This window comes from Passer domesticus, chromosome 1 (genome assembly GCF_036417665.1).
Source record: "Passer domesticus isolate bPasDom1 chromosome 1, bPasDom1.hap1, whole genome shotgun sequence".
NCBI classification, from domain to species: domain Eukaryota; kingdom Metazoa; phylum Chordata; class Aves; order Passeriformes; family Passeridae; genus Passer; species Passer domesticus.
Genome location: NC_087474.1, coordinates 155832702 through 155904790, shown reverse-complemented (window position 1 = coordinate 155904790; position 72089 = coordinate 155832702). Strand labels below are relative to the sequence as shown.

The following is a 72089-nucleotide window of genomic DNA, read 5'->3' as shown; positions in this document are numbered from 1 at the left end:
TTTATTTCTAATCAGTCCCAAATGTGCCTGCATGGCTAAAAACAGTCAGGTCATTTTACACAGCTTTGATTTATCCTTGAGCATTGCATTTTATTTTGTTATTTAAAGATTATAACCCTGTGGACACACAAAAACAGTTCCTTTTGGATATTGAGACAAATTCGTATCTAATTGAAGGATCTGAAAGGGGTATAGGATGGGCTACTGATCACAGTGAAGACTTCTCCATGTAAAATGACCTTTTGGGGCCAAATGACTTGAAATGGATCAGCTTTATGATGTCTTTTAAGACAGAAAACTATAATTTACAAACATATAATTCTTGGTCGCTAAGTTCATTTCTGCATCTTCATCTAATCTATTTTGATAAATTGGCTCTAACAGAAAGAAAGCTTCTGTTTTGTTTTCCAAACACTCCCTGTCCTCTGGAATTTCTTCCACTGATGGAGAACAACTACACAATTTCAGTACATCAAAACACATGTTCAGTGAGTAACTCAATTGTGCTCTATTCATAGTCCTTTAAAAGCTTAAAATGTAGCAGTCCAGGAGGAGTTATTCATCAAATACATTTTATTTTTAAATTGCATGTTATCTGTGTTGTACATATTAGAATAAGGAAATAAATTTGCAGCTTGATGTACTAAGAGCATTTTTCTAGAATTATATTTACTCAGGTTAGTCTAAATTCAGTACAAATAATTTCTGCATGCTATTGAAAAAAACCCACAGTATCATTATTAGTTAAAGGTAGGCTGAGAAAAGAACCCTAAATACAGGTGCTAAAAAATTCTTTATTTTTTTCTATAATTGCAAATATTGCTGTGTGCCTACAACATTAATTCTAATGAGCTACTGACAATTGCTCCCAAACAATTAGAATTATACAATTATTTGGTTTAAAGAGCACCTAGTTCTACCCCCACTGCCATGGGTAGGAATGCTATCCAGTAAATCATGTTTCCCCAGGTTTTTTTTTTTTTTTGTGTGTGTGGTTTTTTTTTTGTTGTTTTTTTGGGGTTTTTTTTGGGGGTTTTTTTGGGTTTTTTTGTGCAACCCATGGCATATTTGGCTTTCTGGGCTGCAGGTGCAAACTGCCAGATCATGTCCAGCTTTTCATCCACCAACACCCCAAGTCATTCTCCTCAGGACTGCTCTCAATCCATGCTTTGCCCCTCTGTTTGTGCTTGGAATTGCTCTGGCCCAGGTGCAGGACTTTGCTCTTGGCCTTGTTGAGCTCCACAAAGCTCACACAGCCCCAGCTCTCCAGCCTGCCCAGGCCCCTCTGGATAAAATCCCTGCCCTCCAGAGTGTCAACTGCACCACACAGCTCAGTGCCATCCATGAAACTGCTGAGGATGCGCTCAATCCCACTGTCCATGTCATCAAAAAAATGTTAAACAGCAGTGGTTGTCCTTGAATGTGTCACTGTATTAGATGGCATTTGATTTAAATAATTGCCTCCATAGCCAACACAACAGTCCTTTGTGTTGGATATACCATGGTTTTGGTGGAAAGAATGGTAGTGTAAGGCCATTTATGTTCACAAATCCCTGGATCAAGAGTTGGGAACTCAACTAAGCTCTTTTGACTAAGTATCTCATACAACTTAGCTCAAAAATTTCAGAAGTCACAGTGGAATTTATCACACATAGCTCTGAGGTTTTCAGTATCTGCACATTTGTTGGAGTGTGTCTTAAAATCCTTATGGTCAAATTACTGAAGCAAATTTCATGAGGTGGATATCTCTATATTAAATATTTACTGGTGAATAAGGTTAAAAAAATTGATGGAAATTTTTTGCCCTGGGTAAAGGTCTGAGGCCCAGAGGCAGGTTGTTTATCTGCAGATTCTGTCTCACTAATCAGTGTTGGGTAGTTCTTTCTAACAAACATGGAAAGCTGTTACAGTTGAAGTGCATAATGAAATTATGTCACATAGGAATAGGAAAAGATGAATTTTTTACTTCTGAATGTAAGTACTTGAGTTTTTCTAATTTGTTTGGTAGGTTTCCTTCCAAATGAATTCCCTAAGGTAACAACAGGAATCTCCACCTGAATCTTTTACTTACATGTGAATTTGAAACCTAGATTCAGTGTTTTAATAATTTCAGAATTTTTCAGTATTTTTTGAATTCTCATAAAACACTGTAAAGATTATAAAGATTCAAACAGGGATGGAGAATCCATTTAAACCTTATTTTATTTGCAATCTCCATGGAGTTACCATAAATTCCGGATGATCTCTTTTGAGCCACTGTGGGAATTCTATGATTATCAAGAGTGTTGAATCACCTTTTTTCATTTTCTTGTTTTAGACATTCATTTTCCCTCTATCTTATATTTTCAGCATACACTATTTATAAAACAAAAGTCTTTCAACTTAAAAATGTACAGTACTGAGCTCAAAGAAATGAAGACATGTCCAGCAACTCTGTATTTCTCCCTGCAAACTAATTCAGCAGATGTTATTCTTTTTCCTAGGTTGAACAATACTTGGGAGTAAACAAGAAAGGAACTGTCCTATTTAAATCTTTTCATGTTGAAAATAAAAAATCTTTTCATGTTGAAAATAAATCAGTTACTGTTGGCTTTTCTTTTTTTGCCTTTTTTTTTTTCTTCCTTCCCCTTAGCAACACACCAGAACCAGGGATTGTTTCTAAACCAGGCAGACAAACATGACAATCAGAGAACAATCAGTTTTGGACATACAGGTATGAAACTCCACATTATTTAGTGCAGGCCTGACCATGTGGCACAGGCTATGCAGTCCTGTGTTCAAGAGGGGATAATACACAGTGGACTCCATAAGTATAATTAATGATGAGACCCTTAGAAAATGTCTATACTGAAATGCCACGAGTTTCAGAGTTAATGAAATACCATCTACAAATTCCAACATTGTTTTAAGCCAAGGTCAGAATTGCCTTTAAAATTTGTATTTTTTCCAAAAACACATGGCATAGATCTGCATCCCATCATCTTATAAGGATGAACCAACTACAGGAAAACAGCTGAGTGTCTTTTGCATAACAGAGAATGTCCTTTGGTTATGGCATTGCAGGAGGTGGTTTTGTTACTGTACATCTTGCAAGGGAATAAGCACCAACAGGGAATTTAAAATTATCATAAATTTTATTAACGCTTGTCTCATTTTCTTTGAGATGTGTTTTTAGGATGGGGACAAGCCTGAGGTGAAAACAACAAAAAAATAGTAATGTTAAAACAGAAATACTGATGCTGAATTTACTAAAAATTTTTTTTTCAAATTTTATACTGTAGAACATGACTCGTCCTCTGAAGTGGTAACAACAGAAAGTCATTCTTTGTATGCATTTTTTGTAAGTGGTCTCTATTTATAAATAGTCTCGGATGTAGAAGTAGCTCCTGGAAATCACCTAGCAGGAGAGTGGGAGATACCAAGAAGTTTGTGTTTGGAAGTTTCCCAAGGACTGTCAGTCCTTGTGACCACGGCTCCTGTTGAATCTGCAAGAACTGACAAAATCTTGAGCCTGCTCAATCAGTACAGGGACACAGCTGGGTTATGGAGCTCTGACTGCACCCAAAGGGGAGGCAGCTGTGGGTGAAGGCTATGGAGATTCATGGACAAATGTGGGAATGAGGAGCACTGCAGGACACTTTCTAAAAGATTAACAAGCAGCTGCTGGCAAATCAGCAAAATCCACCCTTTCTGAGAGGGCAGATTCTATTGTGAAATCATGTTCTGAGATTGCTGAAATTGCACTTGAGCTGCCCTCCAAATGGATAACTGCAAATAAAAGAATGTGTGTGTGTTACTGAGCACCACGAACAAGTGGATGTGCTGTGTGACAATTTAGCTTTTATTAATAACAGCTCTGTAGATACTGCCTCAGTGAAGGAAAAGCTTAGGTTCCATGTGAGGAAAAGGAAATTTACAGCAATCTCCTTCACCAAAGAAGGACAAGAGATAGTAGAAGTGGATGAGGCACCGTGCAGGATGACAGGAATTGGGTTCTAAATGCAAAACTCCCCAATAGCCATGTATGCAATAGTTGATGGAACACTTCAGATCAGAAAAGTCTATAGCTTAATATGTGTCATTTTGTGGGATGATCTGGGTAGAAAATCCTGAAAAGGAAAGCACAAGCAAGCTTGTTCCAGTCTGCCTTTCTCTTGGACAGGACAAGCTAGGAATGGCAGGCACAAAAATTTTATTTATTTGCCCAGATCCAGAATAATATGCAGATTTATGAATCCCAACATAATCTACAACACCGAAAGTGTTCCCTGAATATGAAGGTATATGTATATATGTGTACTTTGATCACAATCTTGATTCAGGAACTTTCTTCTCTCCATGACTGTACTTAATTTCATCTTTTTAATCAAAAGAGTTGTGGGCTGTAAATGGAATAACAAATTTTTGTGAATGGTAAAATATCCAGGACCCCTCCATTCACAAAAGTTCAGTGCTCCCAATGAGATAAGAATTAAATCACAGAATTGTTAAGACTGGAGAAACTCTAAAATCATTGATTCCAAGCACCAAGTGAATCTTGACTGTAATTTATTACTGATGAATGCTGTTCTAAGGCGCTGGGTATTACAAACCACAGAAAATGGGCAATAAAGTAAACATTACCATTTTAGAAGTTATTTCCTTGACTCTTTCTGCTATTTTGTAGGTATTCAAAATATTAGTTTTTAAAAGCCTAGCCTGTTTTGGTTTTGGATTTTTTTTTAATGAAAATCTGAGCTGGGAGGTAATATGTAATAGAAAGCTTGTCCAAGGGTATCAATAAATGATCAACCAGAGCTTTTGACATGCTTGGTAGAAAACCAAGATACAATTCATAACTGGAGAAGCTGCTGTGCACAGTTTAATGCTTACATGACACAGCAATGACTCAGACTCAGTCAGTAATGGAGGCTGGCAGAGTTTGGAAGATGGCAACAGGAATTCAGCGTAATAGGATGTGCTGATGGCAGCTTGCTGCAAAATTAAATACCCTAATTAAGTGCAGTGCCTGCACTGATGTGATCCAAAAGTCACAGTTCAAAGGCACAAGCTGATCTCAACACCCAGATCTGGACTGATACAGTCACTTGGTAGTGTCATTGGTGTTTGGCTCAAGGCTGTTTGCTGCTCACTGGAAAGAATTCAACATCTGTTAGAATGATCTTGCATTTAACTAGTAGAAAAAAGCCTCAGCTGCTAGAAGAATGAAACTTTTCAAAGCATGCTGTTATGAATCAGGATTGTTTCTGCACTAGCTGGGCATTTAGAGTTCTCTGGTGTGTGCATTACTGGCATCATTATCGTGATTATCAGTGTCTACTTGGCTCATTTATTTGAGGACATAAATCTGTGTGCTTATGCTGACTACTCACTGAGCATTCAGGAATATATCAGTGCATAAAATTTGGCCATCATTCTTATAAGGTTGAAAGACCATTTCAAAATGACTGACTCATGTCACTAAGCTATAATTAAAAAAGGAAAAAAAGGAGATTTCCTGTACTTTGAAACATCCACTGGTCAGAAGCTTCCCAAACTATGAACTACATGCTTTAGCCAATTTTTATACTGTGCCTATGTGTCTGAGGACCGACTGTAACTCAGAGGCAGGATGACTTACACAGGGCTCACTGCATGGTTTCCAAGCCCAGGTGCTGTTCCACAGCAGGAGCAGCTCTGTTGTCCATGTTGCAGACTCTGATTCACTGCATGTTACAGCTGCTGCAGTAGGAAAATCAATGCCATGTGGACTTTTGCCAGTTTGTACAGTACAAAACTAGAGGTAGTCCTTCACAAGCAGCTTATAAGCCCCCACAAAGAAGGCGAACCACATGAGAAAAGGTTTGGATGCATAGTTGGATGACCCATGTTGCTTGTGATGAGTCAAGTGTATGTTGAATAGAATTTCTTACAGGAGCATGAAGTCCAAATCTATTTTCATTCTTTTGATGCCTTGAGAGGCTGCCTAGAAGAGAGGCTAGGCAGTGTTAAAGGAATAAAATAGGTATTTATTAAAAAGAACTTCAAAGGATACAACTTGGGCAGTACAAGAGCCTGGCTGTGGCTTCACCCAAGATGGGCTCAAGTTTCATGAGTTTTCACACTTTTATAAGTTTTGGTCCATTTACATACTGGGGTAATTGTCCAATTACAGCTTCAGGGTATGAAGTCCCATCCTCCCAGTTTGCTCTCTTCAATTCTCTGTTGTTTGCACATTTTGGGCGTGAAGCTGCAATGGTGTCCTTGTTTCTGGGGCTGGAAAAGGATTGTTTTGTCTCACTAAGCTGTGAGGAGAACTTGCTAACACTTTATATGAAGTTGAGAGTTATATACTAATACCATACAGAATCTGGAAAATATGAAAGCTAAAACTTAAGGCATCAGTTTATTCTGAAAAAAAACCCCTAAGATAAAAACCCACTACCACCACCACCCCCATCAAAAACAAATTAACCCCCTCAAACACTCTTTTTCAATAATTATTATTTGTTAATATTGTCTTTAAGATGGAAATTAATAATTCAAATTTGATATCTTAGACAATAAAGAGTTCTCAACCCACCAGTTTTTGAGTTCTACTGCAGTTGTTTGTTTGTAGGGCTCTTTGGAAAGAAGAAGAAGAAGATCAGGGAAAGAAGATGAGGGAAAGACAAAAAGTTATGAAATATTTATTGTAACTAGTATTCTAGATCTTGGTCTTGGTATATTTGTGTCAAAATGCCAGAAAACTGAATTCCTGCTGTATTCTTCAGTCTCTCTGGGTTCTAAGTCACCATGTTTTGGGAAGCAGAATATTAATTCTTGCACAGTCTCACTTCTTACCAACCTAGAATGAATAGGTAACTTGGCTCTTTCAGGTCCAGCACTGAAGAGATTTAGGATGAAAGTAAAAGGATTAGGTTCTTAATGATAAAAAATACAGAATAGACTTCTGTCATGAGCTGAAGGATTACCCGCTCTGTGGGTGTGTAGAGTTTGTGATGATGGGTTTTGTAGTATTGCACAGTGCAATGGGAACAAGGAAGCTTTTCTCCATTAAATTGCTATAGTTTATCACAAATTACCACAAACACAAAAAATCACCCCTTACAAGTATGACTATAATTAGTAAAGTAGATAAATATATCTTTCTCAAGCTGTCAGCAATCAATCATATACTAGTATGTCAATAATCAATTGCAGAAACAATTTTTTTTTTAAATTAGGTCACCTTAATGGCTGCTTGCATCAACTACTGCATAAAAAGTAAATGAAACCAAGTAAGGGAACTCCCAGAACTTTTAATAAAATTTTATTTTCAAAATGAAGGAGAATAAGAAAGGTTGAAAAGGAAATTTTATCTGAATATAAGCATCCTGCAGGTGATGCAGTCTTTTAAGAAACACGTAAATTGTTGATGAAGCAATTTTTTTTTTCCTGAAAATGCTGGCAGCTGAGCTGTTCATCAAAAGGACATATACTGTGACATTAATATTTCTGACCAGCATCTCTGAAGTGGACTTCAAGGAATATTGACAGTTCAGGGGTGGTTTACCATGGTCATCCCTCCAAAAACTAATTATGTGGAGTATTTCCTCACTGTCCTTTTTATTAATCTTAGATTTCTTTTAACAAATTTATGTTCATAACCCTGAGAACAGTAGTGCTGAAATCACCAGCACTATTCAAATATAAAATTTAAAAAGAAAATCAAGGTCAGTAATGAAAAATAAAAATACTTAATAAAGTTTATAGCATTATCCATCATACTATCAAATATTAAGAATATTAAATCTTCTGATTTTTACATGTTCCTGTGTACAAAAGACAAGGTACGGATTCTGCAAACTACCCAGTCTCCTAGATTAGAAAAAATGATAATACTGGACAATCTGCTCTTGTTGCCTTCTTGAAACTAAATAAGGAATTGGAGGACCTGAGAGCAAAGCTACACCCAAAACTGTGCCCTCAGACATGTAATGGTAAAAGAAAAGAAACAAGGAGAGTGAGAGAAAGCTTCAAAATTATTGCTCTTTTGAAGTCAAAGGAAGTTTTATCATTCAACTGACTTCATGTAAATACAGAAATTCAGTTTCTAAAATTTTATATTTCAATGAAAACACAAACCCAGAACCATTTATCTGTTTCCCTTACTACAGACAGGGGGATTGGCAGTGTGTTCAGAAAGAACACATCGTTTTCCATTTGCTATATTTCCTCTACTGCCATTTTATTTTGGTATTTTTTTATATGTGAGGTTTCTGAACATGAAAACTGTAGACAAAAAAAAGAGTACCAACTGTAAACAAATAAATAAAAAGAAAGCTAAGACATGGAAACACAGCAACAACTGATGTGTCCATTGCTGATTAGGATGGTAGAATTTGAAAAACAGAAAACACAGTGGCCCACAGTGTTGTAAGAGATGTACCATGATATCCAGAGGATGCACTTTGCAGGAACATTAAAATGGAGAGCTCTTAATACCCCACAGTATCTTCAAGGCCTTTTGCACTATCCTTTAAGCTTCCTTTCAGTAATTAGTTAAACATACTCATTGTACACATACTTTGTTTTCCAAGGCAAATATGTACCTGCCTGAAGTTATATATTTATGTACAGAAAAACAACCTGAAAATATCTTTCTTGCTTTCTATGAAACAATTTAGTTGGTACCAAGAAGGGAGATAAACAGTAATAAATGGAAAGTTCAGGTGAGGTTAAATGGTAGTGTGATTTTGGTCAAGTAAAAGACTATTTGGATTTTCTTGTAACAGGCTCTTGATTCAAAGAAAGAAATTTTATACATGAGAGGTGACATTTAGCTCTAGGTCAGGCACCAAACTGACAAATTTAAGGTGCTGTCTCTATTCTGAGGTTTAGATGACATTTTTGTCTTTTCTGAGTGTTCAAATTTCTATTACTGGATTAGATGTGGTTTTGCGTCCCAGAAGTTGCCTTTTGTATTCTTAAATTTCCTCTCTGAACAAAACTAAAGCTTGGTTCTCTTTGGATTCATACTCTTGCTGCACTTACATTATTTCCAAATTTACTGGTAATTCTTTGTAACAGCTCAAGTATCACAGCACAACCTGTCAACAGAAACCTCGTAGTATTCCCAACGCGGATATTTGCCATCTGGATTAGTCCCTGAGTGACTTCATTCAATCCCAAAGCTCAGCCTTGTTTGAACACGAGATTGAACTAAAAACTGCCTGAGATCTTTTTAACCAAAGTTACTTCATAGTCACAAGGGTTCATGTATCTGTGTTCAGGCACCCTTTCTGAAGGATTGAAAATAAAATATCTGCAGGAAGAAGAAAAAAGTGTCCACAGACAAGAAGTTAAATACTCAGAATAAATATTTGTCTGTGTTATGGAAACTCACATTTAGATCATGTAGCTACTGCAGGAGGGTGTGTCTAGCCATAGCCTACTTGAAATAAAATCTGTCCTGGTGTACCTGGGACACAGAACACAGAGACCTGTTCTGGGAACAGGAACTTACCCATTTTTCTCAAGAAACTGTAATTTAAAATTTACAGTACCCATATTCTATATAAAAACTTATTTATTCTTGCAACAGAACTGGCATTTGCAACACACTCAACGCTGATCAAAACTTTCTTTTTTTAAGTATAAACCTTTTCACAAACTCCATCCAAAAAAGGTGAAGTTGTTTTGGATATGATGTGGTTATATCCTTTATAATCAGTTACTATCCCATTTTAGGCCTCCACAGGAAGTCTATTTACTTATTCTACAATATTCCCATGGGGCAATAAGAGTATTACTTAGCTAACTTATTTTTAAAGCATATCTACCCTTTCTGTCTCCTTTTCAGTTGCATAAACAAGTCCAACAATGTCAGAAAAAGAACTAACATTTAATAGTTAAAATATTTATTACAGCAGCTAGTCCATAATTTTAATCCAACACAAATTTTGCAGTTTCAAGCAAACAAAAAGAAATTTTAGACAATCATAAGCTCTGGTAGAAGTAACAGAATATGAAAAGGATCAATATGGGCAGCTTCCTGATCAAACTGCTGAGTCACAGGGTAAAGGTCAGATGGCAAATATTTGTGGATGTATTACAGATCATTAAGCTGATCAAACAAAAGTATGAACCACAATATTATTTTATATAAAAATCAACTTGAGTGTCATTGCCATATTCTAAAGCAGCAATTCAGGGACTGACACTGATTTGTGAGAACATCTGAGTGGTCCATAGCTGCCTTCACTACTGACTTCTATCTTTACCAGCCAAAGAGGAGGGAAAGGACTTGGCTGTCCATGGTTATGTTTTATCTGGGTCCTGTCTGTGGGTGCTGTTGAAAGCAGCATCTTGCCTGAGACTGCTCATGTCAGCGTGCTCTCTGTGTGTGTTTGAGTGTTTGCCTCTGGACCTTGTGCTCAGCTCCAGTACTGGAGGGACCTGCAGAAGGGAAAGCAGCAGCTCTGCCTGGGAGAGGCCCCAGCTCCCTGGGCTCCAGCATCTGGGCAGGAGAAACCTGGGAAAGAGGAGCTGGCCGCTCTTATTCCCACTGTTCCCAAGAGCTAAGCAAAACACCCAAAAAATGGTGTAAATTCAAAGCTGAGTAATTAAGCTTGCTGTGGATGTTTGTCAGTCATGTGGAGTTCTGTGATGCTGGTTAAGTGTTATGAATGGAGGAATGTGGAGTTATGAGTTCACACATTCACTGTCTGGCACAGTCTTCTCCACATTGCTCAGGAGTATTGACTGCACAGAACTATTTTTCAGCTCTTTTCCTCAAAATCTGAGAGACATTACTCTTTTCAGATAAAAGGTACTCTAAAATAATCTGTCATACTTGCACTCAACTGACAGGAAGGGTGGTAAGAAGCAGTAAATGTGACTGTGAAGGAAAGAAAATGGCCACTGATTTTTTTTTTTTTTTTTTAACTTGGGACTATTGTTTTCACTTATCTTTTTCTTCTTTTATGGAAGAAAAATAAGTAAGATACCTGTGAGAATTTCCAGCAATATCTGGCAATGGTGTTTCCAAATCAGTTGTAGTACAACAGTCTAAGAAGAGGAAGTTGGCAAATTTTCTGCTGCATTTATGTGTGAATTAGAGCCCAAACCCATTAATAGATACAGGAGAGAGATTGGCTGATCTGATTAATTCACCATAGAAATATCAGATTTGCAATGGATGATGGTGAATTTTTGTCATCTTTATTCCTGCTTAATAACTTCTATATTGTCCCTAAGGTCAGCAGTATGGAAGACAGGAATGCTCTGATTTATCTCAAAAATTAAGTTTTGAGAGAGTCAAAATAGGAAATGGAGAAATTGAAGACAATCCTCTGTTTGAGAGACAAGTATGAAATTTCTTCCATTATTTTTTATTAGAACTAGTGACAATAATAATGGTATTTTATTTGGGGAATTGTTCTGGTTTTTCTGCCTGTCCACTGCACCTACAAGGCTAGTGGGCATAGAAAACAGCCAGTGATCTAAGGGTTGTGCAGGCTATAGTATGTCTTATAAAATAGTTTAATTTTTTTTTTTTTTTTACTACAGACCAATATTTTTTTCATTTTAAAGTAGTAATTTTTACACTTAGTATAACACAAAGGGAATTTGTCTTTGTTATATCCTTTTCTTAGCTGATGTGACTGAAGAGCGAGAAAGTAAACCTGAACTTCCTGACAGACTTTCTCCTGTACACAGCTTTATCTTCCAGTGTGTTCTGTAATGCAATGCCTCTTCTGAGACTAAATGCATTAAATATTTTTCTTTCAAAAAACAACCAAAGATCAAACCTCTAAGATCATTAAGCATCCTATGTTGCCTGGGTTCCATCCCAGAACGTCTGTAACTAATGGACATCAGAGTCCTTGAAAATGGTTATTTGCCATAAGTGATTGGCAGTTTGACCTTTCACTTCAAAATTGCTTGTCACTTCTTAACATAAATCCATGAATGTCACTCTCCACATCATTTCAGTCTCTCATTATGACTAGCGGGTGGCATACCTGTAAACAGCTTTCCATTCCCTCTGAGGTGTATAATATGGCTAATACATTTCTGAAACAGTTGTGGAGTTAGTGCTTTAAAAAAAATGCTTTCATTCTTTTTCCCCCTTAGAATCTTATTTTAGTCTAAGTTTTGATGGCTCAGACATTCAGTTCAAAATATTTTAGTGAATTATGACCTCTGGACCCTAATTTAAACACAAACTTTCTTGGCAGTGATTGAAACTTGAATTGCCTTTAGTGAGAAAATTCTTTTCAAGTACAAAATTGTGAAGACATGTGAACCTTATTTCACATCATCTCACTGCATTCTGAGGCATTTGGTGTGAAGGCCTCTGTGTTTTCCCAGTGTAAATGCTGCATGTTGAATTGTATCTTTCAATCTGCACTGAAGCAGGAACAGAAACTTTCAAATCTGGCCAGTAGGATTGTTCTCCTTTTTGATATTTTGTACAACATAAAAATTAAAGTGACACCCTGACTTCATCCCACCACACCACTCCCGAGGTAGTCAGTGGCTGGTGAATCTGATTATGAAATGTGGTTAAAAGCTCATATATGGGAAGATAACTGGTAGATTGAAACTTCTATACTGAGAATGATCCCTTCCCTGATACCTCAGCTTTGGGCTGTTGAATAAAAGATGTGTGCTGTTAGTGTCACCAAATTTCTGCCTTCTACTTCTTTGTTTGGTGATTTAAATTACACCTCAAATGGAAAGCATCCATTACGTCATTGTTCTTCTTGTTGTGATTGTTGTAGCTGTTTTCACATTTAAAAGAAAAATATCTGCTTCTGTCCACAAGATTTTTGTTCTCTTTAACTGCTGGAATAAAATACTTCTGGGAAAAAGCCACCAACACGAACAAAACCCCAAGAAAAGGAGATGCAGCATAACATAATGTAATTTGTTCCAAGCCCTAAGTAAGACTCAACCCAATAGCTCAGGACAGCCAGTGCATTGATCTTTCTGGTCTCCACTAAAATAGGGGGAAATGCTCCAGAGTCATTGGCTTTAAACTACTTGCAGCTGCAGAGGCTCTGTGTGCCATGCAGTAAATGCTGAGGTTAACACATAAACAGAGTTTGATACTCAAGGTGATGGTTTTTCAGAGACATTTGGATTGTGCAGTACAACCTCATTTACACTGATATCCTTCATAAAGTGCTCACAGAATATTTGCTCATCCAAGTGACCTAACTCAGATGCATGTGCATCCCAGCTGTGGTATCTGACTACCAAAGAAACAGGGAAGATACAGATCAATGTGTTTAATAAACAAATCTCTGTAAGATAAAGTATTCTATATATCCACGGGTTTGGTTTTTTTTGAAATCTTGAATAGTAAAGGGTGAATTTGTTATAAAAAAACAGATCTCTTTAAAAAAAAATCATTAAGCTACCTGTGGGAAAAAAAAAGATACAGTTTTCATTTAAAATTTTATATATTGTTAAAATAGGTTGAATGAAACAGTTTCGGACACATTCCACAGCAGATGTGCAACCAGTGTTGATTTTCTTGAGATCTGAGTCTTTTCATGGAGCCAATGTTTCATATCTAATGTGAGGAGCTGACTTAAAAGTAATGAGTACATTTAGTACTTATTTTCTTGATGGAAACATCAAAGATGTCCAAATATTTTACTCAAGCACAAGGGAATGATTAAAAAATGAGCTGAAAATCATTTCAATATCTACTCACATATATTTCACAATATAATAACTTCATAAGAATTAGAAAAATAAGGTTTTAAATAATTTCTTCGCATACTGTGGTGCTATAAGATTTTATAACACAGTGTATGTCACATGGTCATTTCTATTACTTACATCATGAAATACGTAACAGTCTGGATTGAAACACCATTTTTAGCAAATCTTTTAGCTCGTGGTTTTAAAATTAGTTCACTTAAGGTCTTTAGTCAGGAAAATTTCTTTTTTTTTTTTTTTTAACTAGTGAGGAATAAAAATGCAGTTTTGAATTAAAAAGGCCCCCTGGAAATGGAGAGAAGGCAAGGGGAGAACATTCACAGAGTAAAGGCAGCCATGTCCTGGGGAGTGGTGCAATGAGGTGTAATGAGGATGATTCCACATTTAAGGAAATGTTTCTGAGGCACATCAGACACAGGCATGAGCATCTATGTCAGGACAGCTCCTGACAGGAAACACCCACCTGTTAATCTGCATTCTGCCTTTATAGTGGCCCAAAATCAAGCTGACACCAATGAAATGGCAAATTCATGGAAAGAAGTAAAGGTCACAGCAAAAGGACTCCAAGAGGCCACACAGCTATGGCAAGAACGAGTTTGGATTGAAGTGGAAGCAGCTGTGTTTGAATTTGCAGAACAGGATCGAGATCTGGTCTCTGGCCCTGAGAGCCAAATGCAAAGCACAGGTCATAGAGGGGACAAACCTCATTTTCCACAACTCCATCCCCTTCTGGGAGCAGTTGCTTCCCAAGCTGCCCCCTAACTGTGCCCAGGCATGGACTGGCAATGAAAGAATCCTCTCTGGATTCTTCAGGGATCAAAAAAGCAAGGCTCATCCCCATCCCAGAGAGCTCCATCTGCCTTCTCAGCTCTATGCTGTTATTGGGGTACAAAGTAACCAGACTGGCTGTTTTACTCCATGTGGGTGAATTCCCACTCCTCATTTCTGTAGGTAATGTAAAGGTGAGAGGATATTGCTACAGTCTCCCATCAAGCAGAAGAGAAGAAGTGAGTCCCTTATGAAGACTGGTTATTCCCAGCACAGGTCGCACAGACTTGCATTGCTGTGCAAGTTCTTTGATGCCTTGTGATTCAGACAACACAGAAAATAGAAGGGAAGGACAGAAATATCTGTACTTCCAGATATCAAAAATAGCTATTTGTGGTGATTCAACAGAGCTGTGCAAAGTCCTCTTGAACAACCGATCATCTAACATGTTGCCAAGAAGATTATTCACTCCTATATGTTGAAGGCATATTTTTTAGATTATATGAACTCAAAATACCTTATTTTTAGGACCTTCACATTACTATAAATTTCCTGTATAATTTTACCTCTGTTCTACTTTCTATTTTCTCCTTATTTGCATGTGTTCCTGAACAAATTTGTCTGTCTGTGTTCTCTCATAGTTTTCATTTTCAGAGCCTGTCCTAGATGGGTCACAAAACTCAGACACATAATCCTCTGCTATCTGAGCAAGGTCAAAATTAAGCAACATAAATTTTCTGTGATTAGAATTAGTTTCCATTGCTTCAGCCAGACCTCTTAAGGGCAATCAAAACCATTACAATGAATTGATGCAAAATTAGTGCTATTAAAAGGATTTTTTAAGTCACCAAAGTCTCTATTTTGAAAGAAACTCCCTGCTGCCTTCTATCAAGCTTTTGAATCTTTCTCCTGAATTTAGAGCATCTGTAAAGAATCAGCTATGATATTCTTTAATTCACTGATACACAGAGAGTTGACTTAGTTCTATTCTTGTTAAATAGTTTTTTCTCTGTCGAAGGAAATAAGTGAGACTCATTTCACTCTTGGAGTGAAAATAGTGCACAAGCGTATCAGAATAAGATCCCCCTAGAAGTGCTAAATCCCAAATTGCTCCCCTTATTGAGAACAACAGTTTGAAAGCATTCCTCAATGCCTACCATTTTCTTAACACAGATCTTCCAATCCCTTTGGACCAAGTAACACGCAGAGTTCTAAACAAGCAGAAGACTTGGCAGTGAGAGGGACACTGCTGTGAAGTGCTGTATCACCACTGGGTGTGCTGCCTCCTTTCAGCCTCTGCATTTTCTCTTGTTGCTATCTCCTACTGTGTCATATTTTGTCTTTAAACATTATTACACTAATCCTGCTATTTATATGCTGGTACAGTCATGCTGAGTCCTGTTGAATCCCATGGGACCTCATACCTCATGTTTACTAATGGGGATTTTGATTAAAAACCATATGGGACAATCACAAGGAAGGAATCCTGGCTCCAGTGACAGTGAGAAAGAATTATGATGGGAATTTAACCATTGCATTTCATGGAGTCTAAGTCTCTTCTCATCAGGTAAAAAGGATGATCTCAGGACTGTATACAGACATGCACATGCACCAGGATTTGCTGGAAAGCAGCTTGACAGAAAAGGACCTGGGGCTCGGGTTAACACCAAGCTGGACATGAGCCAGCAAAGTGCCCTTGCTGCAAAGGAGGTGAATGGAATCCTCTGCTGCATCAGACCAAGTGCTGCCAGGAGCCTGAGGGAGTGGTCTCTCCCCTTTATTCAGAGTGGTGGGGCCACACAAGGAGTGCTCTGTGTGAGGCTGAAAGGACCATGTGCACGGTGCTACACCCGGGTCAGGGCAAGCCCTGGTATCAACGCAGGCCAGGGGATGAAGACATCAGAGCAGCCCTGCCAGGAGGACTTGGGAGTGCTGGTGGACAAGAGGCTGGACATGAGCTGTCAATATTCATCGCAGTCTGAAAAACCAGACGTGTCCAGGGCTGCATCCAAAGCACTGTGGGCAACAGGTCAAGGGAGGGGATTCTGCCCCTCTACTCTGCTCTGGTGAGACCTCACCTGCAGTGCTGCATCCAGCTCTGGGGTCCCCAGCAGAGAAAGACCAGAGGAGGCCACCAAAATGATTAGAAGGTTGGAGAACCTCTCCTATGAGGAAAGGCTAAAGAAATCTGGAAAAGAGAAGGCTTTAGGGTGACCTAATTGCAGCCCTTCAGTACCTGAAGAGAGCCTACAGGAAAGATGGGGAGGGACTTTTTTACCAGGGCTTGAAATGACAGGACAAGGGAGAATGCTTCAGGCTGGAATAAAGCAGGTTTACATTAGATAATAGGAAGAAATATTTTACTGTGAGGATGGTGAGGATCAGGTTACCCAGAGAATGTGGATGCCTCATTCTTGGAAGTGCTTAAGGCCAGACTGGCTGGGAATTGGAGCAATCTGGACTAGTGGAAGGTGTCCCTGCCCATGGCAGTGTGGTTGGAACAACATGAACAAGATGATCTTGAAGATCCCTTTCCTGTGATGGATGGATGGATGGATGGATGGATGGATGGATGGATGGATGGATGGATGGATGGATGGATGGATGGAAGTAAGTGGCGGAAGGAAGGAAGGGGAGGAAGGGAGGAAGGGAGGAAGGGAGGAAGGGAGGAAGGGAGGAAGGGAGGAAGGAAGGGAGGAAGGAAGGAAGGAAGGAAGGAAGGAAGGAAGGAAGGAAGGAAGGAAGGAAGGAAGGAAGGAAGGAAGGAAGGAAGGAAGGAAGGAAGGAAGGAAGGAAGGAAGGAAGGAAGGAAGGAAGGAAGGAAGGAAGGAAGGAAGGAAGGAAGGAAGGAAGGAAGGAAGGAAGGAAGGAAGGAAGGAAGGAAGGAAGGAAGGAAGGAAGGAAGGAAGGAAGGAAGGAAGGAAGGAAGGAAGGAAGGATAAAATGAAAAGACAAAAAATGTTGTTAAAGGTCTCAATGAAATAGAAATTCCTTTATTGAAAATCCCCTATGTCTTTAGCATCTTTAAACTCAACAGTAAATTTTGTTTTACTATTTCCTGTCAAAAGATTCCTTTGTAAATTTTTCAGGGCTGGAAGCTGGAGAAACACATTTGTGGTCCAAAGCAAGGTCTGGATGAACCACAGGTTCCTTGGGCAGTAGCTTCCCTTCCTCATTGAAAATGTTATGACATAAAGGATTTGACTTTTGCTTCCAATTAGTCTGAAGGGAAATGCTTCATATATTTCACAATATGAGGGAATATTTTTAGATCAGAGACCTCCATCATGGCAGCTGCCAGCACCTTTTGACAAAAATAAAGATAATATTTTGACATCTGACATCTAGGCAGACAGACAGGCAGCTGCACTATCCAAACACAATTTTGAGCTGATGTGACACTTGCAGATAAGGGCATCAACAATGATTTGTGAGTTGATTCATATTCACTGAAACTATGACTGTGCCAGAGATGTGTTGACACAAAGAGATCTTTTCTCCCATGTTACAAAGCACTCTGTTTTCTTTACAGATTAATGCATTATCCTGGACTTCTTTAGGGAGGAGGACCAAAATATTCAGTAGATATATTTAATGTACTAGGAGAATATATTCTGCCAGAGTGAGAGCCCGAGAGAAGCAAGGCTGACACAACTCCACGTGCCTAGGTCCAAGCAGGAGTGGGTCTGATCATGCTTTCCCATGGGCACAGGTGAAAAGAGCACACCTGGACACTTTCCATGCACAGATGTACCTGCCTGATACACAGGTCACACACACAGAGCACCCACACGAACACACAGCACCCAGCCCTCATCCTGCTCTTCTCTCTGGATAAGCAGGATGGAGGCCTACTAAATGATAATTTAGAGATTTAAATCCATACAATGTGGGTCCCTCCAGCAGCAGAGCTCAGATATTCATCTTTCCCATTAGCTGCCCCTAGGTCCCAGCCTCTCCTGTTGCTGGCACCTGGATGTACAAAAAACATCAGGGAGAGTGTCTGGACAGTGTGCCACTTATGTCTGAGTCCCTAAATTGTGCTCCCATCTGTGATTGTGCAGATGGGACTTTGGTGGGCTGATGGCTCCTGGAATGGCTCTGGGAAAAGGTAGGACATGGTCTGCCTGTAGTGAGGTGGGGTTTGGCCCTCTTCTCCCAGATAACAAGTGACAGGACAAGAGGAAACAGCCTCAAGTACATCAGCAGAGGCTTAGATAAGATATTAGGAAAATTTTTATCATTGGAAGGGTTGTAAAGTATTGGAAGAGATTGCCCAGGGAAGTGGCGGAGTCACTATCCCTGGAAGTGTTCAAAAACCTTGTGGATGTGGCACTTGAGGACATGGTTTAATGGTGAATGTGGTGGTGCTGGGTTGAGGGTTGGACTCGATGATCTAAAATATCTTTTCCAACCTTAATGATTTTATGATCCTGTGATATTCAATCTCTTTCCTTCCTATCCTGGATCTCATTAAGGATGAGGGGATCTCATTTTTCATACCATGCCTAGTATGACTTATATGTATGCCATAATTCATACAAATACGGTTTCTATAGTGGGCATGAGGAGCATGTGGGAAAAAAGGTTTTTAAAGAGCGGTGGTATCTTGATACAAAGTCACAGAATGTTTTCTTCTATAGCTGTAATTCAACATTTTTATGGGTCTTTTTCCCCCTGCTCTTGGTAGCGTATATTTTTCTTTGTAAAAATATATGACAGACTTTATTTGAGGAAATTTGACAGCCTAAGATATGCCAGGGGCAGGCATCACTACTAGAAAGAGCATCATTTTGGAAATTTGAATACATTAGACAAGCCAGAGTAATCAAAAAAGAAAATATACAGAGATGGAATGGGGAGAGAGTTTTGGGATGCAGTGTGGGAGATGGCCTAAGAAGTATTAGGGGGAGGGAAGAGCAGGACACTCTCACAGCCCTGTGCCAGCTCATCTTCTCTCCCATTGATCACGAACACCTTGGCGTGAGTCTCACAATCAGGCTGCTCTTGTCTCCAGATCTGCTACAGTCTGCCCAGTCTCTGAGCTGGGCAGAAGAACTATAAAAATTATGGGTTTATCTCTAGTTTAACTCAAGAAATTAAGGGCACATGACATGATCATAAACAACTTGTAAGACTTGGCAGATGTCATAGCTGCCCTCATCCAGCTTGCTGGTTGTTGGACCAGAGAGGACAGCTCAGAAACAATAAGAAGATGGGATGGTTCAGTTCTCCTTAAGGAAGGGCACCCCCTGCAGTTGCTGTATTTGCATCCCCACTTCATATTTCTCTATCTTTCAGCAGATCTTATTCTCCCAGCATTTTTCAGAAGCTGTCCTCAACTGACACTTAAGAAAAATTCAGCACTATAAACTATAAGTAAATGCATAATCTTATTGAAGCTCTGATTTTTTTTTTAATTTTACTCCCTAAAAAGCAGTTGGCTATGTATATATAGAAATAAATTAAAGGAAAAAATAATATTCTTTAATAAATACTCTCCAAACCAGCTGGATGATTTGTATTGACTAAGTATGCTTAACATTTTTGATAGAATATATATTTTAAAAAAGGCAATAGAAATAAAGTAAATGGCATGAAGGATTTAATCCTGTATTACTTTCCAATTTTCTAAGGCTGGAGTGAGATTAACTATGAGAAACACTATAGTTTGAGGTTTTTTTTAAATAGATGTGGAAGGCTTCTTGCCCATTGCAGTGGGATTGGAACTAGGAGATCTTTATGATCCCTTCCAAGCCCACATCATTCTATAATTCTATTCATCTCACCAAACATTGCTCTTCATTAAACAAATAGCGTGGGTATTTGCTGTAGTTTTGTGTTTGTTTATGTTCCAGATAAATTAAAGACCTTTTTGACAGGATCTTCAAGTCTTCTGGCAGTTCTACACTCTTGATTAATCACATGTAGTGGCCAAAGAGCATGTGGGATGAAGTAATTTCATACCAATCACTACCCATTATTTAAGAATACTTTGACATGCTGCCTTATCCGTCCCATCAGAGACCTCAGGGTGAGAGAGAGAAGGTCCATTCTGATATGTGTTGCAAGATCTGGTAAAAATCACTGGCACATAGAACAAGACCATAGAGATAAATCATTAGCAGAGAAGCTTGCATTTCCTTTTTTATTACAAGCAATGGGGACTGATAAAGCTATAGTAGTAAAACATCTGGTTTAAAATTAATAACCATTCCTTCTTTTGTGGCAGTGTGAAGGATTCCCCTCTTGTGAAAATCAGGTGCAGGATTCAAACTTACCAGTTGGTCTCACTGCTGGAAGAATTCTTGACCTAAACCTGAGGTCTTTTGTAGTCTACAGAAGACTCTGATGTCCAGGCATAACCCCACATCCTTCAGTCCTCACAAGTTCCTGTCCCATGCAGTTGGCCTCAGTATCAGGCAAATATAAAAACCTCAGGTTCCCATCCAACAGGGAGGACTTTACAAGCTTCTAATCTTCTGGTCAAATACCTTTCCTGCCCTCCCTCTCCACCATCTCACACCCCTTCTATTTGGAAATATTAAATCTTATTGGGTCAAGTGATACAGGATCTCTTTATTTCACCCCTTTACTGATTATTTTCTCCTTGAGTAGGTCCCACTTCATGATCACAGCAACAGAATCACAGAATCATAGAATCACAGAATGGGTAAGGTTGGAAGAAACCACAGTGGGGTCATCTAAATTCAAGATGTCTGGACATCATTTCACCTATTTCACATGTTTCACCAGGGTAGTGGTCTGATATACAATAAAAAGGGGATAGGACAAGATGAAATTAGCTCACATGCAAAGCAGTGGTGACAGGCAATGAAAGAGAAAAGAATGAAAGAAAAAAGGGATGTGGTTGGGTCGCCACTCAGGACAGCTCCCAGAGTGATATGATTTTACCCATTTCCAGGCATTTCAGAGCTGGATGCTATTGAGCAATCAATAAATGCACATTTTCATTGAGGTGGCCCTTCAGAAAAAAGCCTGAAAGCAATCAGTGAAGTGGGTGAGGTTTGATTTGGCAGCACACCACACAAAATCCCACAGAGCAGGCACCCCCAGTGCTGGCAGGCCTAAAGGAGATGGCCAGGTAGGACTTAACTGAGCTCCCACCTCAGCTTAAGAAGGCACAGGAGAAAGGGAATGAATTAGGTCTGATGTAACCAACTAATACTTTTCATTTGGTACTAGTAACATGAAATCATCTGCGACACTTCTCATAGTGTACTTCCTTTCTTCAGTGAGAAGACTGTGGTGCCTTTCAGTTCCCAGCAACAAGCCAATCCATCTGAACTGTCTGAATGGACAGTGTTTTTATGTGTGTATATATATATATATATATATACACACACATAGATATGTTTCATGTTGTAGTTGGAGAAGGCAGGAATAATACTCTGAGGAAATTTTTTTTGACTTTGTGTATATATTCCATTATATTCATTTGCTGACTTCATGGGTATGCCCCCGAGAGTTAAGCAAGGGACCATGCATTACTTATTTTCACCACTAAAAGCTTCAAAGTAAAGATTTGCTTGATTACTGGCTACTTTTTTTTGTCAAATCTTAAATGAATTATTAACCTCTCAGCTTTTCTGTTTCCAACAGGTGTTGTTGGAATTGATAGGATCTGCTTCACACCCACAGATCATGTGCAATTTGTATGAAAAAATAAGATATTTAAGGAGAGCTGGAGTGGAACTTGTGGATACTAGTGATGTGTCTGGCATTTTGTAATCCTGCCATTGGTTATACCTTCTGACAATGTATCAAAAGTTTAATCATATTAAAGCAGATAGCAGAAAATGTCAGGAAATACTAAAATGACTTAGCTGACAAATGGCAGACAGCTGGGAAAAGGGAGAGAGGTTTTCACTTTTCAGTGGTTGGCTATCATTTTATAGACAAGAAATTCTCACAAAATTTTCCCTCATCCTTTCTAATAAATAAAATATATATGGAGTATGAGTTCTGCAGATAAAACAGATATCAGGATGCAGAATCTGATCACTCAGTTTTCTACTTAGAATTATAGAATAACAGAATGGTTTGGGTTCAAGGGGACATTAAACATCATCCAGTTCCAACTCCCTACCCTGGGACGAGACACCTTCCACGAGACAGGTTGCTCCAAGCCCCATCCAGCCTCGTCTTGAACACTTCCAAGGATGGGAAGCAGCCACAGCTTTTCAGGGCCTCACCACCCTTACAGTGAAGAATTTTTTCCTAATATCATCCCCCAGCCTGTGCTGATAGCTCTGACCCAGGTGTAGCACTTTGCACTTGGTCCTGTTAAACTTCATGAGATTCCCATGGGAATGCTTCTCACATACACTGACTTCTGAGAAGCCAAGCTAATTGCCAAGAAAGCAGACATTGTTAAGAAACACGAGTTGCAAAATTTCCTGGGGAAGGGTTTTCTTTCCTTCTCTTCTCTTGTCTCATGGAGAATAAAAAAAGCCAAATTAAGAGTGAAAGAAATGAAAAAGACTCAGCACATATTCTTGTGGATGGATTTTGGAAATGCCTGTTTTTTGATTCCACTCAATACAGTTGAAAGTAAGTACAATAAATGCTTTTCAGGGTATACTTAGAGCTGTCCTGCAAGATAACCTGCTAGGATTGATAACAGAAAAATTGTTGTACTTAATCACATCCAGCTGGTACCTTCTCTCCAGTTGTTTCTGGTGTTGTATGTTCCTTCAACATGATATTTTGAAGAAACAGTTAATGCTATGTAAAACAGGTGTTATACTTAGGAAAATCTGTGAAATATGATATGGTATTGCCCAGAGAAGCTGTGGATGCTCCATCCCTGGAATTGTTCAAGGTCAGGCTGGATGGGGCTTTGAGCAGCCTGGTCTAGAGGAAAGTGTCCCTGTTTATGGCAGGGAGTTGGAGCTGGAGGGTCTTTAAGGTCCCTTCCAACAAAAACCACTCTATGACTCCGATTTTTTGATAATAGGTGAGATGGCCTGTTTAAAAGATATAGCAGTTTCAGGGAGGAATTATTGACATTGAGGCTGTATGAGGACCTAGCAGTGACATCCTACTATTTCTGGTAAGAAAATGTCAATGATGAAATGTTTGACAAATGTGTAAAACCAAGATGGATCACTTGGAAAAAGAGCAAAACCATACACCATGTTGCAGACCATTTGCAAATTTGCAACCTGATGAACAAGGTCTTGGAATGAAGTATTAGAAACAACTTGTAAATTATGGAAGTAGCTAGCTGAATCAAGGTTTCAAATTGCTGCTATAGCAAAGGGGACTGACTTGAATCCAGAATACATTAACTGAAAAACATCAAGTAAGAGTAGAGAAATAGTAGTGAGATCATTCTGGAATTGATTTAATGTCTACATATTTAAAAAATGGCTAGTCACAACAAGTTAAAAATAACTTTGAAATTTCATTGATATTTAGGAAACTTGAGTTACAGGCAAATACTTTGAAAGCCTGAAATCTACATTTCACCCACGAACACTTCACAATTAAGTGAACATTTCCACGGTGAAATAAATGGGTGGGTGGATAAACTGGATCTGAAATAATTGATCTAAAAGCAAGACACTTTATTTTTACCAGGGATCATGTTAGGGCAAGGAGGATTCCCCTGGCTTGAAACCTTTAAATAAAGATTGGGGTTTTTTTTTTTTCCCATTTTAAATATACATTTTATTTTAACTAGACATTATAGACTCAGAGGAGAAATTTCTATTTTGTGTCATCTGTGCTATACAAAGATGAAAATGGAAGGTCACCACAGTTCATTCTTGACTTTATATATAGACCTGTATGAAATCAGGGGCTGGTGAGTGGTTGGATTTTGGCCAGCTGATACAATTCTGTTCAGTGTCAGTGCCCCAGACTCTTGCTGCTCACTGGCAAGCTGGTTACACATCTCACTCGTTGGAAGCTGCAGTTCCCAGCAATCCCTCATTTCTATCACCTGGGTAAAACCTGTGCCTGAAATAGAGCAGGTGCAAGGAAAGCTTTTTAATGTTTTTTTGATGGCTGTGGGATGTCTGCAGGGTTTCCCCCACCATCATTATGGCAAAAACCTCCAGTCATTTTATACCAGTGATAAATATACTTGTGGTAATTATTAATTGCCTTCCTTAGACTCTATCTAGTCCCTGTAGCCAGGTGAACACCCCAATCCCAGAACTGACTGCAGGTTCCAGACACTTTTTTTCTTCCAAACACCACATCCACACAAATCCTCTATGCCTTGGTTTTCACTAGGAGGGAAACCCAAATACCTGTCCATAAAAAGGACCAGTGACAGGAAAGGAGGAAAAAAATCTCATCAAGGAAAGAGAATCTCAAAGTCCAACTTCATAAAAGATTCTATGATTACAGTAAAGGCTACACTGCCTCCACTTACCCTGCACTATATTATTCTTTTGTGGCTCAAAATTTTTGGGAAAACTATTCTTCCTATCAAAGCTGGGAATTTTTTTTCCCCTGCAGTACAAGGAAGAGTACCTGAGAAAGAAATTTCCAGCTTACAGAAACTCCTTATAATATTCTTATAGTAAGTGCTGGAGGGATTCCTGGAATAGCAAAAAGCTGTCTGTACAAATGTTTTGGCACACATAGGAAGAGAAATGCAGATATTACCCTCACACCCCCATTTATTTGAATAATATAGAGTGTACACTATCCAGCTAGGTGACCCTCAGTCTCCCACTCAAGTGGTTGCTGTCATTCTCTCAGAAAATCATTTGGCACTAATGACACAAATATAGACCCACTTTTAAAAGACAGCATTGGCATCTCCTTGATGAATAATTTTGGGATAAATTTGGGAGTCATAGTTCCTTTGAGGTTACTGAAATGCAGATTGTTCCTGAGGCTGTCACAGAATTTTTTAAAAATTTGTTAATATTTTGAGGCAAAATATGTAGATTTCAAATATTTTACTGAGTTCTTAAAAAGATGCATTTGAAAATAAAAAAAAAAACCAAAACAACAAAAAACCCAGTCAAAACCAACCAGCAAACCACACTAAACCCCGAAAAGAGGAATGATTGGTTATGCCCAAGTATTTACATTAAAAAGTTGTATTTAAACATCCTCAAGCAGGACATCATGTATTATATCCTGAAGGGAAGAAAAAAGTTGACAACAAAGAACCCCTCTTGATATTTTCATATTGTTTGAATTAAGAAATGATAAATTCTGCTATGAACCTCTCTGAAATAACAAAAGTGATGCAAGGGACCAGAAGTTGAACACAAGAAGAGGAATGAAAAATTTGGCACACACACTGAGTATGCTAGGAATAGTCAAAGTCACAAAATTTTAAAATCACTATGAGGAGGTGTGGTTCATTACCAGATCATTTCACAAATTCAGCCACCTGCACAAGGTTTCATGTGGCAGCTGTTGCTCTGAACAGAAGCAGCAATTAATATGGAAAGCACCTGTTACAACACTGGTGCCTTATGGAGCATCAATGGAGAATCTAAACCAAAAGACTTAAATCTCTCCTGTCTAATTTAGGACCTAAATGTTTTGCTTTTCCATTAAGGTAATTGCTGTTGTCTTTTATTCTAGGAAACACAGCGGGAAAAAAACCATTTATTATATATGGCCAAATTTGCCCCTTACAAGTAACAATGATGGCAATTTATAAGTGACAAAAGGAAAATGTCCTTTATATCATTTAAAGCCATGAAAGCTCTTATATGGTGAGGAATAAATCTGTCTCCAAAGCCTTGGCCCCGTGCTTTGACCACATGAGAAAACAATTCTGAGGTGAAAGTCTAAAGCCACGATGAATAATATAAGGTTCATAAAAGTGTTCAAAGAATTAAATAATATGAACCACACTACAAATATCCCTGTGGAAAACAGTAATGTGAATTCTTTCTGAAAGAAACACTTCATTGTTAGGTGGACAACAAGATGCAGCCAGGGATTTGTAGAACTGTCACTCTTATTTCCCATATGATGCCCAAAGATCAGGATGATGAACATTTTATGCAGCAAGATATAAATGAAGGCAGAAAAACAACAAGCTTTGGCTTTATCTGATATAAAGCAATACAATCCTTTTGGAACCAGAGGTTTAAAACTGGCTACCACTTCCTTTTGAATTTAATTTCCTTCTTACATGCACTGTTACTTCCATAGTTGAAAGCATCTCATGAGCACTATGATGTGAAATTTATTAGAAAAGACAACACATGATACAAATAATTGCAATAAATTACCAGATAACTTACTCATTATTCACTGGGAACACGATACAGATATTTTAATTTCTTCCTGTAAAGAATATGTTCTGACTTGTTATAAAGAGTGGAAAGCAATATCATAGGTTAAACATCTCATCTTATAAAAGTTTAACTGTTCAAAATAAGACTTTGAGAAAAATTATTAAGAATGTTTTGAAAATGAACAATATTATTTTTAATATATTAATGGTAAGTTTAATTTCTACCAACTTTGAGCTTTGTTTTTTGGTAATCTTAAGGGATTCACAATCTGTTCTGTTGATTTTTGTCCTGTGACAGAGAAATGACTATTATCTCACTGATAAAATGTGTAATTATTCTTTATTATTGTCCATGAATATATTTTGAATGAAAATTAGATATTTTCTGACTATCATAGCTGTGAGATTCTAAAAAGCTTTTCAGCAAGATAGTTGAAAAGTAAAAAGCTCTCTTGAATCTTAAAACAGGTATTTATGAATGAAGTGATGGGATTAAATATTGTTGTTGTCTACGATAGCAGTGAAACTGATTTTGGTAATCCAGGAGTTTCTTTTTGGTCTTTGTTCTGGTTAAGTAATCTAAAACATTTGTGAAATGTTTCTAGGATTCACAGAAACTATTTTCCATACAAATATTTTCATTTATAACTGACAAAATGCAAAAAAAAAAAGTTCTCTATATTAAATGTACCCTGTATATTTTAATATTGTTAGACAATGTTATTTTTAATCGTCTCCAAAATTATTTAATTACTAATTTGTTAGTTATGGACACATTTTCTTTATTTGTGGAGGTGACTGAGTTGCTCTTCCCTCAAAGATAAGTTCTAGAAATTCAGGATGTCACTATTCTTTCAGTACAAACTACTGGGAAAGAAAAAGTGTGTTCCACTAAAGCGATAGCAATCTATAAAATCAAATGAAAATGTAGAAATTTTCTAAAGAAAAGGTGTTCTATATTTTCCTGGCTTTTTTTCCCTATTTGTCAAAATTACAAGGATGACTAGAATTCCTGACTCTTGAATAAACATTAAATGAAACCTCTTTAAGCTGCTTAGATATATTACAAGTGATGAAGAGGTCATTGAACAGATACATTTAGAGGCTTTTCATTCCAGCCTCTTGTGCTGCTAAAAATTGCTGAACTTAGTGAAATTTATTTTAGGAGGATTCAACAAATCATACTGGACTAGTATTAAGCATTTTATCACCTCTGTGTCATTCATAGCAACCAGCTGACTTTTTAAAGTGGTACTTAAACTCATTAGGAAATCACTGAAAACAAGTAGATTTTTGTCCATCTGCTAAAATATGGAGAGATGTCTGTGTAGTATTCTATACACAACTATGTTCAAATTTAATTAAATTTAAATTTAAATTCAATTAAAAATTTTCACCCACTGAAAAAGCCTGCAACCATTATGGGTAACATTTCCCATTGAGTATCTTGATAATGGCCAATATTATTGTCTCTTCTTGTACTTTAATCCATTGTTTCTTCTTCTGTCTGTGGTAAATACAAGAACTGATTTATTCCCTCTCTACTTCTCAGGGATGTTTTTAATAACTGAAGATTTTTTTCCCATTTACTATTACTTAATTCTTTTCTTACAATGGGTTATGAATTTCTGATCACTCTTGTTCTTCTTCCTATTATGTCCAGCCAGTTCACATTTCTCTTCAACAGTGACATCTCAATCTAGACAGAATTCTGGACAGAAGGCAGAGGAATTCTGTCCGTTTGGGACAGAGGATTTTCTTTAAGATACTTTTGCTTTTCTCTTGTGATATGCTTCACATCTTTTGGACCCCAGGATGCAGCAGTCGCAACTAAATGTATCATTAAACTTTTTTAAAATAAAAGAAGAAAATCAGAAAAAAATACAATATGTCCAACAAATCACTATTTCAATATTGGACTGTTTTGATATTTTGGAACATAATTTTTCTGAAGCAAATTTTCTTGGGGAAAATTGAATTCCAACTTATTTCTTCTTCCCAAATTTCATAGGGGAAATCTTTATGTTCACATATGTTTGGATATGATGTTCAGAAAAGAATCCAATACTCTAATGAGTTTAAGCAGATCTTTCAATGTCTGGGACACTAGGAAATATACACATTCCACCTTGTCACTCTCTGCAGTCACAAAGAGCTGCAAAAGCAGTAAAATAGCCTAGAGACATAAAAACACATGCAAAAAGTTTGTTATGGAATAATCATTAATACATTCATATATTCATCTGAATATTTTAGGGATATTTTTGTATATGATCAGTGACATGGTATTCAGAGTCTGACTCCTGTTTTGAGACATGGTTCTGCCATTGCCACTGCCACCCTCATATCCCTGACTGGTTTTGTATCAAATTGTCATTGTCCCCCAGGGCAACTGCTGCATGAACACAGGACATGGCAGCATAACTTAGCTCAGCTGGGAAACTTATTGGCAGGAAAGACACTGTTGAAGAAAAAACAGCTCTAAATTTATGTGTATGACAGATATAATATCTTCTAATTAATCTCATATGTGTACCAGAATGTTTACATTAATTATAGTAAAATATTTTCATTTGAAAGTGTTTAAATAGTCTTTTTTCTGGACTCTGAGTAGTTGCTTAGTGTTGTATTTAAACAGGAATTTTACCTCTCCCACTGTGCAACATCATTAAGAAAAAATGTTAATATCTTGTTCACTGGCCAGTGATCTTCCCCAGATATAGGTCAAATGTTTTAGCATACGATGAAGGAGAATCAAAACCTTTACAGGAAGGCATTAACTGATATTTGGACCATCTCACTATGTAAATATACCCAAATTGTGTCATATAAATACACGATATGTTTGATTATTAAATATATTCTCTCTGTATTATATATGTAAATGATCTAATGAAAAAAATTACTGAAAAGATTTGTGCCAGGGAATTTTGGGATGGATGTTGCATTCATACAACCTATGTAAATAATAGAAGGTATTTTTTTTCTTTTTTTTTCTTCCATAACAAAATAAAATGTCAAAGCTTTATCCCTTCTATTTCTTAAATGGTTTATGTCTCAAAATTTAAACCTTTACCCAGAAAGATTCAGTATTCAACAATTTAGCTAGCAGTGCTGGTAATGATTTCAGAGATGGAGAAAGTTCTGGCACTCATCACTGGCTGGTTTGAAGAAGTAAATAGATAAAAGCTTCTACAGGATGAGTAGGACAGTAAAAATAACTTGTTGATTACTGTTTCTAGATTTTTTAGATAAAGAATATCACAAGCTACACTGTGAAAAACAATTCACAATATAACTGGATGCATGTGGTTGAAGCAGCTCATGAATCCAGGGCTGTGGTGGCATTCCCTCCACAGATGTGGGAACACTTGACCTGATGGTGGACATTTGGTGGGTGAACCCACCTGGGCATTGCTCTGTCTGACAGGGGGGCAGCTCCTGGTCTCTTCTCACAGGATCCACTCCTGCATCTTCTCCATGACCAAAACATCACCCTGCAAACCCAATACACTGTGATAAATTAAAAAGAAGTGACCTTTGACAAACAGATTTATGAGTCAGGTCCGAGAGAGGCATTATGAGTGACCCTGTATCTAAAACAAGGAGCCCCGAGTTGTAATTAAAAATCCTGGAATCTCAAGGCAAAAAATAGCTCTGCCATGTGCTCCAATCCTGTGGAAACATCCTCAGCAGAGCCTCTGGGTAGGTCTCAGAGTGAAAAGGATAAGTATGGAGAACCTTTTTACACAGTATAAAATTTTGTTTAGTAAAAATGGGTAGCTGGAAAGAAAATAGTTATGCATTACAACCAGGGGTAAAGCTCCCTTGTAGTGTGACTATACTATAAGAATAATTTGAGTATCACTTCACACCACTGAACTGGGCAGAATATCCTTCTGGGATATTTCTAGATCAGGGAATGTAAATGGGACAGAAAACCTTTTTTTTTTTTCCATCCTCCATAATCACATTCCATGTGCAAGAATTTTTTGAGTCCCAGAGCAATGCCAGAGGTTTAGTCAGAGTTTGATGTCATAGGAAGGGTGAGCTGATACCTTCCCCATTCCTAATCCCTCTCAGTAAGATTGTACATCAAGGCAACCTTTTTACCCCAGGGTTCTGCCTTCAAAAACAGCCACAAGAGTGAATAGGAAAAATGCTAGGAAATACAAATCACAAACATGAAAAACCCCATATTGGCTTGGCTTTCTTCACAAAACAGTTTTATTTTCTGTCTTTGGGTATAAAGAAATGCCATTTGCTATTTTTCTTCACATTCTGCATGACAAAGGTAAGCAGGATGTGTAATACAAATGAAACCTTAATTTGTGGAGCAACCTCACAAGTCAGCCTCTGGATTATATCAGGACAGCACTTTCCCAGGATTTATTCTCCATTCAATCAGTTACTGAATATGGTCCTTCATTTGAATTTTTTTCAGTCTATCAAATGCTTTGTCTTTCAACATTTATGATTCATTTATGACTCTTTTTCTATTCCACTGCTGACAAAAAAAAAAAAAAACCCAGTGTCTGCTATCAGATATGTGCATTCAGTATTCCTTCAATTTCATCTGCATTTGAAATATGTATATGTGTGGGTAGCAGCAGGTTTACCTGCCTGAAACACTGGGTCAGGAGTTGAGAAACAGAGCAAGAACAATGTAATCTTTTAAATTTTTGTCATAAGTCAAACCTTAGATATGCAATTTCTTCCCATGATTTCAAGAATACGATTATGTTTTCAATCCTCACACATGGGCTCAAAGTGAAAAAAAAAAGATGTTTCATTCTACAAGATGTTTCATTTGCAGCATGCAGACTGCCATTCCTATGTTTTTACATGACTAGAATTTCCTTATCTCCCAGCTCAGTAGCACCAAGTGCTGCAGCTCTCATATGAGGGCTCAGAAACTATGACACTACATGAAACAAATGAAATGGAAAACGACAAATGTGCTTTGGGGTCCTCAGGAACAGCATTTCCCAGCAATGGGACAAGAGGCAATGGGCAGGGCTTGATGCACAGGAATTTCCACCTGACCATGAGGGAGAATTTCTTTCCTGTGCAGTGACTCAGCACTGAACAGATTGTCCAGAGCTCCAGAACTCTCTGGACACAATCTTGTGCCTGTGCTCTGGGATGAGCTTGCTTGATCAGAGAAGTTGGACCAGATGACCCACTGAGGTCTCTTCCAGCCTGAGCCATTCTGGGATCCTGTGAAAAAGAAATGGTTAAATTAGCTCATGGCGTAATTATATGGCAGTCAATGAAACCACAAAAGCAGGAAGAAATCTTACTCTCACTGGGCAGAAGGGTCACAGCCTGGAATGAAATTAAATAATGTGTAAACCTGGCTCATGAAGCAGTTCCATTGCCCGTCAAGCACTTGAAGAGATTGTGTTCATCAGTGTGTGAATTTCACATAGAGAATAAAAGCTGCTTTTAATTTACCATGAAACCCATGCAAGCCACTGCCTAATTTTGCATTGCTAATTATATAAAATGCCAAATTTTCTTAAATACAGGTTATTGATTAAAAAAACTCTGACTTTTGGGTGGTTCCACACACAGAGGACAGATGTTAACATCTCATTCCTCTCAGTATGGGAGTGGTGTATGTTTGGGGTTTATGTGACAAACATGACTTCTACTGACTTTCTGCTTAGGGGGTAATCTGGTCTAATGATGCCATATGAAAGGTAACTAATGCAGAGAATAGTAGCAACTCACAGATGTGGAGAGAGGGGAGAAGTTTTCATTATAGGAATGTAAAGTGGAAACCATCCAATAACATCATCAAAACTAGAGAACTTGTCTCTGCTAACTTTGCCAATCTAAAATTTCAGTGCCTGTTTGGAGGCAGCTCTAGCCAGTTGAAGAGAGCTCTAGACAATGGTAAATCCCATGCTGAGATATAATTGTGATATGGGTGGAATATATATGATCACTTAGAAGTTCCTTTTTCCTCATTCATTACAGAATTACTATGATGGCCAGGTAAATAACATTCTTAATCTATATATGCTGCTGAATAGGGATAGTTCTCTGCCTCTGAGGCATATTTACTTTGACAAGCCATCTCAATGCTTACTAATTTGTACTAGGTCTTCTCTGGAAACACTGACTGCCTCTTTAGAGTCATAAAGAAATATTTTTTTCTGTCCCTTTTTTCTCAGTTTGTTTTTTTTTCTCCCAGTTCAAAGTATCATAAATAATGTGACAGCTGTATAGCAACTCCTCACAGTGGTGTTTTCACACCACAAAGCTGACAGTGTGTGTTACAGCCCCGTGGGCATAGCAGATGGTGTTTGAGAGTGCACATCCTGATGGGTCAGTGTTAGATGCTGTGTTAAGTGTAAAGAGCCAAACCTGGTGCATTACTGACCTTTTGGGTCTTGTTTCTGGTTCCTGATAGATTCTGAAGAAACTGAGCAGTGTTTGGGAACATACTAGCTGGCACGTGGTGTTAACTCAAATTAAACACAGTCTAGAACCTGAGCCTATATCCTGGTGCTCTTTTATTTATCAATATATACTCAGTCCCAGGTGGCTGAAGATAAGTGGGATAAGACATTCAGATTCTTAAAAACAGTCTAGGCTGTAATTGCTCACCAGCCATACCCAAAAATAAAAGGCAAATATTCACACCCTTGTGCTTATTCCCAGAGAAACACTGAAGAAAATAAACAAAAAGTAACTTTTGATTTTCAACTTTAATTTGCAATTTTAAAATCTTCTAAGACTGTTTTTTTTTTCCCTAAATGTGGGTGGTGTTTATTTTTATTGGTATTAAATGGAACAAACTATGGACTTTTTACTATTGTTTCTTTTATTTCTTCAGACAAAACCATTCCCTAACGTTTAACCTAACTTGAACGCAAATTTTCATGCATGAGTTTCAGTCAGACATAAAATTTTTTTATTCCATTTTCTAAGCATACATTGCTTGTACAAGCTTTGCATATCTAACCTCAGAATTTAATTTACTGAGTGGAATCAAAAAAATGCAGTAAACTCAGTATTTTGATCAGGGTTCTTTCTCCTTGTATAGATAGACATGTGTTTTTTCAGTTCATACTGGATTACGCCACACTGTGTTCCCCCATGACAATGAAACCATCTCACTGTGACAGGCCCTGGTGAATGATTGTGCTGTGGGAGAGGAAGGTCCAGCCTTTACTGATCTATGTGCATTTATGGCAAATTTGCCAAAGGGAAATGCACAGAGATGACCTGTCTCAGATGGAAATTGCCCGTGACTCCTCTCGGCTTTGCCAGACATTCTTGACTGATAACTTCAAACTTAATGTCTCAAATTCAGTGCATTTATTTCATTGCAAAATATTGTGATAATATTTGCAAAGAGTGTTTGATACCTGAGATCTCAGCTGCCACAAGGCCTTAAAATTGATTCTGTCTTTATCCAGAGTCTACACCTAATCCCAACACTTGGGTAAGATAAATGGAAAGTAATAACAAATCTCAGGAAAGCGATTCTGAGGTTGCTGGATGGGGTTTTTTGCCTTTAAAGAGTTTCTGGTTGGTTTGTTTTTCAGTAGGCCACTCAGGACCTCAAGTAATTAAGAAATAAGCAGCCACTAATGTTTCAATTCTGTTGAGCTTCCTTAGAGCTGTGGTTTCCTGGCTCAGTAAGTAGCTACACTCTTAAATACAGGAAAATGTCAGTCTCAAAATATGTCCTTGCTGTTTTCTCATGGTTTTAACAGAAAAACATTTACAGTTTCAGAAAACACTGATGCAGATGATCAAGTGGTTGCTCCTGCTGCTGTTTTCACAGCTCCATCTTTTTTCATATCAGTAGTGGGGGTTTTTCCCAAATTGCTCCAGCTCTGAACAGCAATAAAAGTGAGGTCTGTTTACCAACACAAAGCATTTCATTTCTTCATGGTGTCATGAATATAAACCAAATGCAGAACATTATACAACTGGTGACACTTAAATGTAAGTCAATTATCCAGGTTTAATGTATTATACACATAGCATCTGTACATGCAACAGCATGAGATTGAGAAGTACTTAAATAATTAAGTTAATGTGAAAGTACTGGACAATTAAAGGGCACTGAGGAGAACAAGTGGAATCTGTTTAGTGAGAGAGTTTATGGATTTGTGAAACAAGGGATATGACATCCTGTAACAAGGCTATGGTCTCTCTCTCAGCTCACAAGTAGATGGTTGAGGAGAATTTTCTTGTCCTGGTCTTTCATTACGGAATTTCTTTCAAGTATTTTTTATGGATTTTATTATGTTTTTATACCACAGAGGCATTGTTCCTGGTTTATAATAGAACCAAGATCAAAAAGATAATACCAAGATCAGAAAGAGAACACCAAGACAAAACCAATTGGGGATGGAAGGAAAATGCCCTAAAGTTCATTAAAGAGTGGCAGAATGTAGATGGAAAATAAATTTTCTGGAAACTAGTAGTTCCTGCTGAACTTACAACCATAAAACTGTGAGCATTTATGTTTCTTCTAATATAGCCATCAGTAAAATAGCTGATAATGATGCTATAAAAATGTTCAAATCTGCTTTGCAAAGTATAATAACATGTGGTCTTCTTGTAACAGAAGACTTCTGCCTCCTGTGAACCCAAAGTCTTACCTGTTAATTGAAGTGTTAAACATAACTGACATTGGCACACTTCCCTCCATCCTGATTTACACTGCTTTAAAACATCAAGGCAAAATTTACCTGTGATCAGAAGCTGCTGCAAGTCCTATACACCACTTATATCCTACTTATGTCCTGATGGCACTTCCTGAGTAATAGGGAATTTTTGTTAGTGCAGTTTAACAAGGAGGAAGAGATGAAGAGATTACGTGACTTGCTTATATTTTTGTCAGGAGGAAAAAAAAAATTAGGGTTTATGGGTTATATAAATAAATAGATCAAATAAATAGATCAAAAAACTATAGTCATCATTCCAAGGTCTTCTAGGAAAGTGGTGAAAAGTGGACAAGAAGAAAGGAAAGTTCACTTTAGATCTCCTTCCTCCTCTCACCCTTCCTTTTTCTCTGTAGTATATAATAAGACAGATCACTACACTAATGGAGTTTTGTAATTTCTCCTTCTATCTTTCTAATAATCCTAGGATGAATTTCACTTGGTCTTGATTGAGTCCATTTAAGCACTTTACTACTAGCTCCATATTAATCTGATCTCCTGAGATACTAAAAAAGTGACTGCTAAGGACACTCTATCACTCTTTAATGAGAAAAGAAATTAAGTATATCACAGCTTTGTCAGGAACCTTTGTTATTTGACTTACAACCTTGCTCCAATTTCTATTACTTTAGATAAAGAAACCTGCTTTCACATTAACCAATGCCATAACCTTGCTCAAACATGTGGTTACTTTTCCTTCTATGCTAACACAAATTCAACTAAAATAAATATGCAATTATTCACTCATCTGAAGAGAATGGCTACCATTTATTTAACAGAATAGAAAAATATACATCCAAAGCTGATCAAACATGCTACTATGATTTGGGGTTCTTCTTCTCCTTTGCTGAAATATCTTTAGTTTCCATGAAATTTTGTGTAACAAAATATGTGCTAAAATATAAATACACAATATTCTGTATAGCACCATTTAAATATAAGAAGTAATAAAGATAGGGGCACCTGCTCTTTCTGTCCATTCACACTGACAGAAAAACTGTCAGTTTGTTTACGTCTTCCTTAACAAGGCTCATTTGATTCAATATTATCTTCTTTTACCAGAAAAACAGCAAAGAAAAGTAATCAGCAAATGGAAGAGATTGTTTAAAACAAGATGCTAGTAAAGTATCAAAAATTAAAAGTTTATAAGTGTTCACAGCTGTGCTTTAACGGGCTTTTAATTAACCAGGGTCAACTTCACCAGAATAAAGTGGAAAATGTCAGAAACTTTTTTCTTGCATATTTATTTTAAAAATAAAATAGAAAAAACCCCAGAAGACTAAAATGCAAAACCCCCAAACAAACTCACAGAAAATATGATAAAACACTCACTTATCTGAACTCAATTCAGGAGAAGTTGCTGAAATCACTACAGAGAGAGCCAAGAACACCTTTGATTCACACTACATGGATACCATTATATGCACTGCAGAACCTGCAGTGTTTTGCTTCAGTCACAGCTTGTTTCCATGTCCTCTGGAAACAGGAATGACTTTGAAGGACTCTGGGATGACATTAAAGATCTTTTTGTAAATTAAACACTCTTAATTCATAGTCTTATCTGCCACCAATGCCAACTGCCACAGAACAATCCGTGTCCCTCCTGTGGTTAGCACCTGTTAAACATTATTACTCTGAACTACCGTGTACGTTCATCCAAGGTGTTTATTGGAAATAATCTCTAGATTGTGCTAAACCTTGAGTGCTGGTTGGGAATTGATTGGGACACTTGTTATTGAAGCAAGTCAAACTGAGCAAAAGACTGCTCTACCAATACCCAGAACTGTTTAATTGGCAAGGAAGATTTTTGGTCCTTCCCTAAGCAGAGCTGTAGCCTTGTCCTTTACAGACTTTCTGTGGGAGTGGGCTAGTAGCTGTACCTAAAAAGAGACAATATTCTGATGAAGGGACTTCCTGCTGTACACAACTTTAAGGAACACACACACAAATTTATATTTATGAGTTGGACATGACTGCAATTTCAGGAAAAAAAAAAAAGACAGAGAACTTACTAATTGACTGATAGCACATCTTGTTTACTGAGACTCTGTTTGAATGTCAGTAGAGTAAGGACACTGAACAATATAATTTGAATTTCAATCCTGCTTGTTACTGAGATTCAGCTGTTCCTCAATATATGACAGATGGACATGGCGAGTGGTCCACTCACTACCATTGTGTCCCTCAAAGTTACCCAGAAGATTAAGAACCATTTTGTTCATTCTCATGATACTCATCTGAGCAATAATTTCAAGAATTCAGAGAGTGAAGCAGTAGTATTTATTACTCCTTTGCAGGAATCTAGAAAACAACACACTCATTTGTAGTTAAGAGATCTTTCTTTCCTCTAACAGCGCTGATAGATGATGATAATTTCAAAACCTTCTCTTTCATTTAATACATAAGAAGTTCTAAAAGCTTTAAATCCTTGTCCTTTGCTTTCCACTGCTCACTAGGTATTTCCTGATCCATTAGATCACAGGCTTTCACTTTTCATCATGTTTTTCTCTTTCTCTTTGGAATGGTGCCATGGAAAACTGTCTTTGATGATATTAATGATGATACCATTAAAAATCTACCTCAAAAGCAAACTGAGCACTGAATAAACAAATAGGCCTCAAATGAGGCAAAATACAGGCTTTGAACCATGTCCAATTCACAATACCAATCCAACTCTGTATTCCAAGCAAATGTGAGACTCAAAGATAATTGCTCACAATCTCCCATTACTAGACCAAATCCCAGTCAATTCCTGAACAATAGATGATTGACTTCCCTGAATTCTCTTCTCTCCCTTTTTACTGACATGCATGTCAGGAGCTGAATTTCAGTGATCATTTTGTCTTCCTTTTAACTCAGGATATTCTACAATTTCATCTAATATGGCATGGAATATCACAGAATCACAGGATCATAGAGTGACCTGTGTTGGAAAGGACTTTAAAGATCAAGTAGATCCAGCACCCCTGCCATGGGCAGAGGCACATTTCATTAGATCAGATTGCTCAGAACCCCATTCAACCTGGCCTTGAGCACTTCCTGGCATGGTGCAGAAAAAGCTTCTTTGGACAAACTGTTCCAGTGTCTCACCACACCCACAGTAAATAATTTCTTCATAATATCTAGTCTGAATCTACTTTCCTTCATCTTGAAACCATTCTCCATTGTCCTGGCATCTAGACCATTGAAAAAAAGTCTCAGTCTTTCTTGTAGCTTCCCAGGTACTGGAAGGCCAAAATTGGGTTACCACAAAGCTGCTTCTTTTGCAGGCTGAACCAACAGGAATCTCTCAGCCTTTCCTCAGAGGAGAGGTTCTTTGTCCATCTGGATCATCTTGGTGGCTTCCTCTGGACTGATTCCAGCAGGTCCTTCCTGTGCTGAGACCCCAGAGCTGGAGACATGCTCCAGGTGGGGCCTCATCAGAGCAGAGCAGAGCAGAGGGACAGAATCACCTCCCTCAACATCTCTAGTTAGTTCAGCTTTTGTCCTCTCACAAAATCTTGTTCACCCCCAGTCAATTCAGTGTGGGGAAAAGTGAGAAACACAGCACTTAATGTCATATGAACAGAGTGCAGCTATAGCTAAAACACAAGTGTTTTATTAGTGCTTTTTTTGGTCACAAGTGTAAAACACAGCTCTGGAACAGCTGCTCTTCCAGTCAGACCCAGGTCAAGGACACCTGAAAAGCCAAGACATCACCTGAATGTCTCTCATATTCAGTTTGCATCATGCAAAATTAAATACTGTGAAATACAGTGAAATAAATTTTCTGATTGAAAATTTTATTTCATTGAAATAAAACTCTTATGTGAGTTAGATCCTCTAGATCCCTCTGTCTTTTCAATGGGCTATATCCACTCTCTGAACAAGAAAACTTTCACTGCTGCAGCACAGTTAAATTACAGTGGAAATTGTGTGAAAGTTAAGTTAGTAATTCAATCTACAAAGAAACCTTAAGACAGCAGTAATAAAAACTAAAACAGCCATGCCCCAAAATGTGTCTGCCTCTACCAAATTCAATTTTTGCTAAAGTAGTTTCAAATAAGACGGTACTGCTTGGTGTGACACCATCTGTTGAATTTCCCTTGCTTATGTATTACTAAAGAGTAAGTGGCAACTTTGCATAATTTAAAATAAAACACTCAAATGGGAAAACAGCTTCTCAATTACAGCCATGAAAAGGATCAGGTGGGCTCTTACTCATTCCACAGACCATTGCATGGCTGACTTCACATTTGTGAAAACACTTAACCTTTAGTATAACCAGTGTTTACACAGACTCCAATACTGTTGGAAAAGAGTTTTTCAATCTTCAGCAGCTTATTAGTTGAACTACTGGCTTTATCTAAGTTCTTTTGAGGTTTCTGTTTCTCGTGGAAGAAAGAAAAACAATGGGAAGTTAAGTGTATTTTCAAAAAATAACAGAATGTGCTTCACGTTATTTGGGAATATTATTTTTTTTTCCTTACTTCTAGTGTTTGATGTGCCAAATCAAAGTAAACAAAATAAAATCTGTTTACTTCTCCTCCTATTCTGACTGAATTTTTTCTCCCAGTTATTTATGAATTTCAGATGATAATAATTCTCATGATCTAGATTTTCAGGTCTTAGTTGAAAGTTGATTCATGGAATGTAAAGCTTTAGTACTGGTTAGAAGAAGAAACAGGGAGAGACTGATTAATGAGGACTGAAACAGATTCCTCTTCCCAAAGGTATATGATCCACAATCATGTTTGTTCAGGGAACTTAGAAAGAGAGGATTTGGGGGCCAGAAAGCAGGAGACAGGCGGACATGGGGTAGCAAACCCTAAAATTCCTTTTGTTATTTAAAATGAGCTGAAATATTGCCACTTGAATAAGTAAAAGCACAGGGCACTTCTGCTGATGTGTCTCTTAAAATGACTAAAGATAGGGAAATTATTCCATGTTCGAGGAAGGAGCACGAAGATTCCTGCATATTTGATGCTTTCTCTAAGCACAACTCTGCATCTGAGCTTGTAAAAAGCTCAGAACACAAAAAGAGTTTAACCCACAGAGCTGCAGTCATGGGTACAACACAGGCATGTGGGTTAGAAAACAAGTTTGTTGAGACAAGGAGCACCAGGTTGCTGCCAAAATTATAGATACTGACACAGAACCCAAAAATTTGCCCTCAGTACTGTGTAACATGAAAATAAATCATGAGAAATGGGCCTCCTCAAATCAGATAATGTATCTTCCCGGACTCCTTGAGCACCAGCTGCATCTTGCAGAAGCATATTTATCTCAATTAACACAAGTGCACCCTGAAGAAGCGTCGCAGGGCTCTTCCATCAATCTGGAGAGTGCAGCAGCGCTTAATGCTCAGGCACACAGTGATGAGACAAGATAAACAGGAGGCTAGCCCACACACTGCACAACTGCAGCTCTCCTGAATGCTTGATTTTAAGTCCTTACAGCCCTTTTGAGACTCCAGAGCTGATTGCAAAATTTATGAAAATTCAGGTACTGAAGCCAGACGTTCAGGCTGACATCACGCAGGGTCTGAAACTTTCCCAAAGAAATTAAGCAGCAGAGGTGATGTATCAAGCTCCAGTCCTGCTTCTGGGGCTCTCATTAGCAGCCAGGAATTTTCATGTTTATTTATTTATTCTTTTTGAGCTGCTAGTGGACTTATCACAAGGGAGAAATCTGTTGATGTCAGGAACTTAAGGGGAAATTTATTTTGAAAAACAAGTTTTAAAAAAGCTATTTGGTTTTAATGAGCAGTCCCAAACACCAGAACTCCTGTCTTACTGTGGAGATCAGAGCTTTCCCAAAGAATCCTAACCACAGAGGTAGGTGTTTATTCCCATCCCAAGAGAACAAACATATTTTAAACATCTAATTTCAAGATACATTTTCAGCAGTGTCTTCCTCTCTGAGTCCAATTGGCTCATAGAGAGGGAAGTGAGGATATCTCTTCATGATTATATAATTAACATATGCACACATACATATATATCTATATCTATATCTATATAATCTATATCTATATCTATATCTATATCTATATCTATATATATATATCTGTGTACAGACACACACACAAACTACACCTCTACTCCATGAGCCAGGAATGTGTTTTTTTGTGTGAATTGCACCCAGCCCTAGGGGCCCCAGAACTAGAAGCACATTGACCTGTTGGAATGAGTCCAGAGGGTCACCAAGATAATCAGAGGGATACAGCATCTCTCCTGTGAGAAAAAGCTGAGAAAATTGGGATTTTTCAGCCTGAAAAAGAGAAGGCTTTGGAGTAACCTAATTGCAGTTTTCCAATACCAGAAGGGAATCTACAAGAAAGATGGAGAGGGACATTTTACAGAAAGATGTAGTGACAGGACAAGGGGCAATGGCTTCAGTGTCAGATTGCAGGTTTAGATCAGATAATAGGAAGAATTTCTGCATTCAGAGGGTGGTGAGGCACCAGCACAGGTTGCCCAGAGAAGCTGTGCTGATTCCTCATCCCAGGAAATGTTTAAAGCCAGGCTGGATGGAGCTCTGAGCAGCCTGGTCTATTAAAAAGGGTCCCCATACATGGCAGGGGACTGGAACTACATAATCCTTTCCAGGCAAAACTATTCTGTGATTTTATGATTTTATGATACACACACACATAAACATATACATGTATATACATATATGTATGTACCTCTATTTTACTACAGGTTGTCTGTGCCAGAAGTTATTAGTAGTATCCATTCGTTATCCCAATTTTAAGTCATAATGCCATTGTCACACAGAAATTATGGCATGAAGGTTCCTGCAGCCCTGGAATAGCAACCTAAACATGACCAGAAGGTTTGATTTTCTGGCTGTACCTTGCTGCAGTAATTTCCAGTGCATTTACACTATCAGACAAAGGAGTAGGAGCTGCAAGTAAATTATTGATAACCTTCTGGAGGAGCTTTGGCTCACTGGACCCAGCCCAAAGCATAATTCAACCTTTGGGATAGAAAATACAGTTTGAGAACACTTGTCAGAGAAAAGAGGTCTGAAAGAGAGCAAGCTTGAAAAGGAGCCTTGAACTAGAGTTAAGACAGTGTTACATGGGAATTACTGAAGCCCCAAATGAACTATGACTTTTAAAATTTAGAACTACATTGGAAAGTGAATTTTTAAAGTTGCTGTTTGACTAAACCTAGAAATTATTTTTTCCCCATTTTAAAATTACTTTTGATCTGTATATTTTTCCATTGAAAATTATGCATGAATATCAAAGAAAACTGAGGGATACTAGATATATATTTTTCTGCCTGTATGAGATGTGATCTGCCTATTAAATGTAACTTGTAGATACAATGACAGTGTACAAGACATTGCTAGAATACATATATGGATTAAAAATACACAATATGTCTGTCTATCTATTGCAAGAATTAATGACCAAGGGAAAAAACAAAACATAGTGTTAACAAATGGTAATCAATTCCCTTAAGCATTTTGCTCAGTCACCTGACATTGTAGATTAAATACAAAAATAACTCCTCTGGGAAGAACTGTCTGATAACAAGCCTGGTGAAATATTTTAATTGAGAAAGAATGTAGAGTTAGAGAAAAAGAAAAAGAGTTAGAGAGGGATCAGCCTTACACAGATCAAAGCCGTAGCTTTGGAAAAGCTTCCAGAAATCCTGATATTTCTCTGACACCTCATTTCACTTTTAATATATATGGAAAAATCTTTACTATCACACATACCTCTCCTTCAGTTGCCCTTGAAACTCCCACTCTAAACTGAGGCTTAGCACTCTTCTGTCTCTGTTGCTTTTAAACAGCACATTCAAAGTGATGTGGTGCATTTTACAGTAATCTGCTGAGTCCTGGTGTTGGTGTTGTGGTGGTTTTCAGGGTTGGACAAATGTCTGCTCAGCTCTGCACACCTTCTCAAATTTTTGCTTCTAAAGACTAGTTTTTTCCTTTTGCACAAAGAGAAACTGTTACTTCATCTTACTACCCTGGTTTTTGTCTGCATCAGAGGGAACAGGCAGGTCCACTTCTTTGAGTTTAGTCTAAAAGCACTAGGACCAGATTATTCCATCTCAGAGCTTAAATGCTCAGCATTTTTCCTACTGACTCTTGCCTTAGGAACATCTATAAAACCTAATATTTTGATAGAGAGACTCACAGATTATATTTTTTGGAAAGTCATCCTTCTCTTCCTTGACAGAGTTGACGATAAAGAAGTGAAGAACACTGACTTTTGAAAAGTTAATACATGAGTCAAATTGAGTGGTTTGTACTTTAAAATTTTTATATAAAAGGATCATGCCTTCTTGCAGATATCCTGAAAAGATTTGAGAAAAAAAGGTGCCATAACTCCCTGAGAAGAGACCAGTTTTTCTTAATTCCATGTCAAAGGAGATTTCAATCAGTTTATTTTACTAGTGTCCACCAGCTCAGTGGTCCCACAGGGCAAGAGGTAGAAAGTCTAAACACTAAAAAGATCTCTGAACACTCAATTTATTTTTCTAATTGAAGGTGGCTGGTTCTGCTTGAGACACTCAGGGCATCTACCAAAAGCATATTTTCTGAGGGATATGACAAGGGACCAAAAATGAGTGGTGTTTCCTGGGGTTTGGTGTTGGGACTGACATTGTTTGACGTGTTTGTTGGAGATGTGGACAGTGGGATTGAGCAGCAGTTTGCTGGTGACATCAAGCTGTGTAGGGCAGTCATATGCTAGAGGTTAGGAATGGCATCCAGAGGGACCTGGACAGGCAGGAGAGGACTGTGCAAACTTCATGGAGTTCCACAAGGCCATGGGCCAGGTCCTAAACTTGGGCTTGGGCAATCACTGGCACATGTACAGACTGGTCCTGCACAATCATTGTTCTCAATCAATGGATTGAAAAACAGCCCTGCCAGGAAGGACTAGGGGGTGCTGCTGGATGGGAAGCTGGAAATGACCCATTAATGTGCAATTTCAACCCAGAAAAACAGCTCCATCTTGGGCTGCATGCAGAGCAGTGTGGGCAGCAGGGTGAGGGAGGAGATCCTGCCCCTCAGCTCCATTCTGGAGAGATCTTCCAGCATCTAGAGGGATTACAAGAGAGCTGGAGAGAGGGCGTGGAGCCATAGGACAAAGGGGAAGGGTTTCAAACTGACAGACAGTGGGCTCGAATTAGATATTAGGAGGACTTTTTTTACTGTGAGTCTGGTGAAGACCTGGCAGAGGCTGCCCACAGAAGCTGTGGTTGCTTCATCCATGGAAGTGTTGAAGGCAAGGTGGGATAGGGCTTTGAGTACCTAGCTCTTGTGGAAGGTGTCGCTGCCCATGCCCATGATCCTTTCCAACCTAAACCATTCTAGGATTCATGAAGCTCAGAGAGGAGATGGAAAGTTACTGTGCTGAAATCACCAGCATATTCTTGTGTAAGACTTTGAATTGCCACATCTTTACCTGTATCTCTCACATTTCACTTAGTAAAATCATCTTGCAAAGAATGTCTCCTTGCCTGTGTTTCTGCAATACCTAGAACAAGGAAGCATTATCCCATTTCTGAAGCTACTGGATACTTTTCCAGTAATAACAACAGAAATCAACTGTATTAATGAATTATTATAGAATCTTAAACACATGAAATATCCTAGACTCAGGAAAACATCTAATTGAAAATTACATGAAAGCCTTGTAAAATATAAAAATAAAAACAAACATTAAAAAGTCAAATAAGGCAGCATTCTTTTGCATAACTCAAAAGTTAGCTTTATTTTGCTGCATAACTGCAACCTTAATGGAAACTATTTAATTGGAACTTAATGATTTAAGATGTTATTTTTTCCTATAGCAAACAACAAAAAGAAAGCCCACAGACTTTCAAGAAACTGAAGATTTACCATCTTCACTCCTTTTCTTCTTCTCTTCCTCTTCCCATCCATCGTTATCCATAACACCACTTTAAAACAATGAATGCTGCTTTTCCAGTATTGAGAGATGAGAGCTTTTAACTGAATATTATCCTATATAGAGAAGTATGCCATTGTTTGGCTGGTTGGAACATGTACTGCAATTGGTTTCATGGATCTATTTATCTCCAGCATCTGGAGATTTTAACTGAAGTGCTAATGAGTGCATAACAGAAGCATATTAATTAAGTACTAACCACAGGCTTTGGCTCTGTGACAGCATACACTAAACAACACATGTGGAATGTAGGTCAAAGAAGCAAGATATTAGATTACTTCTGAGTGCAAAAATGTATTTGATTTTAGTGGGATATTGCATATGCAAATCATTAAAGTGGACTCTGAGGATTTCTTTTTCTATACAGATCAGCAGTACTTGTCAATCCAAAGAAGGCAAATGCAGAGGAAGAGCTGTTTTTTTATGTGAAACATTTTGGATTTGCCTACTTGAGGTAGCAGTAAGCAGTGTTCTAATAATCTATGCATAAGCTGAAAACTTGATTCAGAGGGTTCACAATAAACAGCATTGATATGCAGGTCCCCAATTAAATGTGGAGTTTACCTTTTCAACTCATGTGCATCTGTGTAATAATCTGAGTTTCTGGAAGGTTTAATGTGGTTCATTAAACACTGCAGGAAACCCAAAACCAAGAAATAATGTCTTAGCAACCTTCTCAATACTATTTTAGTGTGGTTATAGGCAAAATACCAGCATAACTCTTTGAACAGTATTTTGTGGTTGAGGTTGCAAATGCAGAAAATCATCATAGAATGGTTTAGGTTGAATGCAGCCACTAAAGATCATCTATTCCAACTCTTTTGTTTTGGGCAGGTACAACTCCCACTAGATCAGATTGATCAAAGACCCATCCAGCTTGATCATGGATGTTACCAATGATGAGGTATCCACCATTTCTCTGGACAGCCTCTCCCTAATTTCTTCCTTATGCTAAATCTAAAGCCATCCTCTGTCAGTTTAAGCCCATTATTAGTCATTCTATCATTACAGACATTTGTAAAAAAAAAGTCTTTCTCTTTCTTTGCTATAAATCCTTTTAATAAATTGAAAACCTACTGTTAGGTCTCCCAGAAGGCTTCTTTTCTCCAGGGTAAACAGCCCAAACTCTCTCAGCCTGTGTTCATACAGGAGGTGTTTCAGCCTTCTGATAACTTTGTGATCATTCTCTGGACCCACTTCAGCAGTTCCACATCCTCCCTGTGGAAAACCACAGGACACAGCAGTCCACAGGGAATCTCAGCTGAGCAGAGGGGCAGAATCCCCTCCTGCTGTCCCCCCTGTGGGATCAGTCCAGGACATGGCTGTTTTTGTGGGCTGTGAGTGCAGATTGATGGGTCGTGTCCAATTTTCCATTCTCCAGTATCCCCAGATCCTTCACACTGGGCTGCTCTGAGTCCATTCCTTCTCCAGTCTATGTTGATCTTAGGATCATTCCAAACCAGGCACAGGACCTCCCACTTGGCCCTGAACTTGGGGAGGTTTATGACACAAAATAACACCTGGAGGAACATCAGCATCCATTTGAGAAATTTGTGCTTGAAGGACCTGACCCAACAAAAGCTTTAGAGTTCCAAAACAAAATCTACAGTCTGGTTAGGACTTGTGTCACTCTTATGGAGTACAATTAGGCTGTGTTAAACATCCTCAGTTACCAATGCAGTGATTAGGAAAGGTGGGAAGAAAACTTTTAAGGAAGATAGAAATGGGCACTGAAAAATCTTCTCCACTCTGTACTTTGGGCGAGGAAGAGTAGTGAGGCCATTAGAGATACGTGAAATATTTCCACTTAAGGCCAAATGCCTGCTAAAGATTATCTCCTCACAGTAAAAGACTGGAGGAATTCATAGGAGTCTTAGTTCATGAAGAAAGAGAAAACCAGGGTCATCCAGAGGAAAACAAGGGAGAAGAAAGATGTGTCATCTATGTTCTGATGGATGATACAAAGTGAAGTGCTAAAAGGATGCAGTGAGAGATTCAGTGAGGAGAAAATTTGTTGAAGGTGTTTTAAAAGATCTAAGAAAGGTGCTGGTTCTGGAATTACGTTAGAGCATCCTTCTTCCTGTCAGTGCAATTCTTAGACTCTAATGATAATTAATGCTAGCTCCAGGTCACAGAGCTCTATGACCGATTTCCATTGCCAAGCCCCAATGGAGAAAATCAGTGCTATCAATCTATTCACTGTGAAAAACTAGAGAGAAATAGTAATAGCAAGTAATGAAATACTCACATCTTTTTTGTCCAGTTCTGGAATATCACCACTAAGGTATTGTGTTATTTAATCTGAAATTAATATGCATTTATTGATCAAAAATAATAAAAAAATTCTCTGTTGAATTTTAAAGAGAAAAATATTTTGAGAGAAATATTTATTGCATTTAGAGGAAAGGATCATGTAGGCCATATTGTCTCCCCATTTACCCTTCTATTTTGATTTCAGTAGTATTCACAACAGTAGCAACAAAATACAATTAACAGTCAGAAAAGTGGCACTGAAATTTTAACTTTTCCAAACCCTTCCCTATCAGAAATACTGTAATACACCAAGAAAAGATGGATGGTTCATAAAAACTTTGGTTTTTTTTTCTATTAGCTTGAGCCCAATACCCTTTTCTGCCCCAGTTCCTGGCTCTGAGTACTACAGCAGCATCTGGATTGCATAGACAGGAGTGGAGCAGACATTAATATGCTACACACTCTGCAAACAGGTGGACAAAGACAGCCTGTATGAAGAGTCTCATTGTGTTAAGCTGAAAGGATACCTTGTTTCTGCTTTACAGATGGCTTTATGAAATGTAGAGACATTTAAAAGCTTTAAAAGTTCTACACTGGTATCACACTTGAGAGAAAAGAATTCATCTTAGAACTTTTTGTTCCAGACAGCACTTCACCTCTTTCGTCATTGTCCATCTTGCTTCACCCTAGATTTTTCCAATCTGACTTTTATCTCGAGATGGGCAATGGGAAAATACACACTCCTGCACAGTTACTAGCAAATTATTGTGTACTTCAGCCTCCAACAGAAAAAAGTGATTTTCCCTCTGAGTTTGCCTCAAAATAATAAGTTTTCATGAATATTTTGTCTCATGGAACACAGGCAGAGTCAATAAAAAGAACTCTGAGGTTAGTCCCCTGGACATACTGACCCTCATTTGCAGGGTCACAGGAAGTTTCAGCTTAGAAGAAACCTAGGAAAACATCTAGTCCCCCTCTTCATTAAAGCATGGTCAGATATGAGTCAAAACCAAATTTTTAGAACATCGTCCACGCTGGTCTAAAAATTCTCCAAGGGCAGCCAACAGCATGACTTCAGAGGACAATCTGTTCTGATATCTGATGGTCCTTATGAGGAAAAGCTTTTTCCTTATATCCAGCCTGAACAGTTTTTCCCAATGAATCCTTCAGAAGCACACTTTTAGTGGAATCTAGAGTCCAGTTAGGAAATAAGAAGCAGGAGTTGGCAGTATATATATATATATCTTAGATGGACATCAAGTCAGAATGAATTTAAAAAAAAAAAAAAAAAACGGCACAGGGTACATTTAACTAAGTTGATTAAAAGTTATTTCCCTCTGAAAAGAATATACCAAAAAAGTCTGAAAAAAAAATCAAAAATATTTCCATCTCTTTAGGAAAATTCTAATAGGCCTACCCCTGGTTTTTCTGTGAAACAATCTGATACAATATAAATGGTTGAAATACTGCATCAGAGTCATTATCCATCAGCCCCCAAAGCTGAGATTGTACTAGTTGGCCCTTTAAAAGGGAATAAATCAGGTCTAATTGGGTGGAAGTGACTGGATGGTTTAGTTTACCATTGCACTGTTGATGCTCTTCCAGAGATTTTAAACACCAGCTTGGGAACTCAGAGTGAAAGACAGAGATAAAATTACTAGGAGGTTTGGACTAAAGAAACAGCTTCTTTTCTCTTTTACCTGCCACAGAGCTTTCCTTCCTAGGTGTTTATTCCCATGAGTTTAATTTTACCTTGACAGTGAGTGAATTATTTATAATATTCTTTATAAACTTTATATTTTATTTCTGTAAAATTTTAGAGACTTTGTGTGTGTATGTGTGTGTGAATAAATTAGCAAATTCAAATGGAATGACTATAACACTGGGAAATCATATTTTATCATACAGCAAGCAAGTGAAAGAGTCTTCCTCATCTAAATAATATTTTTAAGGTGAAAAGATGAGACCAGTAGTTAAACTGTTAGTAAAGAGACAAGGAACTTTTTAAAATTTATTTCCAACCTCTGTTGATATTTGTTTTCCATATAAACTTAGATGAATCACATAGGAGAGATTTTATTTTTTGCTTTATTTAGGTACCTAGTACATACTAAGCTACTAAAAGAAAAGTTTTCTGTAAAAATATCTTGGCTGAATGAAAACTGAAGTTTTTCAGTTGACATTTTCTACTAAAAAAATCCACACACTTTTAAAAATGTAAGATTTCTGCCATTATTTTTCTGTTGGACATAAATAATATTATAATTTTTTTGTTCTCAAATTACAGAGAAGCAGCTTCCACACTGAGAATCCTCTGTGTAGAGATATCACTTTGATACAGGCCAAATTTTTGGATCTGACTACTGCAGTACTTTTTGATAACTATGGATTGCTTACGTTGCATTTCAGCTGCCTCTCACACAACCCCATTCAGTACTTGATTTTCTGGTATTTGGTTTTGGGTTTGGATTTTTTTTTGCCTTTTTTTTTTTCTTTTCTTTTTTTGGTGGGGTTTTTTTTGGGTTTTTTTGTTTTTTTTCCCATATTTTTCCATAGCTTACTCCTAATTATCAAGAATCACAATGTTTGAGTTCAGGTTGGCTATGTGATGTGTGAGTTCAGTGATGACAACAATCATTTCTTTGCTGATTCCCATCTGGCAGGATTGAAATATGTATGGGCAAACAAAAAAGGTTTGGTGGAAGCTCAATTGAAAATTGTGTGAGGGTCCAGACATTTTTTAACACTCTGCTGTGGTATCATGTAGGTAATTCCGTGGTGCACATTTTAATGGGAATCAGAAGAGAAGAAAGCTGGCTGGCACATGTCTGAACTCTGGAGAGCCAGTGTCCTGGAAATGCATTGGTTTAGGATTCTGTGTGTTTAAAGCCTGTTTCACATGACATAAGGAGCATGCTATTTGTCATGCAGACAGCTAAGGGATGGTGATGAGTAGGAAAGAAAATTGTCCAAACCCTAACAATAACAAAATAGCATCTCCAGGAAAGTGGTCATGACCCTAAACCTACCAGAGTTCAAGAATCACTTGGATGATTTCAGGGACTTGGTGAGATTTTTGGGGTTGTCCTGTACAGGGCCAGAAGTTGGACTCAATGGTCCTGGTGGGTCTTTTCCAACTCAGGATGTTCTATGATTTTATGAAAGCCAGATACAGAACTTGTGATCGAATGGTGATTCAACGTGGAAGAAAGAAAATGAAACATCAGAGTGTCTGTACAACAGAGTGGGGTAATCTGATTCAGGTTTGTGTATTTATTATTCCAGATTAGGAATAATTATTCCTAATTATTCCAGATTAGGAATAATTAAACAAAGAGAGTGACAAGACACAATGAGCTGGAACCCTGATAAAAGGCCAGACCTGACTGTGTACTCAATGTACAGAAAGTTGGTATCTGCAAAGCAGGCATGTAAACAAGTCCTTAAGCCTCCTGTAACAGATTACTCTCTTGAAATGCTATATGCATCTAACTAACAACTTAAACCACAGACATAATTTTTTTTTTAATTACTGCCTCCTTCACAGGAGAAACACTGCTACCACCAAACAGCAATGCTGTATTAAATAATGTCATGCTATGATGAACATGCAAAGGCTGAGATCACTGTGTTTTTTTGAATTTAAAATGGCCTGGTTACTGATGAAAGATGCAAGAGATCATAGCTAATCGAGAATGGTACAAATGAACAACTCCACTACAGAAAAGTTTGATCCACTGTAGTCAAAATAACACAATATACATACAAAAATATTTCTCAAGTATATTCCACTTCTTTATGAAATATGTGAATATTGATTTTCACAGATCCTTGACATTTTATTCCTATCCATAAATCTCCCACTTACATGTACACAATATTCTGAAAAATGTGAGAAAATATGAGTTAACAAAATCCCACCTCAAAATCATCCAGAGCTGATAAATAAGTTGTAAAGTTATTAGTATGCAACCTTCCAGTTGAAAAACATACATCAACAAATGTGTGCATTAACAGCCATATAACAGCTCTCACACAGCATTAGCTATCTCAGTATTACCAGTACGTGTGCAAAATAAATTTTAAAAGTCGTTATTTCTACTTTCTAGTAGTTAGGATTGCCATATGACTTTCCATATGTAAGATAATTAAAAGTAAGTTCTTATATTTGTCATTTTTAATTAAGAACACTGCTTTGCCTCCCTCTGTTTTCAAGATGAAAGTCTTGACAGACCTAGGGAACACACTGAGTTCCCCTTCACCATTGGTCAAGAGACTGGCATACATTTTCTTTTTCTTCTGCAGAACCTGCAAAATAACCCCCTTGAGCAACATCACTTATCTTCTACTCAAGAGAGAACCCCAAAATATCTGCAGGATACGTTATTTTACACCTCCCCATGTGAATCCTGATGTTACCCTGGAAATGTTCAGGGCCAGCATGGATGGGACCCTGAAAGACCTGGTCGAGTGGAAGGTGCCCCTACCTGTAGCAGAGGTGTTAGAAGTAAATGGTTTTTAAGTTCCCTTTCAACCCAAAACATTTGAGATGATCATCTGCAGTGTTGTTACTCCTGTGTGGTGGCCACCACCACATTGTCTCTTATACATTTCAAAGTCTTGTGTCCCCTCATACTGTGACTGAAATCATTGCTTTTGGGAAAAGAAATCTAATTACTTTCTATCTGTCTCACACTAAACTCTATTGGTTTTGACTTTGATAAAATCAAAACAAAGACTGGGTTTGATTTTCTGTATCTTGTCTATCTTCCCTTCTATTAGCGCTATCTGATGTATCCAGTATATCAGCTGAATTTCAACAATTCTACAATTCTGATTTTTGTTGTTCCTGTTGTTGCTTGTTTACACTGAAGTCTCTAGATCTCCGATAACTGGTTTAGCATTTTTTAAATTTTATTTTTAATTTGTCATCTGGGTATCAATTTAATATCAATCTAAATATCAATAATTTAATTCAATCTCTCATCCAGTGAGATGAACTTCTTTCAATTTCTTTTATCTGGTTCAGATATAGTAAATTTATCTAGTTCAATCAATTAAATCAATTCAATTAACTCATCTAGTTCAATGCATCTAGTTCTGATACAGTTCATTTTAATATCCTGGAAAACATAAGTCTCTATGTCTCAGTGCTCTGGCCTTTTCCACTGCTCTTCTGCTCAGGTCTGCTACATTGAAAATGTCTACTTCATATTTTTATTTTATTCTAACATTTAAAACTGTACTTTCTTTTCTACTCCCACAGTCTCTACTTCACTCTGTTCCACTTTATTGTGGAACCAACTATTTCTCTGCCACTGTGTGAAATAGTTGGTTCCACAATATTTCTTGACACGATTGCACATCCTGTTTTCTTTATTTCAGATCATGTAAGTCCTGTGCCACATTAAAAATGAAGCAGAAAGGAGTTGCATGGATATGGCAAAAGAATGAACGTAAATCTCTCAAAAACGTAACCCATACCTAATTAATGAGATAAAGCTGTGCTCTGTCATGGGATTCTGGCAACATCTGAATTATAGCATCATATGGCTGCAAAGCATCCATTGGGTTTAATTCCTCAGAGTAATTTCAGACTTATTTAGAGCCAATATTTTTTTCTGGCTGTGTGAGTTGGATGCAGAGATATGGGCATATGGGACAGGAAAGAGGCCAAATTGCTGCAGGTTGTTAATGTGTGAGCTACAGGTAGGGCAGCAAGGGACTGTGAAAAAAAGGCAGGAATATGTGCTGGGTGCTTAGTGCATGAGGTTTGACAGGCCTGAGTGTGGGATCTGACACTGAGAAGTTTGTATATCCCACTGCAGAGCTCAGGAGAAGGAAGGGGGTTCGTGCAACACGGAATCAGACTCTGAGTGATGGAGAAAAGTACAAGGTTGCTCACAACTGACAGCAAAGGTTTCTTCTGACACCTGAACACCCCTCAGAGGTCTGCTGTCTAGGGAGTGACCTCCTATCAAGGCTCAGATCTCACAAGTTAAGCAGACAGAGGATTAAAAAGTGCCAGAAAAAGTCAGAAGCCAGGCAGAGTGTGACGGACTCTTGCAGGGTTATACAGTAAGGTACAATGGGACTGTAATTAGCTTGATGGTTGAAATGAAGGAACAGGCCACAGAATTACAATAGATCAGGCATGTAGAGGAAGGTTATACCGTGGGAAAAACTCGACATGACTTGCTCTTAGAATGCTTTCCTTTGCATTAAAGGGAGAGATCTCCTGAGGAAGTAAAATAGATTAGAATAGACTGTGCATGAGGAGTCATAATATAACATGATCACAGTGCAAGCTACTCCAAAGTGGAGAGAATTAGAGTGATGAAACGTTATATGCATTTAATAATGATTTAGGTGCAGTGACTAAATCCATCAAAATCCACTTTTTTTCTTTCCAATAACATGCAAGCTAATCTAAATTTCTAGAGCCAGGAAATATCACGGCTCTATATTTAGGCCTTTTGATGATTTTCACTCTGAATATGTTCTGTTTAGCAATTTATGAACCTTTCTCCACTTGTTTTATTTGGTGCTTTATTTTATTTTTTCCCTGAGAAACTTTTTTAATCTCTTATAAGTGAACAGCAAACATGAATCATAGAATCATGGTGTGGCTTGGGTTGGAAGGGACCCTAAAGATCACCAAGTTACAACCTTCTGTCATGGGCAGAGACACCTTCCACCAGATCAGGGTGCTCAAAGTCCCATCCTACCTGGCCTTGGATGACTCCAGGTGTAGGGCATCCACAACTTCTCTGGACAGCCTGTTCCCATGTCTCATCACACTCACTAAATATAATTTCTTCCTAATGTTTAATGAACACGGGTGTCATCTCTTTAAATGCCACTGCTTAGACTATTATTAGATTGTGCTACATTCACTTATAATACAAAATCAAATGTCCTGGTCTGAGTGTAGTCACAGTGCCAATTATATTAAAACTGAAAGGAGGGAAATTAATTTTTTTTTTGTTTCAAAAACATCTGTTGAAAATGAATGTTTAACACTGGTTGCATGAAGCTCTACACACCAAGTAAACAGTGTTGAGTATATGCAGTTGAAATTGCACCATTCTGCTGCCAATGTTATAAATTCTTTTAAACTGAATACATGGTCAATTACATCATGCACTCCATTTTAGTGCAAGGATCTTCTTTGGAATCACAGAATCAAAAAACCTCTAAGATGAAGTCCAGCTATTAACAAAACACTGTCATGTTCACCACTAAACCATGTCGCAAAGTGCCACAGCCACAGATCCCTTGAACTATTCCAGGGATGCTGATTCCCTGCTCAGTCTATTCCAGTCTCTCCAAATTCATCTGAAGATCCTTCCTACCCTCAAGCAGATCAACACTCCCACCCGACAGAAAATGGGATGGGAGGAGTTTGGAAGCTGGGCATACCAGCAGTAGATGCTCATCTCTGCAGCCAGCACTATTGCCCAGAAGGGTCTTGCAGAATTCAGCAAAAATTTAGGGAGTGCAGAGGACATCTGCACACCTGGGCTCTGACTCAGCTACTGACACATGGGTGCCTTCTGCTGTCCAAGGGAGCCTGGGGTGCAGGAGGTGTTCATACTTGGTTGGCAGCAGGACCTGTGGATGATGTAGTAAAATGTCTGGAGGTTAGGCAGGGTGTGCAAGCATCTTAAATGACACAAAGAATTTAAATGTCAGCAACTGACCTGAACTCCTTGAGTTTTCTGTATCTGTATTTCTGTGGCAGTTCTAACTCCTGGCTGCCATAGTCCTTGCCCTCTTCCTATGGAACATGATCCAGGCTCATTGTCCCATTCATTTCCCTCGTTTCTTGTTCTAGTTGAACTCTTTGAGTAACACCAGCACATTAATCTTACAGCAAGACACTATTTTTAATGCTTTTTTTTCTTCTGCACTATAAAACCATAAGACCTTTACAGAGATTCTTGTAAGGAAAAAGGTAAAATTGTACAGCTGGCAGGGGAAATGCAATGACCAGCAGTGAGGCTGCCATGGAAACATAGCCTGAGGCTAACAAAAGACAAATCTTACCAGTGCATATTTAATGAAATTTTGATAAAAAAGCAGACAAATTTAGTATTAGAACCATAATTCTTGTTGATCATTCCAGCTAAGAATCTGCTACTTATTTCTTTACATTGCTTGCCACTGTTAGTGCAAGCTTTAGCATATTTTAAATTGGTCAATACCACTGATCTAAAGTTCTTCTAAATTAAAGTGTTTAGTTTAGAAGACTGCTCAAAGGAGAATATGGAAACATAGCCACATAATTTAAACACCGTATTTACCTGTATTTATCATGTGAATAATTTCTAGTGCAATGATTTAGAGTCATAATGTGACACAGGAATTCTTGCTTTACTAACATCAAGTGTCCACCTGTGCAGAAAAAAAATAAAAGGAAAATTTTTACCTGGTTTGTTTGTTTGTTTGTGGTTTTTTTCTGTAATCAAGAAATATCTTTTATCTTGCCAGCAAAGTTTGTAATAATCTGGCACTTTAGGATAGATTGTACAAATGATCAGAGCAATCCAAATCAGGATTTACTTGGACAGTCACACCTGTGACTTCAATTTGGGACTTTTATTTCTAAATTTTTTACATAATGGCATATTTTGCAAATAACATTATTTGAAATAGACCCCACTAATTTAATTTACAAATCATAATTTGTTGAGGTGTTTGTTGGGGTTTCTTTTCTTTCTTTGAAATGGAACAATCACACAGCCCATATCTTCTTTCTGAAAAGGAAGTGATGCTTTAAAATATTTGGGACATTTTGTTTTTAGTCAGTCACCCAGTAACACCAGATGTTAAAGCTAGCTACTATACTCTGGGAATTGAGTAGATCAAACAATACTATGAACTTAAGATCTAATCATATATATCCACTCAATCCCCAAAAAAGGAGCTGAATGCTAATTTTCTTGATGAAAAACATGCACTTTGTCCTTATCACCAACCTTGAGATCAAGAATGGATAGGCTTATTCTGACAGAAGATTAAAATTGTGTCCTTGTGGCACAGTAGAAAAAGTTTAATTCTTTCAGAAATGTGAGCCTCAGAGTGACTGTCTTTGAAAAGAAACACAAAGAGGCCACTCAAATATTTTAGATTTCAGAAAGACCCTTTTTTTCCAGAACTGGATATCCCAAGATCCTCAATGTGAGAAACTACTAAAAGTTTTTTTTCTCTTAATGCATTCTTGGAATTATCAAAATCATGAATGGGAATGACTCTGAACAAATAGTGGGACATGGAAGAGAACTACTGCTGGATGCTGGATGGAAAAGCTGGGAGAGTTTGTGGCCCCCTCACCAAAAGCCTGGAGTCAAATGATGATATTGGGTACAAGGGTGCACATGTGGGGCATCTAATGAACATTTGCACCTTCTACCTCTGCATGGTCACTTCCCATGAGCAATTTGCTTAGGGAGCAGCTCACCTCATGGAAAATGAGGATGGACTCGTTTACATCAGATTTGGAATATCAGAGGCAGGAAGAAAATAATCAGCTGAGTATCTTGGGTATGTGTACACTGACATGAGAAGTATGAAGATTAACTAAAAGATTTGAAAGCTTTAATAATGCGATTCATTTAATGCAGCAGAGCTTTGAGGCAATTACATATGACTGCACTATGAACAGGAATTGACTGAGGATCTTTCAAAAGAAAAAAGGAAAAATGGAAATAGTAAATGACAGAGCCCCATGTACCAAGATTTTCTGTCATTAGTAGTGTTTGATAACTTCTAGCTATAATTCCAGAAAAGGTGAATTGAAGGAAGATGACTGAAGTGTGACATTTCTTTGAAAAAAGATGAAGCAGCTACATAAGCAATCAATTCCATTGCACATGAAGGGCAGTATTTTAATGAAGCAACAAAGTGGTTAAAGCTTCAACTTAGATACAAAAAGAAACTGAAGAAATAGAAACTGAGATTAATAAAAATGAAGATAAATATAAAAAAATTGAAAATAAAATGAACATGTAGACAGAGTTAGAACAAAAAAAAATATGGAGTGCAATGCGTAAGAGACATCAAGGTTAACAAGATGTAATTCTTTGAGCAGTAAGTGAAACATCATGGAAAATCTTGATCTGACACTCAAGTTCTTGTTGTTCTTAAGTTTCCCTGTAAAAGGTCAATGACTAACAGATGTCTGGAAATACTTATGTTGTGATAAAAGGATAAGATTTCTGAGTTTTCTACTTTGAATAAGGAAAACAGAAGTGAAAAAGTAATTGCAAAGACTTCATAAATCCTTATTAAAATAATTTCACACTTTTTGTAACTATTTCTACCTTAACAACTGAAGGGCTAAGCCAGTAGCCACCGACAAAACCAAATTACATGATTACCTCAAACCACTGCAATTTTCTTTCAAGACAAAGTAATAGATCTTCTGAATAAAGAGTAAAATAAATAGTAAAGAGTAAAAGAAAATAGTGAAAAACAATCCTTAATTTTAGAAAGGTTTATTTCTTGCTCCAAGATGATTCTAACAAGGAATGGAAACATAACATGGCACCACTACTATATGAGTCTGATAAACATTCATATAAAGAAATTATCGGTTTCAAAAGAGAAAGAATATATTTGTGGAGCCGTGCAGAAAGCTACCATTTAACTGGTCAATGCATTCACTAACTGTGCAAATAATTTTAAAAAGTGGGGTTTTTTTCAGTTTGCTGATCATATGAACCTGAGAGAGGAAACACATATGCTAAATTAAATTAATAGAATAGAAAGTAAATTTGAAAATTAGTAAAACACGCTTGCAGAAAGAAATGATTGAATGAGATTAAGTGAGCAGAGACAGTGTGAGGTGTCAAAATTGAAAAAAAAAATCAAGTATACAATTACAGGATGGGGTATGTCTGTAGAAGTTCTGTAGAAAAGGAAACTGTGAGTTTGAGAACCATATTGGTCAAATATGAGCCAAAAAGGTTGTAGGGTGAAAATAAAAAATTATTTTCTATCCAAACTCCCAAAGTCTCTAGAAGATTACAAATTCATTCACTCTCTTTCAGACCTAGTACTGTGTTAGGGGTGATGGAACTTCAGGTTTTGGACCTAGTAGTGTGTAGTTATTAAATATTAACCTTGAGAGCTGGGACAAGGATAAACATGAGCCTGTAAACCAAGAAGACTGCACAGCTTCTGCAATTACTGAAATTAAAATTGTCTGATTCTCCACCGACTGCAATGGGCTCCTAAATACCTTGTTCAGAAGACAACATGTCTGCAGTATGGACACCCACGTACAGTCATGGAAAGTTTTGATGTGAATTGCAGCATAGCAAAAAATATTTCCAATTTAGGACTAAGATTGATTGCCTGGAAAGTGTGAGGACCTCCATCACTGGAGGTCCTTAAACAGGATTGGAAAAGCCTGTGTCAGGAATGAAGCTGGTATGTAACTAATCATGCTTCAGGGCAAAGAGGAGAAATAAATGGTCTTTAAATCCCTCTGGGAAACTGGGACTCAGAGCCTGAAGCCATTCATTCACTTTGCTACCTACATCAAATGTTCCCGTACTTCAGCACAGAGAGTCACTGAAAAAAAGACACAATCCTGGGATCTCTGAATGACTCCTGTCTTAGAGCTCCTCTCTTGCTTTGACTAAATAGAGGGAGCTCTGGGAAATCAGACAGTCCACAGGTTCATCAGGGTAAAGCCAGGGCTTGAAGGTAGCTGGATTGAATAGCACCTAATCTCCTTTTTCTCAGCAATGCTAACATTTCCATGAGTACACATGGAAGGGTTTGACTGCTCCCCCCCTGATTTAGTGCTCTGCACTGTTCTGCTGCCTGCTGTCCAACCCTGCTACAAGGACCCTGTCTAGCTCTCGATAATTATGCAAATGCTCTTTTATTTCTACTCAAAAGTTAATAATCTGCTAAAAGGCAGCTCTTTAAGTAGGGCTCCCAGCTACTGCTTCTTTCCACAATGTTAATTGCAAAATGCACTTAAAATCACTCTGCATCCAAATTTTTATCCCTGCAGAATGGACTTACTATGCTACTAATTTCATGGGTGTTGTGAAGCAAAGAAGTATGAAATACTATTCCTGGAAGGAACAGACCCATGAAAATCAATTTAGTGTGAGTTCTCTCTCTTTATCAGTGGCACTGACAGCAAATACTGGTTTGGTTTTGTTTTGTTTTTTTTTTGGTATGTACATAGACATGCATATACATATATATATATATATATATATATATATATATATGTATGTATGTATGTAAATATGAGAAGGCATTTCTTTACTTGAGTAAAATGAGATTTCCAGTAAAGCTGCACCAGATCCAAGTCAAATGGTCCTACCATTTGGCACAAGGAACTGGAAAGTTACTCTTTCACAGAAATTATGCTCACAGCAGTTAGTACACAGTGAATGCATCTTGCATCATTCCAGATTGATTTTACCACGTGAAGTAGAGTAGGACTCACCAGTAGCTGTGTTTACGGTCAAAAGTGAAAATATCAGGGCACCCTGGTGCATAGAGACAGAATTTAGTTCGCTGACCAGTTCAAAAGAAGATGCATGAAGAATGCAAGAAGCTGAAAAGCTCATCTCTTCACACTATTGGCATTCTTTAACGCCTACAAATGTAGAAGAGTGGACAATCAAGATCAAGGTGCAGGCTTTCACCATTGGATTGTTCAGCACAGGACTGATAGGTTTCTTTAGATTCCACTACTTTCATTGTCTTGTACATTGTTTTTAAGCTGAACAAGAGAATTTATATCTGTCCTTTTTTCATAGTTAAATCTAGATTTAGGCATTGATGGCTTTTAGCAGTTATGGATTATAGACCAAGCTTGCAGCAGAAAGAGTGATCCTTCTGTTAGTTTTCATAAAATGAGAGATCTGGTGAAAGTGGCTAAGCTCACAGGAAGCTGTTTAGGAAACAATTTTCTATAGAAATAAAGGGACTTAAATTTGTTTCGGGAGAGGCAAAATCTTCTCTAAAGTCTTATTTCATAAATTGACTTTTGCTAGCATGCCTAAATAGCATATGATGGATTTTCAAGAAAACTTGTGGTAACCCTTACAACGACTTAGCTGTGATTGCAGAAGCATGTCCTCAAAATCATTCTCATGTTCTTCATTTGAAGGTTTTGTTTTGTTTTTAAAAACAAATATGTATCATATTGGTCAAAGTTCATTCTACTTTTGTCACCTTGAAATTAAAATGGTATCAGGAAGATGGACCCAAAATTAATGATACATAAAAGGATGAAGAGACCTTAGTTCTCTTGTATAGCCACAAAGTGTCACCCTTTTCCCATGCATTGTCTACTCTTATTGCTTTTATGTAGCTCAGGAAAAAAATGTCTCCTTTAAAGGAAACAGTCCTGAAATTCAAGGACACAATCAGGGTCTCAGGTTGTGTCTGTAAAGTGACGAATCAACGTGCAGACCTCTGATGTGTGCAATGGAAATTAAAAAGAAATAATTCAGAGATGGAGACAGTATTTGATATTTTCATTCATGGATTGGTGATACCAGGTACCTTTGAAGATCACAAGTTGGTTAAAGCCCCATGGTTTAGTCTGTTTATGGGGAAGTTTATTTGTCTATATATAATCAGTTCTGCGCTTCCTAGAGAACTGTACCTTTTAGCATCAACTAATGCTATTTTCTAAGAAGATAAAACTGCTTCTGAAGGTTGGGGGTTTTATTCTTGTTGCTGTTCTAGGTGTTTTTCTCAAGAAAACTCAAGAAATACAATGTCTGTTTGAGAACTCCAGCTCTTATAAACTGGGTTGAAAGCAATTAACACTTTCTGAAGTGATATTTAAAAATAGAGAAATAGAGGAACACATAATGATCTAGAAACTTGATTTCTGTGGGAGAAGAAGACAGGAAGTGTGTGAAAATTACAAATTACAGTTTAAAAAAAGAAGTTTAATATATGACACTTGATAATAAAATGTTTTATGATAGCAAAAGGAAATATAATTTTATGGTTTTTTAGCAAAAAAAAAAATCTTGTTGAATTTATAGAGATGTGCTACAGGGTTTTCTAATTGGAGGGAGGTGCCAAAAAAATCAGTTGATCATCCATTTAGGATAAAGGAAATAGAAGATGTGGGAAAATGTCACCTGGTAAAAAAAAACCCCAAAACATTATTGGTATGTGAGTCCTAATTTCTGTGTAGGAATTTACCACAGGTCTTTAGATAAGTTCCTAATTCTGGCAGTGTGTAGGTATCAGACATGTTCCTCCTAAATGCAGTTTTGATTTTCTGTTTATTAATCCACCCATTCCCTATGGCTATTCCTGTGACTCTCATTCTGAGATACCAAACTCCCTCCTTTTGTTGGAGACTAAACTTCACTTTTTGATTCCAACTTCTGAAATTTCCCTGGGCTTTGAGCACATGTTCAAAGTTACAAAACCCCATAAATAAGGAACAGAACCACTCATGGCATGTGAGCAAGAAAAGCAAAGTAACAAAGTGGTAGTTTTCTGTTTCACTACCTAATTTTTCTTGTATCCTGATCCAAGATCAGGCTCTGTGTAGGAATAATTTGCTGAGAGTCCTTGAGCAAAGTGCTAGTATGTATCTGTTTTCAGTCATTCACTTTAGAAACCCCCTCTTACCTTGCACTGAGCTGGTTTGTCCTTGTCATTCCAGCTCCTGTTCTGTCATTTGGCTTAATGTCTTTGGAAGGAGTACAATGCTTTGATTGAAAAAGTAATTTTTATAGTGGGGATGAACTAAATGGACATGGGGGAGGATTCATTATGCTGAGAAAAGCAGGGAGAAGACCTTGACTGTATTTTCTCCTCCCTTCCCATTTTAGGGAGGTTAAAAGGTAGGAAAAAGTTTAGTATAGAGAGATGGAGCAGACCTGCATAATGATTGTGCTGCCTACACTCAGTTGCAGAGTTGATTATGGATTCTTAAAAAAGCAAATGGCTCTGCGTTGATGGGGTCTAATTTTGATACGAATCTTAACTGCAGAAGTTGAGGGTTTTTTTCTCGGAATACAGGTAGGTGTGAATGTAGGAGAATTTAACTTTTATTATTTTTTAAATGTCAGCTCATTCTAAAGGACAGAGTTATCATTTCAGCAAATTATATTATAAATGCCCATGAATCATATGCAAAAAGACAATAATAAACTTATCTCTTTCCCTCTCAAACCATCATCTGAGGCAGAAAGAACAGGTTACAACAGTAGACTAGTGGGAAATTATTTCACTGGGATGCAGAGAAAAAAGAACTTTCATAGGTACAAATGAAAAACTTCCAAGAAAGTTTGACATGGTAGGCACTGGAACCTCATCCTTTCTGGTATGGTTATGCATATATATAATCACAAGCACATGGATGGGGCCCTGAATAACCTGGTCAAGTAGCCAGTGTCCTTCCCCATAGCAGGAGAGTTGGAATGAGATGTTCCTAAGTCAACACAAACCATTCTATTATTCTACGAAAGCTGTGTCAGGTAGGACGGGATCCGCCAAGTAACGTGGTTTCACTTTCCTGAAAGTTACACAGGACTGTTATATTCCAATTATTTTAGATGTCAAGCAGAATAAGTTTGAAATGGATCAGGAATTAATTTCATATAATATGCAGGTGTTCCTGGAAAGCATGAGAATTTCTAAGTTGACTTGTTGAGCTCATAAGAGTGGGTTTTCTCCCTTTAGATCTGCTGTACTTACCATATTTACCATTTGTTTAAATTCTGCTTCTAGCATTGACCATGTGTTTTACTATTACACATACTAGTAGCAAAAAGAGAAAAAAAAGAATAAAGATTTTGTTTAAAATGTACATTTTGCAGAGTTGTTTTCAAACCCAGTGTGATACCATGGAACAAGCCGTGACAGAAAATTGGGATCATCACAAAGCTTGCTGCTCTCTCCCTTTCACAAGTTTTGACTCCTGCCTTCCCACTTTATGCACAGCAACTATCACAGATGGATCAACAAGTCAAAAGGTCTTACCACCTTCCAGCAAACTGCTAATTAATGGCATATTAGTGTTCTCAGTCAGGCAAACAGAGAAAATATTGTGAGTAGTAAATCACTTTTGACTACTGTTCATGGGAGGTCACTTACAAATGCTAAGCAGAAGTCAGCCTTTTGTGAAGGTTCAAAATAGGGTGAAAACTCAGAGCTCTGGATTCACAGCAGGAGACCTTCATCTTACAGCAACTCTGCCCCAGCATCTTTTATGTGTAAACAGCAAGCAGGAATCCTTAACTAAAACAAAACGCTACACTGCATGCATAATGCCTCCCTTGGGGAGTTAAAAAGAGAGGACAAATTACATGTGACAGATGTTAGCTACATCACTTAACACACCACTGAAAGGCATTCAGGGTATATCAGAAAGGTACAGTGTAATGTGAGATGCACCTGAACAAGCTCTGAATGAGAAACTTGACATATAAGCCCCAGAAGAGCATGATACTATTATGGTTATCCTACTATTGGGTCCCAGAGGAGATTATTCAGAGCTGACATATGCTTTCATTCAGGTCACTGCACTGGGTCATGAAGAAAGGGTTTTGGGTAGTAGGCATGTAGGCTTTGCTTCATCTACAAAATCCTCATGTTCCCCGGCCCTGTTTTGTACAAAAAGCAGATCCAGTGAGAGATTAAGACATCTAAGATGAGGTACCTACTTCTGTACCAGATGTGCAAGTTCCAACTTTACTCAGAGGAGCTCTATTCAGTCACTGGAGTCTGGGTAATGATTCAGACAAGTATAGATGTTTATTTTAGGGGTGCTGGAATTGTGCCTCAGGTTTCACTAACTAGGCATGCTGTTCAGTTACCTAAAAACAATCCTGTGCTGCCATCTGAACTGCTCTGAGATAACCTGTGTGTCCTACAGACACTGCTTCAGAGATGTATGGGTCTCCTGTAAACCGCATCGAACTATCCATCCCAAATGAATGTTTAGGGAACTGAATCAAACCCTGGCTGTCCACTGGCTAAGACAGAAACTGGGATTCCTTGTTCATGTGTCTACATCTTCACACAGACATCTAAATGCAAGGACCTCAAGACAGAAACTATTCTTATCTTTCCTCTCCCCATCCACAGCCAAGGCACAGACAAAATTTAGACACATTATTTCCTTATGCCTTGGGTTTCCACCAAATAAAATGTGGCCCCACACAAATGGAAAAGGAGCCCTGCTGAGACACAAAAGTTGTCTGATTTTCCTGACAGTGATGGCCAGAATGAGTGGACATCATAGCAGATTACACAGAGTAGAGGAGAAAAACCAAGGAAATATGTTGAGGAAGGAGTCTGAGAGTGTAGAGAGAAAGTTGTCACCAACAAATGGGCAAAAGAAAGTGAACATTTATAACATATATATCTTTATATGTATATGGTCTATAATATATGACTAGATAATTTTACATAGAACATTATATGTCTGCACTTTGCACAATTTGGTGGTGAGTGTTTTCCATGCTTTTTTACATTTTCACCCTTATGTTTCAGATGTGTGAACAGAACTTTTATTCTTCTGTTGTTAATATATATCTCATTTAGTGAGCTAAATTCAGCAATACATACCTTACATGCTTTTCTTTTAGTAAGTAGATAACGTATGGATTAAATTTTTTAATTCTCACTGTGATTGATTGAAGAAGTAATATTGAATAACTTCATTACATTAGTTTAGTACAGGGGTCATCATTGTGATATCTATGAATTGCATAAAACCCACTGAAGTAACTTGGACTGGTTGTGGCCTTCTGTTGAAGCCTGGAAGGTGAGGGAGCTAATGTTCATGTCCAAAGCACTGATTGCTGGGTGGCTGTGGAGCCTTGGGTTGTTGCTAAGAACATGCTGTGGGAAAGGACAGGATGTGTTTGGAGCAGGGGCCAAATGCAGGTAGAGTAGTACTTTTCCAGAGCAAACACCCTTGTTCTGTTTCCTGGAGATAACACAGCACAATGCAGGTGCAGGGATGAGGTTGAGAACTGGGTGTGGACTGTAAAGGGGGGTCAAGGCCACTCAAAACTCCTGAAACCATCCAACCCATTTCCAGAAAAGTTTAGAAGAATCGACTGTGCATGAGAACTGATTTTCATAGAAAGCAAAAAATTTATCTCCAGGGTTGGAAAAACATCTATAAAAGGTATCTGGGACCTTGGACACCCCATCACCTGGACTGATGCTGGAGCTAGGACTGGTGATCTCTTTTGTTCTTCCATTCTTCCTTTTATTCTCTCCTCCCCTCTTTAATCCATCCCTCTATATTTCCTTCTACCCTACTCCTTTATCCAAAGCCCACTGTCCTGTGTTTACACTAACAGAGAAGATACTAACTTCTACTAATTTCCATGGTAAAGATATAATTTATTAAAAAACTTCATAAGCTTTTGCAGACCCTCTGACTTTTGTCATTCCTTTTTATCACAAGCATCTACGAATCTTGAGTACCTCCTTAAGGGTGGGACATCACATTGCTCTGTTCTTATCAGCTGATCGATGTGAAAAACCTGTGTTGGAATGAATCTCATGAGTCACACTGGTTGTGCCATATTTTTCTATTGTTTCTATTTCTTTGCCTCTTGTGCCATAGGGCTAATTCCTCCTAGAGCTTTCCACACTGTGTTATATGAACAGCACTGTTTATTTGATTACATCTTGTTCAGTAGTGTAGCATTAAACCTACTGCAAATATGTGAGTGTAAGATTAAGTTCATATGGATGAATTGTTGATATTATATTTCTCCCTTGCCCAGGAGAAAGGTGTGTGCTTGTTTGTCCAGGAAAGCTGAAAATATATCTTGGGTGATTAGAGCACAACAGTAATTTTTGTCTATAGATTTATCAAAGAGTAAGTGTTTGTTGCTTGAATTCGGGTCTCTGCACTCTTGATGTTCTTCTCCAAAGAGCTAGAATAATATCACTGTACTGTCTTTCAGGGCTGTCATAATTTTGAAGTCCAATTTAGAAGGCAACAGGTTTCAAACCACACCTAGCTCTTCCTGAACATTTCTCTACTTTAGTCATCACATTTTTCTACTTAAAATGAGCTGTTTTCTTCCCCTTGTCTCTCTTTCTATATGGGCAAAAGGAGGAAATAACTGTTTGTGTGACTTGAGGAGTAGAAAAAGTATATGTCTGCAAAATATTGCCTTACTCTGTAATGAATATTTTTCTTCTTTGCAATACTAGCTGTCCTATGAAAGAGCAGCAGATTTGTAGCTACCCTTTTAATATGACTAAATCCTGCTATTGAATTAAGACATGAATCCTTGAGGGAAGACACCAACATTTTTGGAGTATTGTCATCCTGTTGTAAGTGTGGGAGCGACTAATTCCTCCAGTGGGGTTTCCTGTGCATTCTTTTGCTTTTTCACTTAAGACTTCATTGAAAATAATTTTGCAATCTCTTAACTGCATCTGTTTTGATTTCTTCAGGTGAATTGGAATGCAATGACAATAGCAGGGGAGTACCTGCTGGCAGCTCATAAACCAGATTAAGTTTGAAACCTGCTTCTTTCTGCTGTTTGCCTTCTCGTAAGCTCAAGGAGGATGAATCTGTTCTGCCATGTCAAAGCAAGGCTTTAGTGATATGAGGAGCTAAGAAAGTGATCAGGAAAAAATATGGGAAAATAAGAAGTCACTGATTGGAGAATAAGGGGGTGAAGGACTTAGGTATGTTTGAATCATTTCCAGTAATAAAGTTCCTAACTACTCTGTAATACAGCTGATTCACTGTCACTCGACTTTTGAGCACCATTAATGCCCAGTTTAAAATATCTATGAGATGGATTACTGTACTAAATACTTTACAGTACTGGGTTTACGGTCAGGATTTAGTGGAAAGCTTCTTTCTCCTATAAATCATGCTATGAATATTGATTGTGGTAACTTCTACTTACCTAAAAGTTTTATGAGGCTTTAAAAAAAAAAAATACTGACTTGGTTTTGGTGGGAAAGATCTTTTCCCAGAAACTAATCTGAGGAACATCTCTAAAATATGCCAATTTTGTGTTTATATAGTTAAGAATGACTTTATAACAAAGTGCTGCTAGTCCAGACCAATTTATTATATGGTGCAGAAGTGTTAAACTGCCTTAAATCAATAGTTAAGAAGACAGGAGAGTGCTTGGGTGTTATAAGTCATCATTTTAATGAAATATAGATTATTCCAAGACTATTAAACAAGTGGTTGGTGTCAGGAAAATTGTTCACTTTTTCAATGTTAAACAAAACCATCTATTTTAATGCAGTAAAATCAATAAGCAGCTGAGACCTGCCATGTAGCTTGAATGCCTAAGTAAATGTATAGTTAGAACTCCCCATTGATAAGTAGATAGGTTGCTGTTTGCATGACCTGGTTACCAACTCTGATTAAAGGAAATGGTTTAAGGGAAGATCGAAAAAACAAGAAGCAGGAAAAAATATTTTGTTGTAACCACTTAATTTGCTAAACAGACTTACTAAACTTCTTTTTCAGGAAATATTTTCCAAGCTGCACAGATATTGGGGGCTGAGTATAATTCAGGAATGGAAAACTATTTCAATTTAGCACTTGAATTGAAGAAAAGCTAGGGAGCCCAAGATTAAACTAAAATGTAATTCATAAAGTTGCCTGAGGTTGCAGATAATTGGTTTGCAATAATGAGCACCATTTTCCTTAATGTTTTCAGGATTATCTTTAAAAAAATTATACACACACACACACACCACACACATACACACACACACACACACAAACATATATATATATGTAACTAGAGGTTGCAAACTCACCTCCCATCCATCAAAGTAAAAAAAAAATTTAAAAATCACATTCTATATCAGGATGAAACCAAATCCTTATTTTGTGAAACTGCCTCTTTGGACAACATCTTTGATTTCCAGAATGTAAAAACAGGCTGTAAAACCCACAGTGAAGTTTCTCATTAAAAAGTAGGCCTTATATTCGGGGGTGTTTGTGGTGTAGGCTCTCTTCAGTATTTTATACTTTAAATTGAACTTCTCTGATTTTCTCTCCATATAGAATAATTAAAAATTCACTTAGGTAAAGAGAGAATTACTTTATAATATGGAATTTAGGGCATTCAGCTAGAATGAAGGAGACTTTGATGTGAATCATATTAAGCAGAAGTTTGAAATGAGGTCTCTCATGGCTGAGTACACTGGCACTTGTGTAGTTAGTTAATCTCAGGACTTCTATGCTTTGATCATTTCTATCATGAGGCTGAGAAAATTCCCAGGGCTTTCCAGTGTTGGCTGCTCTTCTTAAAATTTCCACTTGGAAAAATCAGAATTTTTCAGTGAAAGGCCTGCTTCAGATTTGCCCTCTTAGTCTAGCTATGGTTCACTGACTCACATGCCATCCTCCACCACCAGCTCCTACTGACACTGCCTGCTAGTAAAGCACAGCTCCTTAATACATCAGAGTGTGACTGCCACTTGGCAAATTGCAACTCCTGAAGGTGCACAACTGAAAAACTCCTAAAGAGAAGGCATTACACAATTCTCTATCTTGGCCCATTGAACTGCATTCACATTTCAGCAAGGCATGAATTAATGCATTGTGTTGGGTTTCCTTTGCAGCTGGTTGTCTTTGAGCAGCATTCAAAGGCAGTCCCTGATTTGAAGGAAAACAGATTTTTCTAAAATGTGTTTGAGGGCAAGCACCCTGAGTTTTTGAGACAATTGTTATTTTTGGTAACTAAAGGGGCCTCCTTTGCTAAAATACAGATGGTGTAGTGCTACTTTATGTGTCCTAAAATATTCCACCTCAACACCCAATGGCTGGTCATAGATGAATAATTCTCAGTAGGAAGAGTATTCCTTACCTAAAGCAACCAGTTAGCAGACACTGTGACATTGTTCCTCTAATGAAACCTGGCACTGTCTCTCCATCTCTCCAGACAGCCCAATTAGCATGTTTAAGGGATCATTTTAAAAGAATGATTTCAGGAATGTAGAGAAGACATGACCTTACATAACAATTTTCTGCTCTTTCAGTTATTGATAAAATCAAAATAAAGCAGTACAAAAACATATAGTATAGCCAAACAGCTCATTTCTTTCTTTGCTCTATTTTTTCCCTACCATAATGCATCACTATATTTTAAATTAAGCCCAGCAGGTAGGAAGATCCTATACCCATTTTCAAACAAGATAATTTGTCCCTGCATTACAGCATGTTTCTTTGATATGGTTTCTTTCAGGACTTAGCCCTGCTGCTTCCTGAAAAATGAGTTAAAGATTCTTTGGTATAAATCCTAATGAATGCCTAAGTAAATGCTTTTTACAGAGGTGTGTGAAGTTAGATTTCACTTTTCCCTGACATCTGAGATGTCCTTATCCTGAAACATGGATTTCCCCCCTCTTTTCTTCTGTTATACTCCTTTCTTACATTTAGACATTTTAGTTAAAGCTGATTGCCTTCAGCAATAACGGCATCTTGAAAAAACATAGATGACAAAAATACACTGCTCAAATTTCTTATGCCAGAAGTAGCATATTGAATACAAGAGACAAAGTTATGTCAGGTGCTTATGCAGAGAATAAAGACATAACTTCTTGTTCTTCCATCATTTACCATTCTCAAGGACTGGGTAAAAACTTTTCTTAGAGGACAAAGCTGATAGCAAGGGAATAACACAGCTAGCTCTGGGGTTGGGAAAGGGAACTGAAGAGCCCCAGTGCCCTTTTAGCTGCAAGAAGATAATCTGCTGCAGGGTGTGCAAGCAGAAAGCTGTTCTTTGAAAATGACATCTTCTCCCTGTGCGTTTTCTTGCAGAGGCTCTGTGCTCTGAACCAAACACAATCAGATGATTTGAATGAGACAGGACTGATTAGAGTAGTCAGTTTTACCTTATTCCTCTGCTTGACTGGAGAAAATGACAGTAAATTCCTGTCTCACAGTTCTCATCCATTATGAGTTTCATTGCAGAGAGAGTTCTAAGAAAAATGTTCCTTGTCCAGCAGAATAGCATTTTGGCAGCTCCTTATTCTTTCCTTTTGTGTATTTCACACATTTTACTTCAGCTAACTGAGGTGAAATATGACATTAAATGTCATATGAAATATGACATTAAGTGTTTAGGACACAACTTTAAAGAATATTTTCTTCATTTTTCATTGTCTATCCATCCTTAGAAGAAAATGCAAGCAAAAAAAATATTTTTTTCCTTTCTGTATAGCTTTTCTTTATTTTTAACCCTAAAATCTAGTCTTGTAATGCTGTTAAAACAGATTTGAACTAAAGATCTATGGAACGCACATACTGAGAGAAATTCATGCAAGGTAATGTAGTTGGGAGTTGATGCATTGAGTCAGCACTGGAAAAAACATTTATGGATTCCAGGTAAAACAGGGTTCACCCATATGTTTACATCCACATATCTGGCGTCATATGATCATTCTACTGGTTTTATTTGTTGCCTTCATATCTTGTGTTTCTCAGGTACTCAGATGAAAATGTAAGTTTGGTTTTATAGAATGGTGTTTGAGGGTAGATTAAGTGCTTTTTTTCATTCGAATTTCCAAATTAATCTGAAATGAAATCTGACGTAAGCCCTCTCACAAGCGTTGGGATAGCTCTGACCTTTCATCACTTTTTGCCTTTTTCTGTGGGTTTTTAACCTTAAGAACAAGCAGGGAACCAACCAGCAATTTTTAATATGTGTTCTACCCTGTTGTGGCTCCTTATGCAATAAACTACTTCTTTCTGTGTCTAAGGCTGCTGTACTAACACACAGGAGATCCTCAAGGCAAAGATAAGAATAATAAGAGAAAGATGCACAAAATTGATGAGAAAAGTCTTGTCTGGTTCATATAATCAGAGAGTAGTTTTGATTGGAAGGGACCTTTAGAGGTTGTCTAGTTTAATGCCACTGCAATGAGCAGGGACTTCTTCAACTAGATCAGGTCACTCAGAGGTTCATCAATCTGAACTTCAGTGTTTACAGGCAACCACCACCCTCTGGGTGACCTGTTCCAGTGTTTCATCATGCAAAATTTCTTCCTTATGCCTGATCTAAATATACCCTATTTCACCTTAAAGCAATTGCCCATTGTGCTATTACTACAGGTTCTACTTGAAACTCTTATCAGCCCCCTTTAAATATTAAATTTGTATATTGCTCTACCTTTGCCATGTCTTAACTGTTGCACTGTTTCCTTGGGTCACTGTAAGCACAAAACTTTGGTTTCTACAAGGCTAACTCCTTTTCCTCTCCAAAAATCAAAGAAATAAAACAAATATTCAAAAGGACCAAAGAAAAAAATCAGGCAGCCATACCTCCTGCTTGTAAGGAAGAAGGATGTTTTCACTTGGCCCTCTGTGAAAATGATTCTGTGTGGAAAACTTATTCCAGACTAGAAAGCACTTCATTAAGTAGATAATTGTCTGCTTTTGCAACATTTAAGGCTGTAAAATAATCTGTGACAAATTCAGCAGCTAGAAATGCTGTAAACTTGAAGCCTGAAAATTGCATGGACCTGACTCCTCAAA

General features: G+C 37.7%; 1 long non-coding RNA gene across 1 annotated transcript; it reads right to left on the bottom strand.

The window, feature by feature from the left end:
* Window positions 1–24317: 24317 nt before the first annotated feature.
* Window positions 24318–55018, bottom strand: LOC135290160 (uncharacterized). The gene is made up of 3 exons (XR_010352864.1): window positions 55004–55018; window positions 30121–30210; window positions 24318–24453 (listed from the first exon to the last, which is right to left on the bottom strand). It is a non-coding gene; the product is annotated as an uncharacterized LOC135290160 (long non-coding RNA).
* Between the last annotated feature and the right edge of the window lie 17071 nt (window positions 55019–72089).